A 58,713-nucleotide genomic window follows, 5' to 3' on the forward strand; every position below is an offset into this window, starting at 1 on the left:
AGAGTGCCCAGGTTTCTGCTCATCACACTTATTGTAAGGATCCATTTACTCGCCTGCCTCTCCTCTCCTCTCTGCTTCCTTCTCCTCTCCTTCCCTCCCTGAGGAACTTGGTCCAGCTACAGTCAATACTTAGAGAAGGTATTGGCCTATAGAGAACCTTGCTCAGTCTTAAGCCCTCATACCTGCAGTACCTTGGGATCACCCCAGAAACTTTAACATGCTGATGCCTGTGTTCTCATCTTCAGAGAGTCTGGTTTGATTGGCCTGAATGTGGCCCAGGCATGGGGCGAGGAGTGTGGGTTGAAAAGCTACCCAGGTGTTTTTAAGTGGCAGCCCAGGTGGAGTGCTACTGTTTAATTTACAGCATGTAAATTACTCAAGACCCACCTAGCCACATAGAGGAGCTGCACTCCAGGCACCTCGAGGAGTACAACCTTGAACTTAGAACCCCACCATATCTGCCATATTTGTTGTGTTGAAAGAAAACTATTCATCCACTTATCTGGGTTTGCAGCACTGAGCAGCTTGTACAGTCTCCCACAGACCCTACCCAGTCTTCCATGCTTGTTAGGAGAGACTGATGCATCACAGTCATCTCTAGAAGGGTGACTGTCTGAGCCCACCCCAAATCCAAGGAGCCAGACCTGGGACCCTGTGCTATAAACAAGTCTCCTTGTGATCCTCCTGCACACAAATGTGCTGGGACTCAAAACACCCTAAAACAGGCTGCAAAATTGTGACGGCTTGCCGAGACAGGTAGGGAAGTTCAAAGCAAAGAAGGGCCCTCAGCGGACCATGGAGGGTCTGGAAAATGACTGGCTCTAGCAAATTCTTGTTCTTTGGGAATATGGGCCCCATGTTGTCAAGTCCCTCTTTTTTAAAGAGAGAATGCCAAAATCGGAATTTATGAAAAGGTGAAATACATTTGAAGTTGACAAAGAGTTCAAGCCATTTAAGTACAAAGCTCAGGCCAAATGAAACTTACGTAGGGCCTGCATTTAGCATCTGTTACCCCCACATGTGGATGAAGCTAGAGGGTGTCGTGCTTGCCTGGCTTTGTTTCGACTCTCTCTCTTTTGAGCTGCTTTCCTGCTATGGGACTTGGGCCAGCACAGAGGAGGGTACAGGAAACAGCCCCTGAGACTTGTGCTGTACGTGCAATTGGGAGGCTGTTTGGGGACATTTTTCCTTGCATTTAGCAGTGTTCTCTTCATGCCAACTATCTAAAAAAATACCTCTTGGGTCTCAGGGTCTACTGGGGTTTTGATTTGCCTCAGCAATGCTGTGCCGGTGTCTTATGGCCACTGTGAACTGCGTGGGATCTAGTTTCAGCTGCTAGAAAGCTCAGAGGACAATTTGTGTCCTGTCCCCATGGCCTATAGGACCTCAAGGTCCGCACTTGTATACCTGTCATTCCTGGGTTCTTCTGACCTTTCCAGCTTCTGTTTTTCACTGGATGCTTATCACATGACCACTTCTGTAAAATTTTATTCTTTTCTATCAAATAAAGAAGTTAAGTGCCTTCTGGAATAAGTCAAGCTATAAATAAAGAAGCCCACAAAAATAGTAAGTGATCAAAAAAGGGTTATCAAATACATGACTACTTGAATGATTCATCTTGTGGTTTCACACAGGCCTTGCACAGAGCAGGTGTTCAGGAAATGAGAGCGGGATGATAGAGCAGAAAGCAGCAGTTTAGAGATGGAGAGACAATAGCCCTGCCATTTCCTAGCGACTGCGACCTTAGCCAAGCTGTTTAACTTCTCCTAGCCTCAGTTTCTTCATCTGTACAATGGGGACAATCTCAGTGCCACTTTATCAGCGTTACTGGGAGGATGGAGTGAGATGATGTAAAAGTGCCTGCCATGTCATAGGCACTTAATAAGTGGCAGCTGTGATTATTTCAACACCAGAAATACCGTTATTTATGAATGTCATTGCTAAATGACTTAGTAAATGCAGTAATGTGTGCAACATGAGTGAGGACATGCTCCCTTGCTCAAGCCAGAAGCCACATGGATTCACTGGATCAATAAAATGGGGATGCCTTCCAGAAGCCCTTGATTCCCTCAGGATCCTCATCCCAGGTCTCTGCTCCCCCCCACCCCACCAAGGCTCTTCTGGTTACAGCAGAGATGGCAAGTAGCTCTCTGTCCAAGTGTGACCGCCCCATCACTCTCCTCCCACCATGCTCATGTGCTGAAGACCCTGTCCTGCCTGCTCCCAACTCTCTAGCCCTAGCCCTGTACATTCCCTTTCTGGAAGCCTCTGGCAGTTTTTTGCAAGCTTCCCAGTCCCTTCCCCAGCCCTGACTGATCCCTTTCCTGATCATCACTTAAGTGAGCAAATTCATCTCTGAATGGTTCCTTGACCTTTTCCTTGACAGATGCACGCATGCTTTAGAAGGTGGTCTATGGTAAGTTACAGCTTGCCCCAAGGGTCTAAAATTTATTCATAAGAGACACTACTGCCTAGGGCAGCGCTTTTCAAAGTGTAGCTCAGATCCGGAGCATCAGCCTAGACTGGGAGCATCTCATAAATGCAAAATCTCCAGCCTCACTCCAGAACTACTGAGGCCAACGACATGGGGCCCACCCAGCACTCCCCACAAGCCTAGGGGTGATTGGACTTGGAAGGCCCGTTTTCGGACCAGTGGAGTGGTGGATTCATTCTGAACCTGTCACCTCATCTGTCAAAGGGGACAATCCTCATCATGGCAGTGGCTTCTGGAAGGGCCAGGAGAGGAACGTGGGAAGCCTGGCTGGCACGTGGTTGGCCCTGAGCCACCTCCCTTGTGGCCAATCACCTACTACCTTCTGAGGGTCAGCTACCGCCTGGGCGCTGTTCTGTGTCAGTCGTGGAACCCAAGATAAGGGCTTCAGCAGAGAGGAGAGATAGGATGAAGGTCAGGGAAAGCTGATCTGAAACTCAGGCTGGTGCCTTGAATGCCACCCTTAGGACCTTTCTTTGCCTCTGCCTGCGGCGGATGCTCACATGTTTCCATTACTTTTCTGTAATGCAGCAAAGCAACGGGATCGTTGGGATTCCCGTCATCCTGGGGCACCTCCGGGGTCCACAGCGGGGCAAGCGCTTCTTCCACTACGCCCCCCACCCGCCTCGTCCGCTTTGGCCGCGCTCCCGCGAAGGCCGCGGCAGGAGGCCCCTGATAGGGCGATCAGGCCCTCGGCTGCCAAGAGAGAGCCGGGCGCGGGCCAGGAGCCGGCGCCTGCGAGCCAAGGCAGCCCCGCGCGTTTGGAATGCGAGCGCCGCTCAATGCGTTCCATATGGCGGCGTCGCGGGCCCACCCGGCCACCCGCCGCTCCCCTAGCCCCGCGCCCGCCGGGCGGGAAGCAGTTTGCGTTGGGTTCTTGTCGGTCTTTCCGACCTGTCTGGGCGCTGGAATGGGGACCACGGATTACGGAGACTAGCACAGTGCCGGGCACGTAGGAGGCATCCGGAGGCTTAGATGCATGAATGCTAAGTACACCACTGACCGGTGTAGACGGCATTAGAGAGTTGGCTCCTTAAATAACCCAGCACACAGTTCCCCAGACTCGGCTCCACTGAACATAGCTGGGAGCCTGCCATGGGCAAGGACCTTCTCTTCTATTTGTGTAAACCCAGTCCCAGATCCCTGACTGGTCAGGGACTTTGCTGTCCAGTGTTGCCCAAGATGAGAGTTGGGCTCAGAGCTGGTGATCTGACTTGCCCAAGGTCTCATGGGTAGCAAGGAGCAAGTCAGGTTTGAATCCAGGTTAAAGGACTCCACGTCTAGTGCTCTTTCTATCCAAACTCCAGATGGAGGGGACCCTGCTGAAACTTAATCTACCCTGGCCTCCCTGGAGGATTTTCTCACTGGAACCCTAGAGTAACTGCCTTACAAAGGAGAGAACTGTCCCCTGAAGGCTGGGCAAGGTGGTTGATGCCAGTAACAATAATCCTAGGACTTAGGGATGTGAAGGCGGGAGGATGGCTTGACCCTGGGAGTTCGAGACCAGCCTATGCAACATAGCAAGACCCTGTCTCAAAAAAATTTTAAAAAACACCGGGTGACAAAGTGAGACTCTGTCTCAAAAGAAATAAGAAAACAAAAATAACAAAAAACCCTGAAACAAAGCATAGGAACCCCCTGCCCCCTGCCAGCCCTTCAAATTTAAAAACACGTGATTGCCTTAAAGAGAAGTCTGTGATTTTTATGCGGAGTTTATCTAATAGCTATAATGGATTTTATTTTATTTTATTGGTCAAGGTCTCACTCTGTCTCCCAGGCTGGAGTGCAGTGGTGCTATCTTGGCTCACTGCAGCCTTGACCTCCCGGGTTCAAGTGATTCTCCTGCCTCAGCCTCTGAAGTAGCTGGGACGACAGGCATGCAACACCGCACCCAACTAATTTTGGATTTTTAGCAGAGACGGGGTTTCACTGTGTTGGGCAGGCTGGTCTAGAACTCCTGACCTCAAGTGATCACCCACCCACATCTCCCAAAGTGCTGGGATTACAGATGTGAGCGACTGCACTGGGCCAAATTGTACATTTTAAGTGGGTAAATTGTACGGTGTGTGAATTATATCTTTAAAAAGCTGTTACCAAAAAAAAATCCAACCTCTGCTGCTCCTTACTAGCCATGTGACCTTGAAGAGTGACCTCATTTCTCCGAGTCACTGTTTCTTTATCTGTAAAATGGGCAGGATAAGAGTAGCTGCTTCAGGATGTTGTTGTGATGTTTTATGGGGAGGAATTGTGTAAGCATTAGCATGTCGCATCACCGATAGGCAATAAGCTCTTGATAAATACCACTAGCTGGTGTTTACCGAGGGCTCACTCATACCTGGCACTTCGAGAAGCTCTTATGTCCATGATCTCATTTAATCCTCTAACCACTCTCATGCCAATTGTGTAGTGGAGGAGACCGAAGCTTAGACAGGGCAGGGCCAGTGGGCTCTCAAAGATGAGGCACCGGTTAGAACCCTGAAACTTGGGTTGTGAACCATGAGACAGTCTCGGATTTTGTGTAGTTTTGTTTTTATGTTTGTATGGTTCCTTTAAATTATTGTAACCCACTTCACCTGGAGATGTTGGGCTGCCCACCCTGAAGCACAGTTTCATCTGCCTATCCACTTCCTTCCAAATCAGTTGGTTCCCTTTCTCTTGTGTAGAATACTTTATAAGGTATAAAATGCCCCCAGTGAACGTCTGCACGAGACCTGGCATCTGCCCAGAGTGTAGTGGGCAGGGCACACAGACCACCCCGTGAAGTATTAGGCCTTTGGGAAGATGGCCCAGGCTAGATGACTTGCTTCCAAGCCCCAGCTCTGCCACCTCCTAGCTTGTAGAGACCTCCTCACCTTGGTCTCATCATCTGCAAAGATGCAGATTACTGTCATATGTACTTGCCAGGGATGCTGCGAGCTTGCTCACAGGCCCTCAGAGGCTCCAGAGCCTCATAATCGAGTTCTCCTGAGACCCCCATTGGCAGGGAGATGTCAGTTCTGGGGCTGGCCTATGCCCAGCAAGCTCCCCAGCCAGCTGTGCTGAGGCAGCAAGTGCAAATAATAACAGTCATGTCTTGCAGGGACATAGGCTGGCCCAGAGACAGATGGGAGTGGGGGAAGAAGGGGTGGAGATGCTCATGCACCACCTGAACTCTCCACCTGCAGTGTGCAGATATATGGGTGTGTATGGAGGGGGATGATTCCTTTACCCAGTGGAAGGCCCCTGACTACAAAGGAACTGGTTTCAGGTCACATGGAGTGGGCGGGGCCTGTTTCCTGTAGCCAAGACAATGAAAAAGTCCTCTAGTGGTCTCCAATGGAAATATTACATGAGCTGCATATGTAATTCTAAATTTTCTAGTAGCTATACTAGAAGAAAACAAGCAGATGAAATTAATTTTAATATACCTTATCAAATTTTTTTATCATTTCAACATGTCATCAATATGAAAATATGAATGAAATATTAAATTCTCTGCCGGATATGGTGCTTCACGCCTGTAATCCCAGCACTTTGGGAGGCCGAGGCGGGTGGATCACTTGAGGTTGGGAGTTCCAGACCAGCCTGGCCAACATGGTGAAACCCTGTCTCTACTAAAAATACAAAAATTAGCCAGGCATGGTGGCGGGCACCTGTAGCTGTAGTTCCAGCTACTCAGGAGGCTGAGCCCGGAAGGCAGAGGTTGCAGTGAGCTGAGATTGTGCCACTTCACTTCAGCCTGGGCGACAGAGTGAGATGCTATCTCAAAAAAAAGAATTTTGGTGTGTATTTCAAACAGAGCATCTCAATTTGAAGCAGCCACATTTCAAGGGTTGTGTCAGTTTCCTGTGGTAGCTGTTACGGATGGTCTCAACCTTAGTGATTCGAAACAGCACAGATGTATGATTTGGCAGTTCTGGATATCTGCAGAGTCTGATAGCTAAATCCAAGGTGCTGGAAGAGCTCTGGGCGAGAATTTATCCCTTGTCTTTTTTTTTTTTTAATTTTTGAGATGGAGTCTTGCTCTGTCACCCAGTCTGGAGTGCAGTGTCATGATCTTGGCTCACTGCAACCTCTGCCTTCTGGGTTCATGTGATTTTCATGCCTCAGTCTCCTGAGTAGCTGGGATTACAGGAGCCTGTCACCATGCCCGGATAATTTTCGTATTTTTAGTAGAGACGGGGTTTCACCATGTTGGCCAGGCTGGCCTTTAACTCCTGACCTCAAGTGATCCACCCACCTCGGCCTCCCAAAGTGCTGGGATTACAGGCGTGAGCCACCGCGCCCGGCCTGGCTCTTGTCTTTTCCAGCCCAAATTCCATGGCTCATGGCCCCTTCCTCCATCTCATCATTTCAATCTCTGCTTCTTTTGCCATCCTGTCTTCTCTGCTCCAGATCCTCCTGACTCCCTCTTAAAATGACACTTGTGATTACACTGGGCTCACCTGGCTATATAAACCCCAAACCCTCAATTTAATCACATCTGCAAAGTCCCAGGAGAAGTAGCATGTACACAGGGTTCCAGGGTCAGGACACAGACATTTTCAGAGGGCTATTATTCAGCCTGCCCTCCTGCTGAATATCCACAGGTGTCAGGGACTATCACGTTGGACAGTGCCACTTTCAGAAACAAAGGTGAACAATCTAATCCAAACTCCTAGTGTCATGCCCCAGCTCCGCCGTGATGCGGGACCTTGGGCAGATCACCTCCTATCCCTGGTTGACTGTACTTTCCTTGCCTATAAAAAGAGGTTGATGATAACCCATGGTTGGGAAAATGCAACAAGCCACCAGGCACGTAAGTGCTTATTTCATTGTAAAGGGGAGTTCTGAGTTTTAGGAGGGTTGTCAGAGGCCATATACGTTCAGCTACATCATATTACAGATGGGAAAACAGATTCAGAGTGAAGAAGAGGCTTGCCAGGGGCTCTCGCTGAGCTGGTAGTCGAGCCAGAAAGGGGACTCAAGTGGAACACTGTTCCCCACCATGCTGCAGTGCCATGCCCCTCCATGAGCCTCAGTTTCCTCACCTGTAAAAACTCAAATAGTGCACATTTTCAGAGCCACTGCAAAGATCAAAGGAGTTCTCAGGTGGGTATGTGCTCTGGGGACAGTTGAAGGAGTGTGGAAAGGAGGTTGTGAGGACACCCGGGTGTAGGTGTTATGGCTGAGCTCCAGGGCTGAGGCTGGCCAGCCTGCAAGGGTGAGGAGGGGCTGCATCCTCCATCTGCTTGAGCTGCAGTGCTCTGGACACCTCAGAGGACTTCAAAGATGCCTGCTGAGGGCTCCAAGGCCTTTCCTGACTTTTGTTTTTTTTCTCCCTTCTAGAAGCAAATCTTGGGAGCAGCAGGAGGCAGGTCTTTCCCATGCTGACATGGGCTTGTGGCCCTTTCCTGGAAAGTGACCTCTCCAAGGCTTGGGCCTCACTTAATTCTGCTCCTCCTGCGGGAGCTGTGTTTTGCCTGGGGCAGGGGGCCAGGCAGGGGCTCTTTGAGTCCTGGGTAGAGAGGCCTGAGCCTGAGATTCTTGTTCTGACCTCCCTACTGGCTCGCCAAGCTGGCCTAGGCTATTTCTTGGCCTCTCTGTGCCCAGCTGCATGGTGGGCAGGTGGTGGTTCAACCAGCCCCCTGAGGCCTAAGTTTCTATAGGTGTCAAAGTAACTATTCCTGGCTGGGCGTGGTGGCTCACGCCTATAATCCCAGCACTTTGGGAGGTCAAGGCGTATCACGAGGTCAGGAGATCGAGACCATCCTGGCTAACACTGTGAAACCCCTGCTCTACTAAACATACAAAATATTAGCCGGGCATGGTGGCACACACCTGTAGTCCCAGCTACTCAGGAGGCTGAGAGGCAGGAGAATCTCTTGAACCTAGGAGGTGGAGGTTGCAGTGAGCCAAGATCGTGCCACTGCACTCCGGCCTGGGTGACAAAGTGAAACTCTGTCTCAAAAAGGAAAAAATGAAAGAAACTATTCCTGACTCAAAATTCTTCTTGCACTAGTGGGTAGGGCCTGCTGGCGGGAGACAGGGCAAGAGGCAGAGGTGGAGTCAGAACCCAGGGTAGCTTCATCTGTGTCAGGTTCTGCCTCCCATGCCAGCATTTCAGCTCCATCCTGACCGTGGGCTGAGCAGGGCAGTCCTATGGAGCTGCAAGGAGACCCCTGGGCCAGAGGAGTGGGTACCAGCATTGGTGTTGAGTTTTTGAAAACACCTGACTGCAAGTCAAACAGGGATTAGATTGTGCAAAGTAACAATGTAACACGCTATTTATGCAGGTTCTATGTCAGTGGGAGGAAAAGGGTTGTGTGTTCTTCCTCTGGGCGCTGGAGAGGTAGGATTTTGTAGAAACAGCCTCGGAGGTGCACAGTGCTCAAGCTTTTGAACATTCATTCATTATGGTCTCCTGAGTGTCAGGCTCTGTGCTGTGTCTTATGGCAAGGGAAGAAGAGGCTGCGGTTCCTGTCATCTTACAATCCAAGTATCATTTTCTTGGCAGGGTGATGGAAGCCTAATAGGGGAAGGGACTCACTTAAGGTCAGATGGCGTGATTCAAAGGCAGAGCCAGGACAAATGGGAAGAGGGCATTAGGGCCTTGGTTTATGGTTCCGCTCCTTGGGCTGGAGGCCAAGGGTTAAGATGATGGTAATGGTAGTGGTAGGAATATTGGGTACCACTTACAGTGCTCATACCACGTGGTTTCTATGCTGAGTTCTTGCCATGCTTTGGCTTGTTTCATCCTCACAACACTCCTAGGAGGTAAGAGTTTATTATCATCACTTTACAGATGGGGAAACTGAGACACAGAGATGTTAGGTAACTTGCCCAAGGTCACATAGCTGCTAAAAGACAGAGCCAGGACTGGAGCTAGACTACTGGACTCCAACTCATGTGCTCCTGACTAAATGCAGGTGTGAGGCTGGGACATGGTCTTAAATGACCGGCAAGTACTGACCCAGGAGATGCAGTTAATGGGGTGTGGGGAAGCAACTGCGGGCCCTGGGAAGGGAAGCAGGGCCAGCTCCTCAGCCCCCCACAAAGCAGGGGCCAGGGCTGAGAAAAAAGATTCCTAAGAATCCCATGGAAAAAGGCCTCCTTCAGGCTCTTCATGTCTCTTCCTGCCCAGAGCCTGACATGGTCAGTGTGGAAAAGAATCAGTTGTTTTCATCATGAGAATCTTTAATATTGATGCCAACAAGTTACAGGGTGCAGCAGGAAGGTCTGGGAGCTGTGGTCAGAAGACCCAGGTTCTAGGGTGGGCGTGGTGGCTCATGCCTGTCATCATCCCAGCACTTTGGAAGGCTGAGGTGGGTGGATCATCTGAGGTCAGGGGTTTGAGACCAGCCTGACCAGTATGATGAAACCCTGTCTTTATTAAAAATACAAAAATTAGCTGGGTGTGTTGGCGCGCACCTATAGTTCCCGCTATGTTGGAGGCTGAGGTAGAAGAATTGCTTGAAGCTGGGAGGCGGAGGTTGCAATGAGCCAAGATTGTGCCACTGCACTCCTGCCTGGGCGACAGAGCAAGGCTCCATCTCAAAAAAAAAAAAAAAAAAAGATAACCCAGGTTCTAGGTGGGCTCTGCCTCCTGGCAGCTGGGTGCCTGAGCAAGTTACTCTTCTCCTTGAGCTCCTTCTTTTCATTTGTACACACGGAATGGAGTCCCTGTTGCTGGAAGAAGAGATCCAACTGCCCTATAGGACGCTGGGAGGGTGGGGGCAGCAGGTGGGGTGGGATGATGGCTCAGCCAACCTCCTCTCCTCAGAGAGGAGTCCCAGGTCACCACAGCCAAGTCCTCGATCCACTGGGTGACCTTGCCTGGCAGCTACTTTGACCTCCCTGCTTGGCTGGCTGAGACAGTTATGACAACATTAGCACTGTACACCCAGGTTTTCCAAGGAGGAGAATGCCTTGAGATGGGTGGGGGTCGAGGAAAGAGCCTGAAAAAGAAGAATGCCATGGGCCCAGATGCTTGGAACATCTGCTTCTCTCTGGAACGGTCCCCTAACCCAGTCTGTGCTATACTAATGTGCTTTGCTTAAAGAAACACACAAGTCCCAGATGCCGAGGTGGCAAATGAGACCCAGTTCCTGGCAAGGGTCACTGGTTCAGCAGCAGCTCCCCTGACTTCATCCTACCTCTTCCCCGAGGCCCGTGTCAATCCCACCCAAGTGGCCCCTGGGGTGGAGCACTCCAGGCAGGGGACATATCCCCTGCAGAGGGGTCTTGGAGAAGAACAGCTGGCAACTGATGCAGAAAGCACACTTTGTCTGTGTGACTCCCTCCTGCCAACACACAGCAAGAACTTCACACAGAAATCACATGCTATGAGCTTTATAAATAGCTACCTGATACTACTACTGCTGCCATTATTGTCATTATTGTCAGCTGCCAGAGAGCACACCATGGTGGGGCAAGCTCCTGGCTGTGGAGGCTGTGTGACCTTGGGAAAATTGCCTAGCCTTTCTGAGATTTTTTTATTTTTATTTTTTGAGACAAAGTCTTGCTCTGTCTCCCAGACTGGAGTGCAATGGCGTGATCTTGGCTCACTGCAATCTCTGCCTCCCTGGTTCAAGTGATTCTCCTGACTCAGCCTCCCAAGTAGCTGGGACTACAGGCACCCACCACCACACCCGGCTAATTTTTATATTTTTAGTAGAGACGGGATTTTACCATGTTGGCCAGGCTGGTCTCGAACTCCTGATCTCAGGTGATCCACCCGCCTTGGCCTCCCAAAGTGCTGGGATTACAGGCATGAGCCACTGCACCCTGCCCTGAGATTGTTTTTTCATCTCTAAAGTCACAAAAACGATACTTTTCTCTGAAGTCTGTTATCAGTATTAAGTGTGATACTTGCAGGAAAAGCACATGCTCAGCAAATGAGAGCTATCATCATTTTATCATGGCTATTTAAACAAATTAATATGCAGTCTGTGCAGAACTCAAACTGGATGTCACAGCTCATAGCTGTTTTTGTACTTTTCCCACAGCATTATGCTGCTTCTAGTCATGAATCGAATCACTGGACTGAAGGGTTTGAAACTGGCATAGACCTATCTTGGTTCAAGTGCTGGCTCCTGGCGCTTGTGTGACCTTGGACCCCTTGAAGGCTGGGTGTTCTCTGCTATAAAACAGAGATGATAATAATCACACCTTCCTGATGGGTTTTTAAATGAAACTTTCATGGAGCAATGCAAGTAGAGCCTGTAGTGCTGTGTCTGGCTCTGACTAAGCACTCCATGATTTTTTAAAGTTCTGTTATTCTGGCTGGGTGCGGTGGCTCACGCCTGTAATCTCAACACTTTGGGAGGCTGAGTGGGGTGGATTACCTGAGGTCGGGAGTTTGAGACCAGCCTGGCCAACATGGTGAAACCCATCTCTACTGAAAGTACAAAAAATTAGCCAGGTGTGGTTGCAGGTGCCTGTAATCCCAGCTACTAAGGAGTCTGAGGCAGGAGGATTGCTTGAACCCAGAGGGCAGAGGTTGTAGTGAGCTGAGATTGCACCACTGCACTGCAGCCTGGGTGACTCAATCCTCCCCCGAAAAAAAAGAAAAGAAAGATTATGTTATTCTTAGACTGGCACCTCCACAGTGGACAAAGCAAGTGGCTTCTGCAATTGGCATCCTCACGACAATACTGTGAGGTTAGAATTTTCACTCTCATGGCAGAAGTATAAGCTGAGGCTTAGTGAGCCTCTGCTCCCAAGCTCAGTAGAGGAAAGTGGGTCCTGTTTGTCTCTCCAGGGATAAGCTGCTTTGAAAGCAGAGGCTGTGTTACCCTCCCTGGCCTCGGCTGTGAGCACGGTGTCCTGCCAACCAGCTTCTAAATCCATTGGCTTCTCCAGTCCCAAAGGCAAATCCCCTCCTCACTTCTGCCAGGGTGAGCCCCAGCCTGACACTGATACAGGACACTGCCCTTCTGTGACTCAGTTTCTCCATTAAAAACAGTTGTGATAATTTCAGCCCTGGCATTGGTATCAAAAGACCTGAGAGTGAACACTGATTTGGAGGGGCCTTGAGCAATTGAATTCATTTTCTTTTTTTTTGAGACGGAGTCTCGCTCTGTCACCCAGGCTGAAGTGCACTAGTGCGAACTTGGCTCTCTGCAATCTTTGCTTCCCAGGTTCAAGCAATTCTCTGGCCTCAGCCTCCCAAGTAGCTGGAATTACAGGCATGTGTCACCATGCCCAGCTAATTTTTGTATTTTTAGTAGAGACAGGGAAACTTTCACCGTGTTGGCTAGGCTGGTCTTGAACTCCTGACCTCAGGTGATCTGCCCGCCTCAGCCTCCCAAAGTGCTAGAGTTACAGCCATGAGCCCACTGCACCTGGCCCTGACTTCATTTTCTTAGTTTCTGTGGCTTTGCCTGGAAGAAGGGGCTAGCAGTAGAATGTGGTAATAGGATGGTAAGTGAAAAGGGAGAGCACCAAACAGCAATCAATATCATTCTAATTACATTTTTTAAAAGTCAGTCTATGTGTATGTGTTTATATCTACTTTCTCAAATATACAAAGAAAATAAACCAAAACGTTCCCAGTAGTACTCTCCGGACACTGGGCTCATGGGTGATTTTTACTTCCTTCTTTATATGACTTTTGTACTTTCCCAGTTTTTCTTTCCTTTTCCTTTTTCTTTGACAGGGTCTTTCTCTGTCACCCAGGCTGAAGTGCAATGATGCACAGCTCACTGCAGCCTCCAACTCCTGGGCTCAAGGGATCCTCCTATCTCAGCGTCTGGTGTAGCTGGGAGTACAGGAACATGCCACCATGCCCAGCTAATTTTAATTTTTTTTGTAGAGAGGGGATCTTGCTATGTTGCCCAGAATAGTCTTAATTCCTGGCCTCAAGCAGTTCCCCTGCTTGGCCTCCCAAGTGCTGGGATTAGAGGCATGAGCCAGTGTGCTCATGCCCAGCTTTTCTATGATGAGTATGTGTCTCTTACAATCAGAAATTAGCAATTGAAGTCATAAATGATAGTTGCCCTTACTTCCCAGGGTTGCCTGGGGATTGCCTGTGGATACCCATGAGGTGGCCTCTGTGAGCAAGCTTGTGTGGCACTGACTGCGCTTGCCCTGCCCTCCTGGGGTGCAGCCAGGCTGGCATCAGTAGGTCCCACAGGGCTGGCCCTCTGGCTAGGGGCAGAAGAACCTACTGCCTCCATGAAGATATGATCTCATCAAGGCTGAAGATTTCACCCAAAAGGGAGAGGAAGGAAAGAAACTGGAAGCAAATAACTGATTTCCAATGCCAGTCCCATCCCTGCCTCCTTGGGCCAAGCACTTGGCTTTTCTGGCCTTAGTTTCCTAATCTGCAAAAGAGGATTAAAGTGTGCTTCCCACACTGCTGGGGGAGCAGGTTGCATGCAGACCCTCTGACACTTAGCTTATTTGGGTTAGGAGTCAGAGAAACCAAGTAAGGAGTGCACCTGGCGTAAGGCCAGATCCAGGGAGCCCATAGCCCCTGGTATTCTGAGTGCACTTCAGGGGCTGTTCTATGATGAGGATCAGATATTCCTTCCATCCAGCAGGAAGCGGAGAAAGGTTCTGATGCCCTGTGAAGTCTGAGTGGCGAAAGGTTTGACTGAAGCACTGACACAGTTTTGCTTCGTCAGTTATAGCTGGAACCTCCCCCGGCAAGGCAGAAGGGTCAGAACAGGCAGGTCTTCTACTGAGGGGCTGCCATCGATGTCCTAAGACGTTTGTGGAGCCTTTGGTATACACAGTGCAGATAGAGGCACCTCTTCCCTGGCACCTGTCTTTGAAATGCCCATCAGGACCCTGAATGGCTTCCTGTTGCTAAACTGAAGCAGTCCTCAATCCTGTACATTAGAAGCCCCTGGGGAGACTTAATCCTGATGCTCAGGACTTACCACTTACGGGGGTGAGCTTTTGTCGCTGGTGTTTTAAAAATCTCCCCAGCGCCTGTGGGAACTGCTGGGTGCGGGGGATGACCTACTGACCCCACCCAATGAAACAATGACTTTGCCTTCGTCCTGCCTACTCCACCCTGGAATCACCTGTAAAAGATACGAAGTCACATCTTTGATGCACTTACCATAGAGCTTTGTTGAAAAAGAAATCAGTGTTTTGTTTCTTTTTCTGTCATCCAGGCTAGGGTGCAGTGGTGCGATCTTGGCTCACTGCAACCTCTACCATCTGGGTTCAAGTGATTCTACTGTCTCAGCCTCCTAAGTAGCTAGTAGCTGGGATTACATGTTCCTGCCACCGTGCCCAGCTAATTTTTGTAGTTTTAGTAGAGACGGGGTTTCAACATCTTGGACAGGCTGGTCTTGAACTCCTGACCTAGTGATCCACCCGCCCCAGTCTCCCAAAGTGCCGGAATTACAGGCATGAGCCACTGCACCCGGCCCATTCAGTGTTTTAAATCATCATCTCATCCTGCTTTCAACAGGCCCAGGGGTTACCAGCAGGTGCTCTGGGGAGGGCACTGCCGCATCTGATGCTGTCTCCATTCCAGTTCCTCCGACCCTTCTGCCTCCCTCCCCCATCCTGCCACACAGACCCTGCCCTCAGCCACAACTGCTTCCCATCTCCAAGTCGGGACTCTTCCCTTTTCCCCATCCTCTGCATTTCAAAATACTCTCAGGCTAAGTTTAAATGCCACTTCTTCCATGAAGCCTTCCCTCCTTCACCCAGTGGATCTAGGATTCTGTGCTTTCTCTAAGCTTCTCTTACTCAGTCATAATGAGCTGCTTATATACTCATTTCCTCCGCGGAATTAAGAGTTTCTTGAGGTCAGGGTGCACATCTTGCTTTCTCTCCTCAATGTTCAAACACAGTGGATAACACGTGCAGGTGTCAGTGAAGCTTTGCTGAAAGAATGGTTGCATCTCATATTCTGAAGAGCGTATGTATCCCTTCCCATCAGAAATAGGCAATCAAAAGTGTGGAGTAACAGCTGTCCCTCGTGGTGGCTTGTCCTACAAATCTCCCTTGAGCTCAGCACTCAGTGCGTAAGGATCAAGAGGTCATTGCTAGGACATCAGTTTCGGGGCCTCACCCCATCACTTGCTAGGCCAGACCTCCATGTGTGACATCAGCTGTCAGCGGGAAGCAGTCAGTCTCCACTGACTCCGCAGTCTCCGCTGCCACACTGCCAGCGGTGGGAACAAGAAAAAGCAGCCCCAGCATGTTTGCTGCTGTCTGTATGGATGAAGCCATTGCACATAAAAGCACTAGTGCTCCATTACTGTAGTTGGGCCTCCTGAAAGCCCCTAGAGCTGGGCAGGGCAAGGGAGGGGCCTCCCCTGGTCTTCAGCTGGAGGGCTGAGGCATGACAGGATGCCAGGCTTAGAGCCCAGTTGGGCCCGGGTCTTCTAACCCATGGAGCCTGCTGTGCCACGATGCTCCCTCACCTCATTTGATCCTCCTGTATGCTGGGCTGGAGAGAAAAGGAAGGGCTACTGACCCATTTTACAGAAGGAACCCTAGAGATTTGAGGACTGAAGTCTAGTGGAGGCTCAGCAGTGGAGGAAGAGAAAGCTGGCAGGAAGGCGGTGGGTGAGTGGTAGGGTCCTGACCTGTCTTGGGGTCTCTGGAAAGCTAGGTGTGGCCTCTGAGGTGAGAAGATAGTTGCCGGCCACCAGCAGGCCATGACAGGCAGGCAGCTTGCCCGGGCTTCTCTCTTTCCAGTCTCTCCTGTGTGAGGGTCAGAGAACCCAGGGAGGGAGGCAAGCTCGGGTGGGTCTCAGCATAGAAAAGAGAAGACTGGGATCAAGAAGGTATGTTCCTGCCAGGATGCCAGCCTCTGATGCCACCTGCAAAACTGTTGGCACCACCTCAAACTCAGCAATGACCTTTTCAAACCTGGCTCAGTACAAACAACTCCCAAACCATACACTTTAGGAAAACTCCAAAAGAGATTCCAAAAATTGTCTTTGGTGTTATACACTGCTCAGTGGCTTGCGGGTCCTGATCAGTCCGTTGAGAGAAGTAGCTGCCTCAGTTAATCAAGTGATATGGGACTCCGGAAAGCACCAAAGGTGAGGCCTCCAGGCAGGAAGAGCAAAGTTTATGGCCCTCTCCTTCTCAAGGCACCTCTGACTGCACCTGGGCGCTCACAGTGACTGGGTTTCACCTGCATAAAGTGAAGTTGCGTTTGGCTGGTGGAGGCACAGAAGAAGGGGGCTGTGTGTGCTCCTGTGTGTTGGGGAAGCTGAGCTGCCAGGCCCAGGGTGGCAGGTGCCCTGCAGGCCAGGCCAGTCCAGCAGGGGTTATTGAAGATGAATGAGGAGCTGGGAGGGCAGAAAGCTCCTGAATGTTTCCAGAACCCCCTGTAACTCTAGGACTCACCTGGGCCGGGAGGCCTAGAATTAGAGACTTTCTGGGCTGGAAGGAACCTTAAAAGTCTTCAAATCCAACCCCCAGTTTGAAGTCCCACTGGAGCCCTCTGGATTTTCTTGTTCACCTCCAGTGACAGGGAACTCAGTCCAAACCTGAACAGACTGCATTCACATGGCCCCCCATCCCTTTCACCCAGTCCTGTTTCTGACCCTGGACAGGAAGAGGTCAGGCCTGTGCCCAGGTCTCCCTGGTGGTCCTGCAGAGATCTTCCTAGCCCAAGAGCTTCTCTGCTTAGGTCCCACAGTTCCAGGCCTGGTTCCATTTTCTTCTCATCTTGGTGATAATCCACCTTGACATTTGGGGCTGGAGTGGCTCCCTGGCCTCCTGGTGTTGCAGGGTCAGTGCAGAGTGGGGAGCAGCTCTGCCAGTCTCCTTCTGGGCCCTTTGCCTTTGTGGGACCAGCCTATGTCCTGCCGTCCTAACCAGATGGCCAGCCAACAGTCGACCCCTCAGTCTTGCTCAGATAGTGCCAGTCTTCACCCATCCTGGTGCTCTAGGGTCTTGGGCGCCAAGGGCAGGGCATCACAGTCCTCTCGCTAGCTCCCATCTGAGTTGGAGCTCCCTCAGGAGCCCCGCCCACCCTAAGTGCTGGTCTCCACAATGCACTTGAGGAACATGGTGTCGTCCCTCACGTAGGCGTGCTTGGGTGACTGCAGCTTGCTGAGGGGGAAGAAGAGTGGACAGCCACTGGCCACATTGGTTTCACTTTGGGGCCTCTGGAACGACGCTGAGCTCAGGTCGGGCCGGAAGGCATCAATGGCGTGCTCACGATTGTTCTGGTCCAGCAGCATGAAGGTGACCTGCAGGGAAGGGACAGGTGGGAGATCAGGCCCAACAGAGGCAGCACAGCTTGGAGGCCCAGGCTTGGGTTCAGAGCTGTGCTCCATGCCTACTGCCTATGCAGCCCCTCGGACCCTTGGCTCAGATGGATTCGGAGTCAGAAAAGCCAGGTAAGGAGCACACCTGGCAATGGCCAGGCTCAGGGAGCCCACATCACCTGGTATTCTGAGTGCACTTCAAGGGCTGTTCTATGATGAGGATCAGATGTTCCTTCCCCCCAGCAGGAAGTGGGAAGGTTCTGATGCCCCAGGCAAGTCTGATTGGCTGTTGGGGTGAAAGGTGTGACTGAAGCACTGACAAGGTGGGTGGATGCAATAACCTATAACACCCCCTCTAGCGGGGAAACGTTTGCTTCATCAGCTACAGCTGGAACCTCCTGGGGCAAGGCAGAAGGGTCAGAACAGGCAGGTCTTCTAATGAGGGGCCGTCATCCATGTCCTGAGACATATGTGGAGCCTTTGGTATACACAGTGCAGATAGAGGTTCCCCTGAGAAGCTGACTGTCTAAAAGTGACACAAACCCTCTTCCCTGGCACCTGTCTCTGAAATGCCCATCAGGACCCTGAATGGCTTCCCGTTGCCAACCGAAGCAGTCCTCAATCCTGCACATTAGAAGCTCCTGGGGACACTTAATCCTGATGCTCAGGCCTTATCACTTATGGGGTAAGATTCTGTCGTTGGTGTTTTAAAAATCTCCCAAACGCTTTTGGGAACTGCTGGGGGTGGGAGGACCCACTAATTCACATGGCACACCTGCCCTGCCCCACCTGTTTCCCAGGACCTGAGGTCTCTATTCTTGACACTCTCTACTCGTGCAATGCTGCTGTTCACCCACAGGGAATACCTATCCCCCAAACCCCTCTATAAGAATTCTCTCTTTTTTTTGGGGGGGGACAGAGTTTTACTCTTGTTGCCCAGGCTGGAGTGGAACGGTGTAATCTTGGCTCACTGCAACCTCTTCCTTCTGGGTTCAAGCAATTCTCCTGCCTCAGCCTCCCAAGTAGCTGGGATGCACCACCTCACCTGGGTAACTTTTTGTATTTTGTAGAGATGGGGTTTCACCATGTTGATCAGGCTGGTCTTAAACTCCTAACCTCAGGTGATCCACCCACCTTAGCCTCCCAAAGTGCTGGGATTACAGGTGTGTGCCACTGCACCTGGTCAATAATTTTTAATAGACTTTATTTTGTTTATGTTTTTTTTTTCAAGACGGAGTCTCTCTGTCACCTAGGCTGGAGTGCAGTAGCGTGGTCTCGGCTCACTGCAACCTCCACCTCCTGGGTTCAAGAGATTCTCCTGACTCAGCATCCTGAGAAACTAGGAATACAGGTGCATGCCACCACATCTGGCTATTTTTTTGGTATTTTTAGTAGAGACAGGGTTTCACCATGTTAGCCAGGATGGTCTCGATCTCTTGACCTTGTGATCCACCTGCCTCAGCCTCCCAAAGTGCTAGTATTACAGGCATGAGCCACGGTGCCTGGCCTAATAGACTTCATATTTTAAAGCAGTTTTAGGTTCAAAGCAAAATTGAACAGCAAATACAGAGTACACATATACCTCCTGCCCCGACCCAATACACAACCACTCCCACTATCAATATCCCCTCCAGAGTGGTACTTTTGTAACAATTGGTGAACCTGTATTGACACATCATTATCATCCAGAGTCCCCAGTTTACACTGGCATTTACTCTTGGTATTTCAACTTCTATGGGTTTTGACAAATGCATAAAGATATGCATCCACCATAACAGTATCAAACAGAATAGTTTTGCTGCTCCCAAACTCCTCTTTGCTCTTTCTATTCATCTATCCCTGCCCTTACTCTTGGACAACTGTGTTAGCCAGGATGGTCTCGATAATTTTTTTTTATTTTTAGTAGAGATGGGGTTTCACCGTGTTAGCCAGGATGGTCTCGATCTCTTGACCGTGTGATCCACCCTCCTCAGCCTCCCAAAGTGCTGGGATTATAGGCGAGAGCCACTGCGCCCGGCCTGGCCTGTCTCCACAGCTTTTCCTTTTCCAGAATGTCATATTATTGGCAGCATTCAGAACAGTCTTTTTGATTTGACTTCTTTCACTGAGTAATGTGTATTTAAGGTTCCTCCCTGTATTTTCATGGCTCGATAGCTCATCTCTTTAACACCGAATGATATTCCACTGTTTGGATGCACCACAGTTTATTTATCCTTCCACCTACTGAAGGATGTCTTGGCTGCTTCCAAGTTTCGGCAATTTTGAATAAAGCTGTTATAAACATCCTTGTGCAGGTTTTTGGGCGAACATAGGTTTTCAACTCCTTTAAGTAACTCCTTTGAGTCCAAGGAGAGCAATTCGCAATACTGTTTGATAAGAGTATGTTTGGTTTTGCAAGACACTGTTAAACTGTCTTCCAAAGTGCCTGTACCATTTTGCATTCCCACCAGCAAAGAATGAGTTCCTGTTGCTCCACATCCTCGTCAGCATTTGGTACTGTCAGTGTTCCGGATTTTGGCCATTCTAGTATGTATTAACATGTAGTGGTATCTGCCTTCTTCCTTTTTCCTAAAAATTCTGCCAGTTCAAGCTAGCCCCATGGCACCTCCTCCAGGAAGTTTTCCTTATTTACCCCCATGACGTGAAGGGGAAAGAAGAGTGGGTAGCCACTGGCCATTCATTCCCTCCCTCCCTCCCTCCTTCCCTTAATCCCTTCCTCACTCCCTTCCTTCCCTCCCTCCCTTTCTTTTTCTCTTTCTCTCTCCTCTCTCTTTGAGGCAAGGTCTAGGTCTGTCACCCAAGCTAGAGTGCAGTGGCAAGGTTCCCACGCTCCCCACCTTACCCCCGCATCTCCATGCTCATACCTTGTTCCGGAAAGGCCACGGCAGCAGCGCATCGTACTCCCCTCTCATGATCACGATGAAGAGTGACAGGTGGGTCCTCTTTCCAGTGCCATCTCCATTCAGGTATAGCCGTAGGCACAACTTGTAGCCATACTTGGCAGTGTAGAATGCTGAAATGCAGAGGCCAGAGGCAGCTGGGAAGTACTGGACTTTGCAGATGCAGGACTGGGACCCAGCGGTTAACCATGACAGATGGGTTTAGAGCCCAGCATTCTTCTCGACTAGGGTGTCAGAGAGGAATGGGGATCATCTAGCTCAGTGTTTGTCACTTGGCCATCCAAGTCCTATACTGCCAGGCCCCACTCTCAGAGTTTCTCACTTGGTAACCCTAGGGTGAGAACTGAGAGTTGGCATTTCCAACAAGTTTGCAGGGGCTGCCAATACCACTGGCCCTAGGGCCACACTCTGAGAACCACTGATCTAACCAACCTATGTTTTAGTCTGGAAACCAAGATGAGTGAAAGAAAGTGGCTGGTTACCATCTCACAGTGTGTTGGGGGCCCAGCAAGAATGAGGGGCCAGGCTTCCTGCCTCCCAGCACCAGATTATTTCTGCTGTCCTATGCCAACTGGCTGGGGTTCCCTGGAGGCTGAGGGTACATGGGGTGACTCATAGTTCTGCCAGCCATCCTCAGGTGGCAAAAACCTTTGAGGGATGAATCATCCCTGGTGATGATGCACAGAAACTCCCTGGCCAGCTGAAGGGGCCATCTCACAAGAGCATGTCCTCTGGCAGAGGGTCCTTCTGGGAGGGCTGACTGGGATGTGGATGGGGGTGGGCAGGAAGGGGGTAGAGGAGGGTCTGACTCATCTCTGCCTATTATGTTTTGGTAGAACAGGAAGCCCAAGGCACTGCTTGCTTTTTTCTTCTTTGAAAAGAATTGAGGGAAAAAGTCTACAAGTAGGGCTTGAGGCTACCCCATGAAGAGGCTGTCCTCACAGAGCAGGATGAGCACTGCTCCTGCAGGAAAGGGGTCTTTCCTGCTCTGGGAGTGTGACAAACTCTGCTGACTTGGTTAAAAAAATTTTTTTTGAGATAGGGTCTTGCTTTGTTGCCCAGACTGGAGTGCAGTGACACCATCACAGCTCATTGCAGCCTCAAACTGCTTAAGTGATCCTCCCACCTCAGTCTCTAAGTAGCAAGAACTACAGGTGCAGGCCACCATGCCTGGCTAATTAAAATTTTTTTTTTTTGTAGAAATGGGGTCTTGTTATGTTGCCCAGGCGGGTCTTGAACTCCTGGTCTCAAATGATCCTCCTGCCTTAGCCTCTCAAAACGTGAGGATTACAGACATGAGCCACTGCACCCAGGTTGCTGCTTCGTTTTCTGGACAAATATATGAATTTTTATGTTAACGAATATCATTTAATTAAGAGGAACACTTACCAAGTAATTATGCAAGACATCGTGCCAAGCCCAGGGGCCCCAGAAATGAGTAAGAAATGAGTAAGACACTCATTCACCGGCTAACTGCAACTGTATACAAGTGCACATGTCTTACTCAGCTCTCTAATCTTATTTCAGACTGTCAGCTCTCTGAGGCCAGGGGTTCTACGGTGTTCACTTGTGAAAATCAGCATCTACATCCATCTCATCCACCCACAGCACACTTACCATCACATCCCAAATCCATGAAGTGGGTAACAATTTTGCTTCCTATTTGCAGAACGTGACTGACATCCAGGGAGGAGAAGGGCCTGAAGGTCAGTCAGCCTGGGCCACTACTATGTGTGGCTGAGAGCCACAGGGCACAGCACAGTGCCCTGCATGGTCCCTGCATGGTCCCGGCATGGTTCCCAGCCATGGCGAGTGGCCTGAATGGGCACCAGCCTAAACTGGATGGAGCACAGCTGTCACAGAACTGGCTGTTTTCACTGCTTGTTTCCTGGGTCCTGTGGGGCCTGTTTCCCCAAGCGGGTCTCTGTACCCCTGGGATGCATTACCTGGGGAGAAAAGGCTGACAGTCTTGCCACAGGCTGACTCTTGGCACCGCCTGGTGACATTGGTGATCTTCCACAGGAAGGTGCCATCAAAGGAGGCTTCCTCCATGAGGCGCAAGCTCTGCTCCAGCTTGCCCAGGGCCTGGTCTTTCTGGGCCAGGGTCCGCTGCAGCTCCATCACCTGTAGGGAAGACTGTTCAGCTAGGAACACCAGAACCTGGCTTGGGGATGGGATGGGGACAGCAGGATGTGGAGATTGATCAGCCCCAAATATGCTTTCCCGACCACGCCTCATTCAGGCATGTGCGTCTATGTTTGAATGTGCTGCCCTCTGCCTGGCCTTCCTTTTCTTTATGCACCAGGAATCCAGGCCCCTCATCTGGGGAGCCTTCAACCACTGTCCTAGCTCAGCTGCTCTCTCTCAACATGCTCTTACAGAGCCCTTACAATGATTTTATGAGACATATTTTTCTGCCTTCTCTACTAGATGGTCTCCTCCACTGAGGGCTCATTTTGTCTTGGTGTCCATACCCTGCATAATGCATGGCATGTAGAAGTAGAGCCAGGAAGTTTGTGGGTGAAATGATGACACAATTGTGGCTTTCAGGGAGCCCACTTTTTAACTGGGGCAAGAGTTATATAAATAAAGTCTGAGTCACTCCAACTCAGTGCCTGGCTCTTCTAATAGATTTCCCCAATGAAATGGAAAGAATACAAATTTATTCTTGAGTGTGTTCAGGTAGGGAAGCCATGAATGGAAATGAGCGTCTTTAAAGAAAATTTAATCCTTAATGTTACTGATGGGGAAGCTGAGGTCCCAGAGGGACTTGCTCAGACCCACATGGCAGGTGGCTCTGAGCACCTGCTGTAATGGCAACTGTGAATGGTGAGGCAGATAATGGTAATGGTGAAGCAGGAACTGAAATCCAGGCCCAACTCAATATGAGACAATAATGTAATGATAATGTTACTGCAAAAGAAGCAACATTAGAATGGTGATTGGCTACATTAAGGAAAGCATAAGCTCTAGAATAAAGGAGGAGACAGCCCTGCTGGAGCAAGAACTGTCGATAGTGGATTATCTGGAGTCAGCCTGGGACCACACTACAAACATATAGAATTCTTTAGAGGCTGAGCCAGAGCATGGGAGGGCAACGTGAAGCAGCATGCTCTGAGAAAGAGGTGAAGGCACTGGGGCTTTTAGTCTGAAAAAGGAAGCACTCAGATAGTACAGAATCCAACTCTCTGTCCCTGAAGTTGTGGGGACTAGAAGGTGGAGTTGTCTTGTGGGCTCTGAGGGGCAGGGTCAGGAACAATGCAGGGAAGAGACAGAGTGGCCTATTTTAGCTTAGTGTAAGGAAGTACTTGCTAACAGAGGAATATGTCCTGCAATGGAACGAGCTGCTCAAAGAGGTGGTGTCTTATAACAAAAGTTCAAGCAAAGGAACTGAAGCACTGGATGGGGGGCCATGATCTTTACTACAGCTTCTAACTCAGTGCTCTTCCTGGAAGGGTGTGGGAGAAAGGGGAGATATGTTTTGATGGAGTGACTGCTCTAAGCAGGATGAATGGAAGAAGCCTGTCTGCTGCTCTGGAGTCAGGATGGGGCTCAGCCAGGCTTGAAAGCAAACTTGCCTCCTACACTCACCCTCTGCTCCAAGTTCACAATGCGCTCGCGGTCCAGCTGGCTCTGGTGGATGGAGGTGGCCAGGGCCAGGTGGGAAGCCTCCACCTCCTTGTTGAGGACAGCAACAATATTCTCAAACACACGCAGCTTCCCCTCCAGCTCAGCCAGAAGCTTTTCCTTCATGAAGTGCTGCAGGGCCAACTCCTCCTGGCTCTCAGAGCAGGGTGCCCGGTAGCAGTCTACCTCCAGGTCTCCCGCCACTTCCACAGCCGCCTGCAGCTGCAGGTCTGACAGGTTCTGCTCTAGGGCCATGGGCCCAGACTCCAGGCCAGAGCCCAGCCGGGCCTTCCACTTTTTCATGAACCCCAACAGCAGGTTTAGGTGGGAGGTCTGGTAGGTGACCTCATGCTCTTGCATGGACTGTGGGCTTCCCTGCCAAGAGAGTGGGGCTGATCAGTGTAAACAGTGGAGGGAGGACAGGGGAGCAGTAGAGAGCAGTGGAGAGCCCTGCTATCAAAAGTCACCAAGGAAAGTCAGATCCATTCACCCAGCAAAGAAGAGTGGCTTTCTGTACAGTGGGAGGGATTGAGGAGGAAGATCCTGGCATCAGACATGCCCACGATGAGCCATATGCATCGCAGCCTCTAATTCTGCCCTGCCCTGGAGTTCAAGGGTGATTCAGGACCATGGAGAGAGGCGGCAGGGGTCGGGTGGGGGTCATTTTAGTGATGTTCTGCCAATGCTTAGGTGAGACATTAAGAAGAACTTCCCTGAGTACTATGATGACTTAATAGCAGGATCTGATGCTTGGGAAAGTCATTAGTACAAGGGACATCCAGATGAGTGGGCTGATGTTATGGGAAAATCCTGGAGGGGCTGCAGTGGGGAGACCCAGAGGTCCAGAACTGTAGTGGACAGATCTCCTTTCTCACACTCAGATTCTTACCTTGAAGGAGCAGCCGACATCTGCAAAGGGGCACCCAACTCCAACCTCAGTCACCTCTGGGTGAGCCTGGAAATAATAATCACATCACTGAACGTTATAGCGATCCCTGTGGCTACCCCGGGGCCTCTCTGCAATATACCAGGATCCGCCAAGGCAGGAGATGAGTTGGGCCACACAGCTTTGCAGATGCTGTTCCCTCTGGCTATCTCCTTCCCATTCTTCAAGCTTCCACCCTTCCATGACTTTCCTTCAAAATAGACTGGATTGGAAAAATGTGGCACATATACACCATGGAATATTATGCAGCAATCAGAAATGATGAGTTCGTGTCGTTTGTAGGGACATGGATGAATCTGGAGAACATCATCCTCAGCAAACTGACACAAGAACAGAAAATGAAACACCGCATATTCTCACTCATAGGTGGGTGATGAAAAATGAGAACACATGGACACAGAAAGGGGAGTACTAAACACTGGGGTCTATTGGGGGGAAAAGGGGAGGGCCAGCGGGAGGGGGAGGTGGGGAGGGATAGCCTGGGGAGAAATGCCAAATGTGGGTGAAGGAGAGAAGAAAAGCAAAGCACACTGCCATGTGTGTACCTACGCAACTGTCTTGCATGCTCTGCTCATGTACCCCAAAACCTATAATCCAATAAAAAAAAATTTCTTCCAAAAATATAAAAAAATAAAATAAAATAAAATAAAAATAAAGAGTGATTTAAAAAAAAAAAAAAAAACAAAATGGGACCTGGGCCCCGACTGTGATCCTGGGTAGTACTGCTATTTCTCCTGTCAGGGCACAGTCCGCACAGCTCCATAACCATCACTCACTCTCTGGTTGCCCTGACTGGTTGGAGGGGCTCTGTGAGGGTCATGGCGCATTACCAGTGCTGAGGGCAGTGCCTGGCACAGGGGAGACACTCAGAACACACTGGCTGCTCCCTCCTCCTGAAGCCGATGGGGAATCTTGTACACACAATTCCCATCAGCATCCCTCCTTGGCCATCTATCCTTGACTGAGATGTGTCCACTCTGCACAACTTTCCTTTCCAGATAACGTCCAGCCAAGGGAAGGGATGCAGAGGGGTCTTCAGTACTATTATAATAGCAATTTGACCCCACTGTTAGCCTATGTAGGTCTGAAGCATTTACCAAATGCTTTCATGGCTGTAATTCTTCCCAGGGCTCCTTGCAGCATGGTGGGGAAGAGAGGGTGGGTTTTTACTCCTATTTTACTTATGAAAAAACTGAGGCTCACAGAAGGGAAAGGATTTGCCCAAGGAGGCAGAGCTGGGAGGCAGCATAGCCACAGGGCCCCTCCCACGCACATCACTACCTCTTAACAGGAGTCAGCCCAGGAGAGATGGGAGCAGTTTTTCCAAAACTATAGTCATGCAACAGGAATATGTTCTGATAAACATGTTATCATTGTGAGATCATCATAGAATGTATTTACACAAACCTGGATGGTATACCCTGCTACACACCAAAACTCTGTGATAGCCTATTGCCCCAGGCTACAAGCCTGTACAGCACATGACTATACTGAATACTGTAGGCAATTGTAACATGATGGTAAGTATGTGTGCATCTAAATATATCTAAACATAGAAAAATACAGTAAGAATACAGTACTATACTCTTCTGGGACCATCGTATATGCAGTCCGATGTTGACTGAAATGTTATGTGGCACGACTGCATCTTCAAAACGGCTTGTATCCAGAATATATAAAGAACTCTTACAGTCTAGTAAGAAGACAATTGACCTAATGAAAAATGGGCAAGGCCAGGCTCAGTGGCTCAACACCTGTAATCCTAACACTTTGGGAGGCTGAGGCAAGAGGACTGTGCTTGAGGCCAGGAGTTCAAGACCAGTCTGGGCAACATAGTAAGACCTCATCTCTACTTTAAAAAATTTAAAAATTAGCCAGGCTTGGTGATGTGTACCTATAGTCCCAGCTACTTGGGAAGCTGAGATAGGAGCATCGCTTGAGTCCAAGAGTTCAAAGCTGTAGTGAGCTATGATCACATCACTGTACTCCAGCCTGGGTAGCAGAGAAAGACTCTGTCTCTCTAAAAAAAAAAAAAAAAAAGCAAAATAACAGATACAGTCCATGAAAATATCTTATAAAGTTAAACCATACTTATAAAATAATTTACTTATAAACCATACTTATGTCTGGGTGTGGTGGCTCAGGCTTGTAATCCCAGCACTTTGGGAGGCCGAGGTGGGCAGATCATGAGGTAAGGAGTTCGAGACCAGCCCGACCAACCTGGCGAAACCCCGTCTCTACTAAAAATACAAAAAAAAAAAATAGCCGGATGTGGTGGCATGTGCCTGTAATTCCAGCTACTAAGGAGGCTGAGGCAGGAGAGCTGCTTGAATCTGTGAAGCAGAGGTTGCAGTGAGCTGAGATCGTGTCTCTTCACTCCAGCCTGGGCGACAGAGAAAGACTGCATCTCAAACAAACAAAAAAACCATACTTATAAAGTTATCATACAATCCACACATTTCACTCCTAGGAACTTACCTAAGAGAAAGTAAAACATAATGTCTGCACAAAGATGTATATGTGAGTGTTCGTAGTGTCTTTGTTCAAAGCGACCCAAATGTGTCATCAACTGGTGAGTGGATAAACAAATTGGTCTGTATATGCTACAGAACAACCAAATGGAATTAAATACTAGTAACACGGATCAACCTCAAATACATTATGCTAAGTGAAAGAAGACAACGCCAAAGACTACATATTACCTGCTTCCATTCTTACAAGCTTCTAGAAAAGGTAAAACTAGAGTGACAGTAAGTAGATCGGTGGTTGCCTGGAGCTGTGGGCAGGGAGGGGAGTGACTATGCAGGGATAAGAAGTAGCCTTATCCTGTGCAGAAATGTTTGCCACTTGATTGTAGTGGCGGGCATGTGATTATTTACAGTCGTCAAACTGTATACTAAAAATGAGTGAGTTTTATTGCATATAAGTAATATCTTGATTCTATAAGCACTCTGTTATAATTTTTTTTTGAGAGAATAATCTCATGGAACCACATGAAAGGGGATTTGAATGAAAGCAGGGAGGACAGAGGTCTTTCGGATTGAGCAAATACAAAAAGCCACACTAGTTATTATTCTTTAAAAGTAACATAAGCAGAGAGCTGTGAGCTTAATGAGTACAGTTGGTTTGGGACACAGACAGAACATAGCCCAGCAAAGGCCACCCTGACCCCCCCGCCGCCAACTGCCCAGGGCTTCAGGGACAAGTTGTTCCCAAGAAAGAATAGAAAACAGATGTTTTGTGGAGGGCAGGCAGAGGGCGGCCTTGGCAGGGAGACTGTACTGGCTTCGGGAAGTCGGTGGTGATGAAACCTCTCCCAACATGTAGCTTTTGACACGTGAGAACAGTGGAGGAACTGATGCTAGGTGTGGACCGAATACACTTGGGGCAACCTCTCCGGTCCCACCACTCTCCACAGGTCTATGATCCAATCCTCCGTGGTTCTAAGGGTTGAAGCTTGATGGGGGAGAATCATTATAGGGATAAGTACACGAAAATGATCAAGCTAAAAGTGAAATTCCAGACATCACCCTGCAGGTGGAGGGGGTGTGTCTTTTAGCAGTGGAGCCTTCCTGGTGTTGTGTAAACAGCAAATGCCTGTTTCAGGGAGTAAAATGCCATACAAATGTAGGGGCATCCTTCTGTGATGTGTGTACAGATGTGGACTGTGATGAGCCTTGAACGGCTGCTGGAGGAAGGGGCAGGGTGACTTGAGAGGCTTTTCCATCATCATTACTCATTCCTTAGAGTGCACAGGAGTTCAGGGAATGGCCTCTGGAGCCAGCCTTTTGGGGTTCAGAGCTTGTTTCTGTCATTTCACATACTAGCTTTGTGGCCTGAGGATAGTTATTAACTTCTCTGTGCTGCAGTTTCCTCATCTGCAAAATAGGGATAATAATAATATATATCCCCCTCATAGGGTTATTGTGAGGATTAAATTAGATAATACATATAAGCACTGGTATTAGTTACCTATTGCTGCTGTAATGAAATACCACAAACTTAACAGCTTAAAACAGCACAGCTTTATTATCATATAGTTCTGGAGGCCAGAGGTCCTAACATGGAAACGTGAGCAGGACTGCGTTGCTCCTGGATGCCCAAGGGGAGAACGGCTTCCTCCCTTTCCCAGCTTCTCAGAGCTGGCTGCACTCCTCGGCTTATGGTCCCTTCCTCCATCTTCAAAGCCAGCAGTGGAGCATCTCCCCTTCTATCTGATTCTCATCTCCCTCTTCTGAGGACCCTTAGGATTACCTTGGGCTGGCCTGGATAATCCAGGGTCATCTCCCCTTCTCAGAATCCTTAATTTAATTGTGTCTGCAGAGTCTGTTTTGCCATTCAGATTCAGCATCTTCCACCCAAATCATATGTTGAAGTCCTAACCCCCGTATCTTAGAAGATGGTGAAAGGGCCTTTAAAGGGCTAATTAAATTAACATGAGGTCATTCAGGGTGGGCCCTAATCCAATGTGACCAGTATCCTTATAAGAAGAGGAGATTTGAAGAAGGACCATGTGAAGACAGAGGGAAAGGATGGTCACATCAAGGCAAGAAGAGAGGCCTTGGAGGAAACCAACTCACTAATACCTTGCCTTAAACTTCTGGCCTCCAGAACTGCGAGGAAATACATTTCTGTTGCTTACACCACCCAGTCAGTGCACTTTGTTATGGCAGCCCTAGCAAATGCATAGAGCCATGCAAGGTCACGTACTCACAGGGCCTGGGGGTTCACATGTGGACATCTCTGGAGGACATTATTTTGCCTAACACAGTGTTCAATAAATATGAGCCATTATTAGTATTAGTAATAGTAATAATGGCTATTATCGGTATTAGCAATAATGGCTCATATTTATTGAAATTATTCAGTACTACTTCTGAATACGTGTTGAATACTACTACTACTAATAACACTAAGACTACTAATTAGTAGTAATACTATTAGTATTACTTAGTGATACTATTATCCCTATGGATTAACACTGCCAGTCCCAGTCCCCCAATGGCTGTCATGTACATGTATCTCATTTAATCCTCACATCACAACTCTTAACAACAAATTCTCTAAAACTCCATTTTCCCACTGGATCTCCTCAAGGCGGTGAGGAACATCTCTAAATGAACAGGATCAAAACGTGTTTGAATGTTGTCCCATAGGATCCCTGCAGCAATCCTCTGAGGGAGGCAGGGCTGGATTAGTGTTGCCTTAATACCAGCAGAAACAGGGAATGGCTTGTTTAAGGCCACACCGAGCTTGCGAGCCAAGGAGCTGGGCACACCTGCGCATTCTCTCCCACGGTTGTGAGCCCCTGCAAAGCCTGGTGCTGACCTGGCACTCATGTAGACACTGTCCCATCAGATCCTCACAGCCATAAAGAGGAGTTTGGGGCTTTGAGCTTCTGCTTCCCTCATGTCGGTGGAGAAGCCGAAGCCCAGGGGTGATCAGTGACTTGCAGGAGGCAATGGGGCAGCGAGGCGAGCCCAGGAGCCTGGAGTCCATGTGCAGGCTCCGTCCTCCCCACCACAGCCTCCTTGCCTGGGGTGGCCTCACCTCAGGCCAGGGATGGAGGGGACAGGAGAGGGAATCAGGAATCAGACTGTGTTGCAGGAGAAGAATAGGGCATCTGTCCTGGGCCAACCCTGGTACACGTATGGTGTCACAAGTGGCCCCTGTGTGAGTAGCCTTACTGCCTGCAAATTGCTAAAAATAAAGTGTGCAGTGGAATTTCCTCCAAGGAGGAGACAGAAACAGAGAAAACAGATATTCAGCCCTGAGGGAACACTTGTTCTGTCTGGGTCTGAGGAGGCTCTGGGTGTGTGGTGTTTCCAGCCACCCTGGCTACCCAGGCCCTTTGTGGTGGGGTCACAGTGGGCCCTAGTGGGGGGCCCCATTCTGAGACCAGGGGCCTCTGGGAATGTGAGTGTTAAGAGGGTGTCGGGAGCATGAGTGCCACTTCCTTGCGGCCCCTGGGTGGGACAAAGAGGATCTGAGCATGCCAGGCACTGCCTACCCCCATGCTGGGCTGAGGTCAGGGATGCCTGGAAGGTCTGCTTGGGCTCGGGTCTCAGCTGGTCACAAGGGGAGCCACACGGGGAGCTTAGTCAGTCTGCCACTGCCCACCCATTCCTGCCCTCCTCTGTAACTGGGCCAGTTAACTCTCATCAGCCTCTGCTCAGCTTGACTGCTGCCTCCTCCAGGAAGCCCTGCCTGATTCTCCTGGTTGAAAGTAGTCTTGCCCATTCCTGTTTCTTCCATAGCACCAGGTGGACTCCTGCACTAAAGGGTGACTGTGTTATTGAAGTATGTATGAAACATTTGGGGGAGGGTTCCTTGTGTAGAGGCAGCATAGAGAAGATGCCACCAGCTCAGGAGCCATGGGTTAGAGCCTGGCTTTGCTTCCTACTTGCTGTGTGACTGGTCCAGGCACACCTCCTCATGGAGCCTCAAAATACTACTTCTTGGTAAAACAGGGCTATGGCCACCACCCACCACACAGGATGTCATAGGATTGGAGCAATTACAGATGAACATGGTCAACCTCAGAAGTGTGAGTTCTGGGGATTTATTCCCCAGCATCACACTTGAAGGAACACAGATAAACAGGAGCACATTTACCCCAAACACACAGAGACTGGGGAAAGACTGCTCAGTGTCTTTCCACGGAGGCAGGACTGACTCATGGTACAGGAGGCTAGGTTGCCTTTTGTGGTCTCAAGGGAGACAGACTTCAGCTCAGTACAAGGAAAGAGGTAATGTTGCAACAGTCAGAGCCCCCCAGGGTGGGTGTGGTTGTTTCATGGAGTAATGAGCTCTCTGCCATTGGAAGGACACGGAGCCACGTAGCAGGAATCCAGTACAGAACAGAAATTGGACTAGGGAGTTTAAACTCCTGTCATTTTCTAACTCTAGAAAAATGAAGGCATTACTGTACTGGCATCAGATGTCAGCTTGCCTTTGACCTTCCTGAATGGGCCTCAGAGGGAAGAGAGTAGGGGAAACAATCCATTTGCTGGTCCTCAGCAGACAGGACTGAAGGTTATTTTCCAGCCCCTGGTCATCCCCTCCTTCACTGTCACTTCTAAGATCATGTCAGGCAAGTATCAAGTCTCTAACTAGGTGAACATTAATCCTTTAATATGCGTTTCTTACATTAGTTAATTGGTCCATGGCTCTGGTCACTTCTTTGGGAGATAATCATCTGATGAAGTCAGAGGCTGAGGACAAACTGATAAGCAGATGGCATGGGAAGTTCTGCAAGGAGGGCTGGCCCAGCCCTCTACCCTGCCTCCATTTCCCAGGTTGCCCCAGATGTGCAGGCAAACTTAGGAATTACCACACATGCAAAAGGTTGACTTATCATCAGCCACTTTCCTGTGGTCAAAAGTTCCCCAAAGTTCCCATCGGGGCAAAAGTCAGAGGAGTCCCTGGTCCTTCCCTATGTGGCTTTGTGTAGGTGATCAGACCATGACTACTGCCCCACCCCAGCTTTTCACCCGGAGTACAATGGTGAGTCTGCAAGGTGGGGAAGCCACCTTGCAGAGAGGGGAGGGGGCTAATGTCTCTCAGAGGTCTGCCTGCATTCAACAAGACTTCTTTGCTACCAAATATAGGCAGCTTCCTCTCACATCCCATAGCCTGTCAGGGTGCCTGTAATTCTACCATTAAAGTCCCTTCATTTGGCTTAAGGCGGCAAGTTTCAAACTGTGCCCTGTAGGGCCCTAGAAGTCCCCGGAACCCCTTAATTGTTAAATGGAGCAATTGACAGGCAGAGGCTCCAGACTCCCCCTCCATCAGAACACTTCTACTTTCATCTGATTGAAAAAGATGAAAAAAAAGCCATTGGATTAAGAGGTATTAAAATATCTATATTATCTAAGATTTACACAACAAATGTATATTAATTTTGTTAAGAGGAAAGAATAAAACAAGCTAAAAACAATAATCCTAGAGCATTCAAGCAGGTAAGGGCCTTTTGCAAGTGGGGACAGTGGCCCACAGAGAGCTGAGGGTCTGCCTGTGTCTCATAGCCAGTCCACCAAGAGCCAAACAGGGAGGGTCAGGGAGTTACTCCACCAATCAGTGTATCATATTAACTCTTACCACATTGCAGAGTGGAAAGTTCCAAGAACATGCGTTTGATCCTTACTCTTACTCCCTGAGGAACCTGCGGATGGAGGGGCTGCTGAAAAGCACATGGGAGAGTGCTCAAATCCAGCTCTGGGCGGGACAGGAAATTCCCCTGAACCTACTGAATGAGAGGGACCAGCTCAGAGAAAGGAGAAGGAGGTGTGGACACTCACCTGCCTTTGGTTCAAGGGTAGGGGGATAGCGGCCCTCCCGGCACTGCTACTGTGATCTGGATATCACAGATCCTGGAAAGGCTTTGCAGAGCCAATTTAATATCCTCATTTTATAGATGCAGAAACAGGGCCTGGGAGTTACCTCCACCCAAGCAGAGAGTTATGCACAACCTGGACATCAGGCTCCTGATCCCTGGGCCACAGTTTACTGCAAGAATAGGGCTTTGGCTGAAAGGAGCCAGGCACCTCACAGTGGAGGTAGAGAGGGTGGCTGGGCACTGAGATTCCTCTGCGGGTCTCAGGGCCCCACGTGTAAACAAGAGGATTTGATTTTGAGCAGCAACTCCTGCCTGTTTGGATTCATGGACCAATACAAGTGTGTTTTTTTAACCCGAGAGATTAACAAAGAGATTGCTATCTTTTTAATTTTACTTAGTAAAGGCTTTACCAAAAACTATCATCTACAATTACATCCTTTCATTTATACAAAGACACGCACAGTTTGGACAGAATCTCAGAGTAAAGGTTGATTTTATAAATGGAAAGAATTTAGTTTACATAAACTCATTTATATAATTACCTTATTTATCTATTTATTTTTTTTTGAGTCTTGCTCTGTTGCCAGGCTGGAGCGCAGTGGCACAATCTCAGATCACTGTAACCTCCGCCCGCCTCTTGGGTTCAAGCGATTCTTCCACCTCAGCCTCCCAAGTAGCTGGGACTACAGGAACGTGCCACCACGCCTGGCTAATTTTTGTATTTTTAGTAGTGACGAGGTTTCACCATGTTGGCCAGGATGGTCTCGATCTCTTGACCTCATAATCTGGCCCACTTCGGCTTCCCAAAGTGGTGGGATTATGGGTGTGAGCCACCATGCCCGGCCTAATTGCCTTATTTTTATCATTTTGTCATGAGCTGATGGGAATGGATCAGTTCTGGATAGCACGTGGGAGCCTCTGAGCTGGACATGTCACCTATGAGGGTCCTTCCAGCTGGGGAGGGCCAGGGTTCTAAATTGTAGCTCTTGAAAATGTTTCTCTGGCCTATCACACTTCCAAAGGTGTCTCTTATCCCTAGAAGCACGGTATGGCAGAGCCCAAGAGGTGAGCTGATCATGGTCTCTCCGCGCCTAAGGGTAAACAGAGGCAGACAGAACCATCTAGATGAGGAGTTTGCTAAGTCTTTTTGTAGAGGACTGGAAGTAAATATTTTGGGCTTTGAAGTCTGTGTTACAAGAACTCAATTTTATATAATTTTCATGTGTCCCCAAATATCTGTTTTTGTTTTTATGAGACAGGACCTTACTCTCCTGCCCAAGCTGGAGTGTCGTGGCATGATCATGGCTCACTACAGCCTCGACCTTCCCGGGCTCAGGTGATTCTCCCACCTCGGCCTACAGACTAACTGGAACTACAGGCAAGTATCACCATGCCAGGCTAGTTTTCGTATTTTTTTTTAAAGTTGGGGTTTCACCATATTGCCCAGGTTAGTATCAAACTCCTGGGCTCAAGCTATCTGCCCACCTCAGCCTCTCAAACTGTGAGAATTACAAGCATGTAATTCTTTCTTTTTTTTTGAGATGGAGTCTTGCTCTGTTGCCAGGCTGGAGTGCAGTGGCTTGGTGTCGGCTCACTGCAACCTCCACCTCCCAGGTTCAAGTGATTCTCCTGCCTCAGCCTCCCAAGTAGCTGGGACTACAGGTGCGTGCCACCACGCCCAGCTGATTTTTATATTTTTAGTAGAGACGGGGTTTCACCATGTTGGCCAGGATGGTCTTGATCTCTTGACCTTGTGATCCATCTGCCTCAGCCTCCCAAAGTACTGGGATCACAGGCATGAGCCATCATGCCTGGCCACAGGTATGTAATTATGTGTAATTTGAATTCTGACACTTCAGAATTACAGGCAGGTAATTCGTTAACAGTTTGTCATTTACCAAGGGGTTTATATTTGTTATTATAAGAACTTTCTTGATGATTATTAATTAGTCCTCATAACAATTCTGTGATGCAGAAAACAGATTTACAGACAAGCAAGCTGTGGCTTGGGAATATTAGCAGTGCACCAGACCACACAGTGAGAGAGTAGCCTCACTCCACCTCGAGAAATTACAGGTCGGTCCGCATGGCCTATCATTCTTTTGATTTTTTCAACCATTTGAAAATATAAAATCCATTCTTAGCTCGTTGCTCAGGTGGTAGGCCAGAGGCGGCCCATAAGCCATAGTTTGCGGACCCCGGACTGGATTGCTCTCGCCCTAAGTCTATTGCCAGGTGGCTTTGGGCAAGATGCTTCACCACTGTGAACATCAGTTTCCTCACTCCTTATAAAGCGAATTCAGTCCAGACTCAGAAGTAGGAGGGAGGTGCCTGCCAGGGGTGGAGCAGGCAGCTGTCTGCTCAGCCTCAACCTGGAAAAATCAAGACAATGGACAAATACTTTTCTATGATGGGCCAACATTACCTTCTCCTGAGTTCGAAGACGGCTTCCCGGGCTTATAGACTGGAGGTCTTCCCCTCTGCATTTGGGGCAGATCCGATCCTCGCCGTTCCTGGGGAAACAGGGACAAAGCCCTGGAGTGATGATGCATTCTAGCTCCCTGCACCACCCACTCTCCTGACAGCTCTAGAAGCCTGAAGCGTCAGCAGGCGGTGATCGCGGACATTCACAATCCCAGAGCCAGTTCCTAAATCGCAAAAGTTCCTAATCACATCCCACGTTTTCGGTGGTTTGCAGTGAGCTTCCTGGGCTGCCAAACCTGCCTTGACTGCACTGACCGGAAGCTGTTATGGCCTTTACCTGCCCCACTTAGTGTGAATATTTACATGTTTCATTGCAGAAACATTAATGTGCTTGATTACAAGGTGCTGCCCCATTCCCTGCCAGAAGACTTAGGTGATGCCCTGATTTGCTTTTCTAAAAAAATTCTGAATTCCAAAACACATCTGATGCCAGGGGTTTAGGCAATAGACTGCTGACATGTGACTATACTTGCTCTTCTCATTTGGTCCTCCATTTGGTTTTGGTCTCAAATTTTTAGTAATTACAGAGGATCATGGCCTATTAGAACAAGAAGGGGCCTCAGAGAACAGCTGGCCTGGAGGTTCTCAATCAGGAGTGGCTGTCATATTCTAACAGGTGACACCCAGGTGCCCATGGGTTTTTTTTGGTTTTTCAGTTTTTGTTTTTTGAGACAGGGTCTCACTCTGTCGCCCAGGCTAGAGTGCAGTGGTGTGATCTCAGCTCACTGCAACCTCTGCCCCCAGGTTCAAGTGATTCTTGTGCCTTAGCCTCCCGAGTAGCTGGGATTACAAGTGTGCACCACCAGGCCCAGCTAATTTTTGTATTTTTAGTAGAGATGAGGTTTCACCTTGTTGGCCAGGCTGGTCTCAAACTCCTGAGCTCGAGTGATCCTCCTGCCTCGGCCTACCAATGCTCGGGTTATAGGCATGAGCCACTGTGCCTGGCCAGCACCTGTGTTTTTACAAAGTTCCTGGTGTCTCTGACCCGATAATGAGATAGCCCATTTTACAAGTGAGAGAATGAGGCCCCAGAGGGCATGTGGTTTCCAAGGCAGAGTGAGTCAGAAGCAGAGCTGAGTAGAAGTTCTTCAGGACTTAGGCTTCAGGCCTTGGACCTCCAACTTCCAATCAGCTCCCTCCTCTGCCAGGTTTTAGAAGGATGGAAAGGGGAAACCAGGAGACCCACCATCAGAGCCTGAGCTGAACCCTGAACAATCGGCTTGGTGGTAAAACCAGTCAAGCTCTGCTCCTCCGCCCCCATGGCTGGCCTTTCCACTGCCACAGTCTCTCCCCACTATCTCACAGCCTCCTTCTTTGCCTAGGTTTGAACTTCTCACTTGCCTGATTCAACTTTCCCACCTTCTTAAGCTATAAAACCCCAAACACAAGGTCATCACGTGAGGCAGTTTAAGGGCACATTTGCCAGGAAACTGTCCAAAGCTGACCTCGTCTCTCTAGTAGGCCTCAGTGTCCTCATTTGTAAAACAGGTAGGAGCTGACGCCTTTCTGTGGCTTCCTCTCCTCCCACCACAGCCAGAGGGGCAGTGTCAGAGAGTGTGAGAAAGGGTGTGGAAACTGAGGCCTAGACAAGTAAAGTCACTTGCCTGAGGTCACAGGCTTCTTGGCCCCTCACCTTCCATCAGGGGTCCCTCCCTGGCACCCACTTTCTGCCCGTCCTCCGCTCCTCCATCATCTCACCTCAGGTTCTCAGAGAGACAGGCTGCGCAGCAGAGAGCCCTGGGTTCCTTTGGGTCCTTGCAGCCGGTGGGAGGGCACCCAAAGGGAAACTCATTCTCATCAGGGGCCGGGCGGGGGCTGCTGCCCGAGCTGGAGGCCATCTCAGGATTCCAAGCTGGCCAGAGGGCCCGTCTAAGTTCCTCCAGGGCAGAGGACCAGCTCTGTGGAGTTCTGGCCTGGGCTTCACTCTCCGGTGAGTAGGAGTCTCTGATGACTTTATCTTCTTTTCTCTGGCTTGTGTGGTTCAACGTCATAGCTGAGTCACAGCAGGGATGGAGCAGGAATTACCCTTTGTGGTGACAAAAATCCCCTGGATGGTGACTGAAGGCTTTAGGAGTGTCCAGTCATTTTTTTTTAGAGTGAGAAAAAGCAAGAGAGCAAGTCAGAGAAAATGAACCATGTCACAGACTCTCAGAAAGCACAGCGAGAGTTCCCCTGGCTGAGAATCACAGGCTGCCGCTGGCTTCCCCCACCTCCCTGGGCACATTGGAGGAGGGCGCCACAGCTGGCCCTTGGTCTGTGTTTCCTGGCACCTCCAAGCAGCCTAGAATTCTCAGTGGGGGTGCCCACCTTCCTAGTGGAAATCCCCAGGGTGTTGGAGATAGGTCCAAAAGTTTAAGTTCTAGGCGTTTTTGCTCTGCTCTGTTCAGAGCATCTGGGTAACCACAAAGAGAAATCACTTCCTCACAGTGGGTTTGGATGACCCTTTCTGTAAAAAAGAAGTTGCAACAAGTGGCCTCTGCGCTCTAAAATTCTGGGACCCTATCTCTCCTGGGACTGAGGCAACCAGAAGGAGCAGGAAGGCCCCTCATGACCCAACTCCTTATGGCATTCTGAACAGTCATGGTGACAACACCATGACTCTCCTTTGAAATCCAAGGCCTTAGGACCACAGACTCCTGAGGGAGTCTCCCCAATCACCCCACTCAGGAAGTCATAGGTGGCTATATGCTCAGGTCAGGCGCCACCATGTCGCTGCCTCAAGGAGAACAAAGCACTAAACAAATACAAGATTCACGTTCACAGGAAAAGTTCAGCTTGAGAACGACGGCTCCTGCATGTCTACTGTGTGCTGGGCAGCAGTTTACAGGCAAGGAATTCCTCTGCAGCTGTATATACGGCCAGAGAAGCAAGATGCCTGGTCCAGAGGCACACAGCTCCTCTGGTGGTGGAGTGGGATTTGCACCAGGGCTGTGGGGCCCCAAGCTCTGTGTGCCTGGGATGGAGATCAGAGTACCCAGCTCTTGTTTCATCTATCAAATGGAGAAGATGATCCCTACACATCTTTCCATCCTGCTGGGCTGCTACAGAGGTTTTGCAAACTTTCATGGTGGTTTCAAATTATGGGTTTTAAGGTCAGACAGAGCTGAGTTGGGATTCTGGGTCCACCACTTACTAACACTGGCCCCTGGGACAAGGTCCTCTTAACTTCCCTGAAGCTCATATTCTGCATCTGTAAAATGAGACAATCATACCTATTTCACCCAATTGTTGTGATGACAAAATGAGATGGTGGGTCAAAGTGTGGTGTGGTGTGTAGCCCAACTGAGGTACTTGAAAGGCTTTGACATTTGGCTCAGATGATGACTACAGGCCTTCCAGCTCCTAAAAGAAAAGGATTAAAGTGGTGCCAGGATGCTTATACTGTGTTTTCATGTCTCTCAACTGGAGCCTCAAAGGTTGGCAGGGCAGGTCATCTGACCTGAGATACATTAAATTACCCACCTGCCATGGTGTAATACCGGGGCTGCCACAGGCTGGTGGCAAAGAGGGCACGCACGGCATCTTACGGCCGCAGTGTACATCAGAACCTCCACCCGTAGAGCAAACGACCTCCAGACCTGCACCAAGACTATCAGAAGACACTCCCTTTAACTGTGTACCCCACAGCTGCAAACTTTCCTGCAGCCCTGCCTGTTCCCTCCTTCCCCTGGTTTGGGAGCAGGCACTCAAGACTTATCTCCCCATCTCTGGGTCCCTTCTCTCTCCTTCCACCTCAATACCACCCTCTACCTGCTCATTCCCACGGACATCAAAATGTACCCAAGCTGCTCTAATAAGAAAAGGGAAAAATAACTAGTACTACTTTTGGGTGCTGTGTTATGTAATTTTATGGACATCATCTCATCTAATTTTCACTCTATGAAGCAGGTATTGCCATCATCATCCCCATCCTACAGATGAGAAAACCGAGGCACAGAGAGGTTAAGTGACTTGCTCAAGGTCTCACAGCTAGTGAGTGGGGACTCCTGAACCCAGAGCCAGTCCTAACCACACCTGCTTTCAAAGCACTCTTTATGCTCATCTCCAATTTCCACATCGACTCTCTCTCCTCACTTAACGGTAGAACTTCTAGAAAATATTGTCTATACAGGCACCTGGATCGCCAGGGAACCATCTCTCCAAGTTTATATGAATGTCGAGGACTCCAAATGCACTGGGCCTGTCCCAGTTTCTATCCAACCAGCCCTCCTGCCAGCACCTGACCCGGCTCCCAGCCCTTCCTTCGGAATCCCTTCCTTTTCCCAGCTTCCCGCACCCTCTGGGGGGAATTCCCCCGAGTCTCTGGTGGCTCCTTATCCGTCTCCTTGACCCTTTTCTCTTCCATGCTGAGCCTTCATCGGCTCCATCCACGAGGAGTCTCTGCGTCGCGTGTGCCCAATTTTCACTCGTCCTTCGGGGCGCCCCTGCACCAGACCCAACTCCCCTGGAAAGTCTCCGTGGGCCGCCCTATGATGAGGCTGGGCGCCCCGCTCTGTGATTCCTCGCGCCCGCCGGCTCCAGCACAACCCCGGCCGCCCGGCTCCGCAGGCCCGGTTGCCTGTCTGAGTCCCCAGCCCCGTCCGTGAGCCTGCCCAAGGGCGGGGACTGTCGCGTCGCCACCTCCACAAATCCAGTTGCGAGCGCAGCGCTGGGAGACGGGCAGCGCCGGAGCCTGCGGAAGGAGGAAGGAGAGCCCGGGGCTCCGGGGCGCCCGCGGCGGGGCTGGGAACAGTGAGTCTGGGGGCCGGCTCCGCAGCCGAGGTTCCAGGTCCCCGGCCGCGCCCGGGGAGTCCCCGCCTCAGCGAGCGCAAGCTGGAGCGGGGAGTTCAGGGCGAGGAAGGGGGCCGGGAGCCGCCCTGCGGTTCTGGGGCCGGGGTGCAGGGCAGGCAACCTCGGCGCCGCCTCTGCCATCGCCTCCCCGCTGCCCCGCCGGGAGCTTCCGGTGGAGTGTGGAGGCCGCAGCGGCTCAGGCGGAAACCGGGGAGGCAGGGCCGGGGCCGGGGGCTGCTCCCCGGGCCGCCCCGGGGCCGGGCGAGCGATCCCCATGAGGGGAAACTGAGGCTGAGGCCCGGGTCTGCGGCGCCACGGGCACTGTGCGCCCACTGTTAACTGACACGCGTGGACGCCGCTCCTCTGCGTGAGGGGCTCCTGGCACCTTGAAAATACAAACACAAACTGGGAATTGGAGCCCCCCACCCTGGTCCCCTTGCCTGCCCGAAATCCCAGTGGTGAAAAGGTGAAGAGTAGTAAAACCCGAGTCTTACCCTTCTTGGATTTCTCCAGAGATCCTAGCACAGTGCCAGGCTGGCCCAAGCTTACTGGGTTGGAGCAATTGAGGAGGGAAATAAATATTAAATATTAATAAATAATAAACTTAGAACCAAAGTCACAGAAATAATCATAGTGTGTAAAGGAGCAAGCAACCTCTCCTAGCTTGGTTTAGATTGCTCGCAACTGCCGAGCTAATCTTACATTCCAGGCTAAGTTGTAAACTGTGTTTAGATAAAAAGCAGACCCAGCACGGTCTCCTCCTTCGGTTATAAGACATCCAAGCATATCTTTGTACCTGCAGCCCACAAGCATATTTCTGTAAAATCCTGTTTTTCCTCCCCAGTTACAAGTACTGGGAACGTCATAACCAAGTAGACAATGTATGTTTTCTCAAGGTTGTAAAACGTGTCACAAGTCAATGATTAACTGTCTTTGTTTAAGCCTATTTCCTGCCTTGGCTTCCCCGCAGAGAAAATATATAAGCAAGGTATTTTCTTTGCTTGAGGCTGGTGGCCGTTACTAGCAGTAAGGCCTCTGTCAGCCGGAGCTCCAATAAAGAGGTTCTCTTGTGTCTCTTGATGGCTCCGTTCTTCGCTCAAATTTCCACAACACAATCAGTAAAGTGATGGTACTAAGTGGTTCCAGGCACTGTGCTTTTACAAACTGGGTATTTTAAGGAACCGTTTCTGTTTTCATTTAAACGCACACACAGTCGCTAAGTCCTTATGAATATATAGTAATCAAAATAGTGATGGAACTTAGTGTTGGGGTAGAATTTTAGATTAAAAGCGACAAACGACCTTTATTCTTGCAAACTACCAATTTGGCAAAGACTCCTCTGTCAGACATCTTATCTTAGTAGGACTGATGGAAGGAGGGGCGAGGCTGCCCCTTGTTGGTTTGGTTTTAACCCCTCAAAGGCACCTGTTCAATCACTTTATGTGTTAGAATCCCTTTTTATATCTTGACTCTCAACTGGATTGTAAGAGGAACTATCTTTTACTTGTGTGTTTTTTAACCTGGCATGACTGTACGTCTCTCATTTATTGGAGGCAGAGCTGCTGTCCTCCAACTTCCACTACACAGGCTGAAGCTGCAGGACCCAGGGTACTCTAGTGAAAGTGGGACCTCAGGGGGGCCCACCTGAGAGGGAGATGCTACTTGTGGACAATCAGAGGATCTCAAGGGCCTCTAAGAGAGAATTTCTGCAATCATGGGAGGTTGACCAGATGTGGCCTCTGTGAAAAAGAGTTCAAAGAGTTAAGTGTCTGAATTAAAAATTAGTGGACTCTGAGTCCATTAGTTTGATGGTTTTCCCATCATCAGAAAACATTTATGTGTCATTGACCTTGCCTTTTCCTGAGTATTGTGAAGTTAGAAATAACGTTCTAGCAAAAATGTGGAAAGAAATCTGGGGTTGTTTGTTGAAGGGAGTTCCTAAGTCTAGTGATTTTTCCCTAACTCAACAGACATCCATATTTTTAAAAAAGAAACAAAGCAACTCTGAAGTTATTTGAATTCTAGGCACCAAGCAATCCCTGAGGTTTTTCTAGTTCCTTATGGGACTGGCCACTTTGAAGGTGCAATGGGGATTTCAGTTTCTGATGGAAGTGCTAATGACACTCATGGTCAGGCAATGTGGTTCAGGGGAAGAGCTTGGCAGATGGACCCTTTGATAGGGACATGCTCTAAGATGCCAGTGATGAGGAAGAAATTAATAGTAGCCAGCTTACTGACTCCCTTTGCCATCTGTAGCTACCCATGTGTCCTGTTCTGAGAGACTGGTTTTTCTGTGGGTCCATTCTTTCCTTCATGGACTCTGGAAACAAAGACTCTTCCAAAGGTGGGCACACTGCACAGGGGCCTTTTGAAGAAAAGTTTCTCAAGGACTTGGGGCCTATAGAAGCCACTCTTTTCTGTCCCACCCACCCCTTCCTCTCTGCCCTAAGCCAGTGTAAGTGAAAAGAGCAGGCAGTCTGACCTCACTCTCTTCATGTGCCACATCCTGTTTTCAGATTAATGACCTCATTTGCTGGAAATTTACCAAGGGAAATAGTTTAATTTTGGAAAGTACCAAAAAGTTATCTGTAGTTATTCGGCTTAATCTGGGGGGCTCTTGACACGGAGGGGCATCACCAGAGGACCTCTGAATGCCCAGGGAACAGCAAGGCAACAGAAATTGAAAGCTGAGCCCAGTGAGGCTGAACCTGACTCAGAAAGGAAAGAAAATCTTTTGGAGGCCACTCATGTCTACCCAGTTGATTTTTTTTTTCTAAAAATAACTTTAAAAAGAGAAATAGTTCATCTGGCCAAGGCCTCATATCTGGTGTTCTGACCGTGGAGCCATGACTGAGGAATAAGAAAATGAACATAGGGAAGTGGGCAGCATTTGAGCCTCAGCCCTCTCCCTTCTTGTCCATGTGTTAATATGTTTGGCTTGTTCTAAGAGGCATGGAAAGGCTTTCAGCCTCCAGTTTCCCCCAATCCCTTAGCTATCTGCCCCTTGACATGAAGTTGCCTGCCTAACCTAGTATAGCCTTCTGAGCTTGTGGCTCCTGCAGCTAGGAGGATTCTAGATAATTACAGATCTGTGCGCCATTCTGCATTGGAGATGATGAGATGATGGAGCACAAGTGATGTGCCCCCTAGACTTTGCCTCTAAGTATCCAGCCACCTCCTGGCCTGCACTGTTTCCCAGATCAGCAATTTATAATCCATTCTTTTTTTTTCTTTTTAAAATTTATTTATCTTACTTTAGGTGCATACTATATCTTGCATTTCTAAGCAGAATGAATGGAACACGTAAGTGAATCCAGTTGGCTAAAGGCCGCCATTTGGGCAGGCTTCTGTTTGTCAACAGCCCTTAAATGTGGAGCCCAGAATGGTTATCACTTCCTCAACCCCAGTCAGCCCTTTGGTGCCTTCTTCTCATTGTCAGCAGCGTGCCTTGTCTCTGTCATACAGCTTGTGTTCAGTAAAAACAATTAGTGAACAGCTTTCCTGTTAGTATCATCTTAATCTGCTCTGATAACTTCTGATTCCTGAACCAGGAAATTTAATTAAACAGATGATTACAAGCTGTCAGCAACCTATCAGATTAGAAGACCAAATGGTACTGGGTTCTTCAATCCAGATTCCGTGTCTCCCTGTGGTACCTTACGTAGAACTGACATCAACAACACAACAAAGAAATAAAACATGATCTTATAAAAATGATAGCATGTCACGTGGACTTTTTGCTATGGTCTGATGATGAAAAATGCCTCCAGTTTCCTTCTGTTAATCTCCATCTTGGTTCTTATTACATTTATTATGACTAGCAATTTTTAAAACATGGCTGTTTACAGGGGTTTTTTTTCTACCACAGAATTATGAAAACATGAAATTGTAGGAATATATGAAAATGCGTATAGCAATATATGAAATTCGATTAATTAAAACCATGAAAGTAAAGCTGTATCTGATTTCACTGTTGTTTCCCTTGGCTTAGCATGATGCTAGGTACATAGGAGACCATCAACATCAATCAATAAATATTGATTGGATAAATGACTAATATGCAACATGCTATTAATAAAAATTTGTACTTGTGGTAACAAGAGTTAATGATTTCTCCACCATCAGAAAACATTTATTAAGTATCTTCGACCTGGCCTTTTCCTGTGTGTTGTGAAGTTAGAAATAGCATTCTAGCAAAAATTTGGAAAGAAATCTGGGGTTGTTTGTTGAAGGGAGTTTCTATGTCCAATAATTTTCCCTATCTCAAGAGATTTCCAGAATTTAAGAAAAGAAAGGACCTTTGAAGTTATTTGAATTGTAGGTACCAAGTAGCCCCTGGGGTTTTTCTAATTAATTGGTTATGCACTGTGAAGATGCAATGGGGATTTCAATTTCTGATTGAAGTGCCAATGACATTTATGGTCAGGTGATACGGTAGATGGACCCTTTGATAGGGACATGCCCTAAGATGCCAGTGATGAGGAAGGCATTGATGTTAGCCAGCCTACTGCCTTTCTTTGCCATCTCTGGCTACCTAGCTATCCTGTTCTAAGAGACGGCTTTTGCTGTGTGACAATTCCTTCTTTCATGGACTCTGGAAACAAAGACTCTCCCAAAGGGGAACATGCGGCACCAGGGCCTTTTGCTGGGCTATGGAATTATTGCTCTTTCTTCATACTCCCCTTTGTGAGGCTTGGGTTCCCTGGCCATTGGCTAGTACAGAACAAGAGTAACTCGGTGTTCGAGCTCAACAGCTGTCAACATCTGGCTGGGAATGGAACAGTGTGGTGGTCCCCATTTCACTTTATCCTGAGGACTCAGTCTAAGACAGAAATACCAAGGAGTGAGGAAAGCTGTTACTCAGACATCAGAGGTCCTCTCTGATGCTGGAGGACTGTGGGAGAAAGTTCCTTCCATCCTTAAACCTTATTTTTTTCTTACCTGCAAAGTGGGAGAATGACTTCAGAAGAATCCTTCAGCGTGAACCATTTAATTCTTTAAACTTGAATCATTCAATCCCTGCTGCTGGGGAAGGGGCACCGTTCTTCCACCTGTCGAGGGGTGGTTCTCCCCACCTGCCCTTGGGGTGGCACCGGCAATCCCTATAATGGATGCTGGAAGCTTCCACTAGAGGCATGCTCTTTTTGGACTCCAAACATTTTGTTTTTTGTTTTTTTTTTTTTAAGGGAAGCTATGTGAAAAACCTCCTCTGATGGATTTTCTTTCAGAGCTCAAGCCAAACGATTTCCCAGCACAAGCCAAGGCTTGGGAGCAAGAATGCGTGGCAGGAGCAAGAAGCTAAGAACCAGGGTGCAGTCCTTACTCTCAAAGAATGCCCCGGCTGGGGGCCGGGAGGGTTGTGAAAATGGAGTTGATGTTTGCTCATCTCTTCTTACCTCCTTGTCTTACAAAAGGGGAAATGGGGACCCAGAGAGGGAAATGAACTTGCACAGTCACTCCAAGGTCCAGAAGACTCTTCCTCTGTGTTCTGATGCCCTGTTGTCTTAGGATGTCTTCGTAATATCCCATCCTTTTATTCCTGCACTCGTTTCTCCTTGGATATCTCTCCACGAGACTGAGTTTCCTGAGGGCCAAGAGGCAGGGCATAGACATTTCTGTAGGCTCCTTTGTACCTAGCCTACATCTTGTACACAGTGGGGGCCCAGTAATGATCTATGAAGAGGGACTTCTTTGCTGTCATAAGAAGATTCAGGGATACCAGGAAATATTAACTCTGCCTTTCACATCTGTGGGTTACCCAGATAAATGTATTTAACAAATATGTGTTTAGCTTCTACCATGAGCATTTTTTTTTTTGAGACAGAGTCTCACTTGGCTGTCCAGGCTGGAGTGCAGTGTTGTGATCATGGCTCACTGTAGCCTTCAGCTCCTGGGCTCAAGTGATCCTCTCACCAGACCCTCCCAAGCAACTGGGACTACAGGCATGCACCACCATGCCTGGCTAATTAAGAAACAAAAACAAAACAAAACACTTTTTTTTTTATCAGAGACAGGACTCACTATGTTACCCAGGTTGGTCTTCAAACTGCTTCGGCTTCCCGAAGTGCTGGGATTATAGGCATGAGCCACTGCTCCTAGCCCTTTTTGTAAATTTTAAAAAGAATTCTAGCATATATATCTAGTAGCACTTTCTGGAGATCATTGTCTTAATCATTTCAGATCTGTACTTGTAACATTTTAAAATCCAAAATTAAATAGATAAGAAAAGCCATTCTGTCTAACTGCCATCCTTGGTTACTATCTTCTGTGACCAGTGCCCAGCTGCACAGCCAGAGAGCTGTGGTAGGGCCCATGGCCCTCTCTGGCCCCTGTGATTGCTGAAACTGGAACTGCCTGGGGAGGCCTGGGGCCCTGGTACCAGCTCCTGCCTAGTCCTGCTTCTCCTTTCACAGGGAACATGTCTATACACCAGCTCTCCTGAGCAGTCTTGGAATCCCTCCAAAGACAGCCCTGGATGCTGGCCAGGAGGAAGGGTGCCCCTGGGAAGCACACATCTATCAGGAAGCAGAGACTGTGGCAGGCAGGCACACACACGCACACACTCACAGGACGGCTGGCTCATCCAAGATTTCAAGAGAAATTGGAAAACTGGATTTTTATGTGAAACGTCTTGATTTTTAGAACACCCTATAAGCCAAAAAATAAACCCAAACCAAATGAGCATCCACATGAACTGTGTCTGTGGGCCACTATTTGTGACCTCCGATAGAGCCTGGCACTCCATGAACACAACGAAAGCAGATGTGTGAACGTGCTCGCATGTAACTCACCCGGGCTGCACACATCGTTCATCCACATGTGAACCCTGCACACACATAATAGAGACCTTTATTGGACACTGACACACACATAGTATCTCCTGGGATGTGGTTTTAATATTTGCACTTTCCAGCTAAGGAGACTGAATGTCAGAGAGAGCTCTAAGATCATGTCAAAATCTAGGCTGCCTGACTACAAAGCCGGTGTTCTGAACTGCCGCACAAACCACCACCCAGATGCCTGCACTCCGAATTAACATTGCCTGTTACTTTGCATCCTTCTCTAAACTAAGCTCTATGAGTTTAGAAACTGTGTTTCATTTGCTGGTGCATCCCATCACCTGGCACTGTGCCCAGCAGAATATAGAAGGTGTTCAATATATACTGGTGGGATTGTACCTACTTGCTCATACAAATGTGTATAGACAGGGCATGCGTTTAAACCCACATAACGCCACCATGCTGAAGAACACGCGCACACTGATGTTCCCACATGCACACCGCCCACCTCCATCTCCCCCCCCACCCCAGGAAGGTATTGGACCCTAAGCTGGCGCAGCCCAAGTTTCCCTTGCCAGTCTCCTGCCAGCCTTGCCCAAAGCCTTCAGAAATAGTTTCCTGGAAATCTAGAGGCGGCTGTGGTGTTCTTTTTCCTAACTCGGGAGACAACTCAGCAGTTTTGTTTTTCAAAGTCTGGGACTTATAAACCTGGAATCCTTTCTTCATTTTTTCCACTAGAATTTTCCTTGGCCTGTTGCCTTCCCCCAGCGCCTTGGCTAGGAGGTTACACTTGGAGCGCCCTCTGCCGGGTACTGTCCTCCCAACCTTGTGGGCAGTTGCAGAGGGGACCTACTCCAAGCTCCTTTACAGAAGGGAACCTGAGTCAGACAGCAGTAGTGGGGAGAGGTTAGAGGATGTGGGCTCATTCCAAGTGTGTGCCAGTGTTATGACCAGTAAAGGGTCTTTCGTGATTTTCTTTACGGTTTTGAAAATAATAAGTAGCTTCCAGAGCTCAGATGAAGGCCCTCTGCTCTCCTGAGGGCCTCTATGTGGGGCAGATGACCCAGGTTTGGGAAAATCACCTAATTCAACTTTATCCTTCAATCTCCATCACATTTAATAAGTGAGGAAACTGAGACACGGAGAGATGTAGGGGGATGAGGTGGGAGGAATATTTATTGAAAAGCTGCTATATGCATTTCAAGGTCTGGCATTTATAAGGCATACTTACAAATCTCTATCATTTCATCTTGACAAGTAACCCTGTAGGGTAGGTTTCCATTTTAGAGATTAAGATGTAGAGGCTCAGTGAGGTCTCTCAAGATCAGAAAGGGAAGGGGGAAGAGCTAGAATTTGAATCCAGATCTTTTGCTTGGCTTCGTAGCCTCCTGGATTTTTTCCATTTGGCTGCAGGTCTGAGTTCATTAGGGTCCAGTGGGAAGCCTTTATGTCTGGACTCATCAGAGGCCAGAGTTCCTTGGTCCTGCTGCCCAGAGAGGCAAGCCCTTCCCTGAGATGCTTCCAGAGAGCAGTCTTTTGGGGTCACAGTCTTTGGGGGACACAGGGGAATGGGTCAAGCAGTCCCACCAGACTCAGAGCTGGGAATAGGGCCCTGGGACTGGCAGCTATGCCAAGGGCCCTTAACTAACAGTAAAAAAAACAGGATCGAATCCCTTTATCAACCAAACCCATGAGAGGCTCCAAAGGGCAGGGGTTTTTCTGGGAAAGAAAGCAGGTCCTAAAATGTTTTGTTTTGTTTTTCTTCTTAATGGAACCCTACAGTTCATCAAGAGTTAAATCACTACCCTTCCTAATCCATCCTCCATCCTGCAGCACTGTCCAGAAACTTTCAAACTGTCTCACTTCCTGCAGGAAAAAATCCAAACCCTTTATCTTGCTCATTTTTGGTCCGGCTTGGCCTTATCTTCCACTTGTCTCATTTAAGCAAACTGCCTAAGAGTCTCTGTCTGCACCTCCCTTGAGTCCCACTGCTGGGTGTTTGCTCACATTACTTCTCCTCTCAGAAATAACTTCATTTTGGTGTATCCAAACCTTAGTCATTCTTCCAGACCCAGCTCAGGGGGCACCTTCCCCACGGAGCCTTCTCCACTGCATGCAGCAGAAATGATCCTGCCTTATACTTGTCTTGTGGGCACATGTTGTAGTTCCCCTAATAGACTGAATTCCTTAAGAAACAGTGTTGGGCTGGGGGCAGTGGCTCACGCCTGTAATCCCAGCACTTTGGGAGGCTGAGGTAGGCAGATAACGAGGTCAAGAGATTGAGACCATTTTGGCCAACATGGTAAAACCCTGTCTCTACTGAAAATACAAAAATTAGCTGGGTGTTGGTGTCTGTAGTCCCTGCTACTTGGGAGGCTGAGGAGTCCTGCTGAGGCAGGAGAATCACTTGAATCTGGGAGGTGGAGGTTGTGGTGAACCAAGATGGTGCCACTGCACTCCATCCTGCCTGGGTGAGAGAGTGAGACTCCATCTCACAAAAAAAGAAAAGTGTTAGATTCATCTTGGATTCCCCTATATGGGTATGAGTGTGTGTGTGTGAGTGTGTGTGTGTTTGTGTGGGCATGCACACACACAGTACTGTCAATGGTAGTTGGAGAAGAGGAAACATAGTGAGCTTTATCTCATAGTAGCATATGCTAGCCACCCAAAAAATCTTAGATGAGAGAAGGGTACCATTTTAGACAAACAAGACAAAGGAGAGGTGGCTCTGCTCAGATTAGCCTCAACTCCCAAAGGCGGTGTGGGCAAAGAACGCTGTTCCCATGGACTAGAAGCAGGCCATGCACAAGAGGGCTGATGTGAAAGGTCTCTTAGGTTCATCCAATGGGGGTGGGTGACAAACTGAAGGCATTGCTGGATTCCTAGGGCAGCAGAAAGAGTGAAAAATGGGATACACTGCAGGGCAATGAGCATGGAATGGTGAGAGGTCCTTAGAGACCGGGGGCGTGGCCAGGTGCAGTGGCTCATGCCTGTAATCCCAGCGCTTTGGGAGGCCAAGATGGATGGATCACCTGAGGTTAGGAGTTTGAGATCAGTTAGGCCAACACGGTGAAACTCTGTCTCTACTAAAAATACAAAAATTATCCCGGCATGGTGGCACACGCCTGTAATCCTAGCTACTAGAGAGGCTGAGGCATGAGAATTGCTTGAACCTGGGAGGCGAAGGTTGCAGTGAGCTGAGATCACTGCACTCCAGCCTGGGTGACAGAGCAAGACTCCGTCTTTAAAAAAAAAAAGAAAAGAAAAGAAAGGAGAGAGAGAGAGAGAGAGAGTTTGGGGGGATGTCTAAAAGTCCATGGATATGCCCATGAAAGAGTCCGCTTTAAAGCCTTGAAAGCCATCTTACGGTAGTACTGGTCAAGTTAGTGATTCTGTTCCCCTTTCTTCTCCCTTTCTTCCCTCCCCCAATCCCTCTAGTGCTGGAGAGGTTAGAAGTCACAGCTTGCACAGCAATGTGAATATAGTCAACACTACTGAAATGTACACTTGGAAGTAGTTAAGATGGTAAATTTTATGTTATGCATTTTTAATTTATTACAATTTTAAAGAAAGAAGCAGTCACACTAAGCAACCTTAGTAAGCTGAGAAGGAAAGTTCAGGGGGAAGCAGCTGCCGATGACACTATTCCCAGCGGTAGGGGTCCCACCTGCAGCAAGCCCTGGTTGGGAGAGAAGATTGTATTTTAAATCAAGTTGGGAATTTTGCTTTTGTATGAGACTGAACATCTAACCTATGAATAGAGTTGTTAGGTGTCTGAAGTAATCATAGGACTTTTTTTTTTTTTTTTTGAAACAGAGTCTCGCACTGTCACCCAGGCTCGAGTGCGATGGTGCAATCTCTGCTGGCTGCAACCTCTACCTCCCAGGTTCATTCAATTCTCCTGCCTCAGCCTCCTGAGTTGCTGGGATTACAGGCACACACCACCACACCTGGCTTTTTTTTGTGTGTGTGTGCGTGTGTTTTTACTTGAGACAGGGTTTCACCATGTTGGGCAGGCTGGTCTCAAACTCCTGACCTTGTGATCTGCCCACCTCAGCCACCAAAGTGCTGGGATTACAGGTGTGAGCCACCACGCCTGCCTGACCATAGGACTGTTTAGTTCCTACGAGTGATCACAACAGTCATAAGATGCTTGACTTTTCCTTAAAGGGCACATAAAGGACATCTCTCCCTTCCCTTTGAATAAATCTTTATAGGGCACTGGAAGACAAAATAAAGCTGACTTAGAAGTATGCACAGTGAGTCTTATTTACTTAATTTAGCAATTATATTTGATTTTGTACAAGGAGATCTCTTCTTCCATTATATTTTTCTAATTGGTGTTGTTTGCCTCTATCACATCTTCCAAAGCAACTAAAACCCTGGGCTTACCTCATATAAAGGCACTTAACCATTACCTGAAAGATCAGCTGTGCTTCAGGCTTTAAACCCTTAACTCCTTGGGATTCTCATGTCCACAGGTTGAAGGACTCAATATCAAAAAGCCTTTTTTGGATTTTTGATAACCACAATACAATTATGGTTCTTACGTTCAATAAACCACAATAAAATTATGGTTCTGACTTTCTATTAATTGCCATAGACTTTAATTTATACCTACCAAGTGCCAAGTCTTGTGCTTAGGATACAGAGAGGAACAAGTTACAGCCCCTGTCCGCCAGGAGCTCACGGTGGGATGGAGGGCCATGATAAACAATCAACGAGAAGGCTGTGGGTGGCTGGAGCTCCAGCACAGGTGTGTTTCCAGAGGACTTACAGGAGCTTGTCTTGAGTGTACTTCTTGAAGCTGGCACTATGTCTGGCCCATGATAAGCTTCCTGCCCCAGGCCATGCACTTCCAGGAATTTTTCCTTGCTGAATTCTAGGTCTACTCTGATTGCTTCTTTACTCTTACCATCTCTGCACTTTGCAATTCAGCCTGTGTTCACTTACCCTGGTGCTGCAAATACAGGGAACACACACAATGCGCAGGATACTGACATCTCAGGGCACTCAGAAGAGTTGAAGCTGTGATTTGAACCCATAAAGTTTGACATCTGCTTCTCATCCATAGGCAGTTGTTACATTCTGGCAATCACTGCCTTTGTGATGATCATAAGCATTTTCCAGGTTCCTACCTAGTCTTTAAAATGATTCTTTTTAGAGGCTGCATAATAGTTCATGGAATATGCATGCCATCATTTATATGTAATTATGAATAGTAATTACAATTTCTCCCTTTTGAACTATTAGTTCATATGTCAGGTTTTTTATATCACAGAAACCACTTCAATAAATTGCAATGTTTTGCTTTATGTCTAATTCTAGATTCATAGCAATTCTAGGCTATGTCCTACTTGATATCTCCACAAGGATGTCTGAAAGGCTTCTCAAACATTAACGAAGCCCTGGCAGAAATCCTTCTTCTCTTCTGAATTAGTATGAGAGCTGTGGTAACAACGTGCCACAAGCTGGGTGACTTGAAACAATAGAGATGTATTCTCGTATGGGGCTTGAGGTTAGCAGTCTGAAAGCAAAGTGTCGGCAGGTTGGCTCCTCTGGCCGGCTCCGAGCAGACCCATGCCTCTCTCCCAGCTTCAGACAACAGCGGTTCTTTGCCTTCCTCAGTTTGTACCCACATCACTCTAATTTCTGCCTCTGTCTGCATGCGGCCATCCTCTCGCAGCATCCACATCTTCACATGGGGTTTTCTCTGCATATCTCTGGCCTACATTTCACTCTTCTCATAGGACATCAGTCACATTAGATTAAGAGTCACCCTATTCCAGTGTGACTTCATCTTACCTTAGCTAATTACACATGCAACAACCTTATTTCCAAATCAGGTCCTGCTCTGAGGTCCTGCAGATTTGAATTTGAACATATCTTTTTGAGTGGCATAGTGTTCAACCCATAACATCTTCTTTCCTTGTTTTCCTAATTGTGCACCTTCTCCTGTCTTTCCCTGCTGTGTAAATGGCATCTGCAGCAGTGCAAGCCAGGAATCCATGAGTAATCCTTGACTCCTCTGCATTCATCACCCCACCCTGATTGCTTCAGCAAATCCTCTCAGCACCACTTCCAAAACTATCCCGAATTCATCCATTTCTCTTTATCTCCATTTCTTCCTTTCTAGTTTAAGCTACTGTTACCTCTCACATGACAACGGCACCAGTTCTTCACTGGTCTTCCCTGACTGTTCTAATCTACAACCTGGTCTCACGGCCTTTGGCTTAATACTCTCAACTGCATAGAATCCAAACGTCTTACCAGTTCTTACAAAATCCCAGTGATCTGGCCTCTCTCACTTCTGTGATCTCACTGTCCATCACTTGCTTTCTTCAATCCAGCCACGTCAGCCTTCTCACTGTTCCCTGGACCCCTAGGTCTTTACATGCATCAGCCTGGACCTTCACGTGGTTGTTCCTTCTTGTTGAAAAAATCTCAGCTTAAATGTCACCTGATTTAGTGACATTTGATAGACCTTCCCTAACCATCCAATCTAGAGCAGTCACTGAGTCATTTCCATTACAGAGCTTTTAAAAAATTCTCTGCAGAATCCAGGCATGGTGGCTCACGCCCGTAATCTCAGCATTTTGGGAGGTCGAGGCAGGCAGATCACTTGAGGTTGAGAGTTTGAGACCAACCTAGGGAACACGGTGAAACCCCATCTCAACTAAAAATACAAAAATTAGCCAGGCAAGGTGGTGCGCACATGTAGTCCCAGCTACTCATGTGGCTGAGGCAGGCGAATTGCTTGAACCTGGGAGGTAGAGGTTGCAGTGAGTCAAGATCACACCAATGCACTCCAGCCTGGGCAACAGAGTGAGACTCTATCTCAAAAAAAAAAAAAAAAAATCCCCTGCAGAGGATTTAGTAAATATATTATTTCCCCTTTTTATGTAGGTATTTATTGTCCTCTTCCTCAATTATAACATAACCTCCAGGAGGGCGGAGACTTTATCTTGATTACACCATCTAGAACTGTGCCTGGCATGCAGGAGGCACTCAATAAATATTTATTAAATGAATAATTAATCTGCCACAGAAGATCTTTGTGTACAAACTATTTTTTTTTGTTTGGGGAATTCATATAAATCATTCAACAGGAGAAGGATTACTGGATCAAGAAATATAAACATATTTTGGCTCTTGAAATGCATTGTCGAATTGCTTTGCAGAGAGGTAAGATCAGTTTTCATTTGTGTTGGGCAACCTTTCAAATCCCAAGTGCCAAGATAGTGATTTCTGGTATGTGGGGGAGGGGGGAAGGCAAGGAGGAAGGGAGGGGAAAAAGGAAAGATGGAGGTTGGGGAGGGCAGGCACAGGCCAAATCAGAGCTGCTGTTCCTGGTGGGTCAAGGGAACTAGGAGCAGGCAGCAGTAATCAACCAAGCAGGCCCACCCTCCACAGCGTCTCAAAGGCCCATACAAGGCAGGAAAGATCTGTTGTATGAACTGGGGTCTGGCCACAGGAGCCAGAGTGAGCAGAAAAGCTGACAGGTGCACCTACTCTTTGGATTGAAATCCTAAGGTCTGAGTCGGGGGCTAATGCGAAAGTGGGAGTGAGGACACAAAGTGAGGCTTGGATCTGATACTAAAGCCTCCTTTGCAGAGGCTGTTTCTGGGTTGCAGCGACTCTGATTAGGATACGGGATCTGGAACAGTATGTTACACAACACCTCTGTCCCTAAACCTCCAGGAACACAGAGGCCTCTTCATGTAGTTCTGCCACTGCCAGGCCCATTCAACGGCATGCTGGCCCTGTATTCCCTTTTTTCCTGCTCAGTTGCTATAGCAATGGCATAATTTTTTAAAAAATTAAATAACATGAATAACATTTGCTAGGAACATCACAAAAAAACGTGAAGTTAAAAAAATCCCTAAGAACAAATAAATAGAATCTGAGAATAAATAAAGTAGAATAAGATACCAGCTGAGTAAACTTTATCCAAAATGCTTGGGACCAGAAGTGTTTCAGATTTCGGATTCTTTTCAGATTTTGGAATATTTGCATATACATAATAAGATATCCTGGGGATGGGAGCCATGTCTAAATACAATATGCATTTATGTTTTATATATACCTTACATGCATCCACTGAAAGTAATTTTATGCAATATTTTAAACAACGTTATACATAAAAGTTTGTGTTAAGTACTTATTTGTGGAATTTTCCATTTGTGGTGTCATGTTGGTACTCAAAAAGTTTCAAAGTTTGAAGCACTTCAGATTTTGGATTTTCAGATTTGGGATGCTTAACCTGTAACTATAAAATGATGGTAATTAGAAGAAAAAAAAGAAAAATTATAATCGTACAAAAGTAAACAGGATGGCCCATCCCAGACCTATAGAATAAGAGCCTGCATTTTCACAAGCTCTTTTTTTTTATTCTGAGATGGAGTCTCGCTCTCTCGCCCAGGCTGGAGTACAGTGGTGCAATCTTGGCTCACTGCAACCTCCACCTTCTGGGTTCACACAATTCTCCTGCCTCAGCCTTCGAAGTAGCTGGGAATATAGGTGTCCGCCACCACACCCAGCTAATTTTTTTGTGTTTTTAGAGATGGGGTTTCATCTCTAAAAATTTAATTTTTTATTTTTGTATTGTAGAGATGGGGTTTTACCATGTTGGCCAAGCTGGTCTTGAACTCCTGACCTCATGATCCACCCGCCTCGGCCTCCCAAAGTGCTGAGATTACAGGCATGAGCCACCATGCCCAAACCAGAGATTGTTTTTTGAGATAGTGGCCTTTTCCCAATTTTTAAAAAACCACACCAGGCAGTCTCTACCTATGGTATCTTAGCACAAAGATGCTTTTGGTTTTTAATGATATGTTTATATTTGTGCAAGATTCTCCATTTTAAAAGTTCTCTCACTTGTATGATCTTATTTCTTCCTTATAAAAAAATCTGTAAATTGGGTTGAAGGAAATTCTTTCTTATTTTTAAAAGGTAGAACCGCGGCCCAGAGAGTTAAGACAGTTGGAAATCACACTCCAGCTGGCTGCCGCAGGTTGTGGGCGCCTGAATTGACATTCAGGTGTTTTTCCTAATCCTTATAATCCTGTAGGGCTGATAATGTTACTTCCACTTTCTAGATCGGCAAATTGAGACTTGATGAGGTTCAGGAACTCTCCCAAGGTCACAAGTCAGGGCAGCTCCTCTGTTTCATGGTTCAGTTTCTAACTTCTTCACCATATCACTTCCCCTCCTCCTTTCTCTGTCTGTCTCACTCACACACACAACATAGCAAACCAATGAGCCATTTCAATTTAGACACGCAGCATTTAATTAATGAACAGACCACAATTTGGCCTTTTGCCTTGAGAGGTGAAAGGAGGAGGCAAAAAAAGGATAATGATGACCAGTCTTGCTCCAAGGCCGCAACAGACTCAGGAAACCTTTCTGCCTTCTCCTCCAACTCTAAGCATATCTCCTTTCTCTTCCTCTTCCTTTGCCCTCGGAGAATTAGAGTCTAGTCCTGGCTCTAATTTCCTAAAGGTTCTCTATTTAGAAAAGATATTATTAAGCCAAACAATCGTTTTCTCAACTCCAATTTCTCTTGTCTCATTCAGTTTCAACCCCCCTCCCACGGACCACACTCCCAACACTAACACACACACACACACGCACGCACGCACGCACGCACCCCTCCAGCCTAACAAGGAACAACAACAAAACCCTCTGATTTCTCCCATCTCCTCTGTTAGACATCTTAGCCCTGGACCCCACCACCAGGCTCAGGTCTCTGCTCGCCCCTGCAGGCAATGTTCCTATTAGGCCCGGAGGAGACACTAGGCTGTGTATAGGAAGGCAGAGGAGGCTGATGCTGTGGATTCTAGCCCCAGCTCTGTTGTAGAACCCTTTTGGTGAGTCCTGGCTCCTCCCTGGGCCTGCTTCCTCATCTGTGAAATGGGGAGGCATTGATGAGATGATCTCTAGGGGATCTTTAAAGTCAATATTTTATGATTCTAAGTAGGATGTTCACAGGGAAAAAAATAATTGAATTTATCTCCTATAGTGTGCCAGGGATGTATTATTACCCAACCACAAGTGAACTTTTATTGTGCCAGGCGCTGGGCTAATCATTTTGTGCATTATCTGTATTATCTCATTTGAGCCTTGCAGAAACCCTCTGACTTGGGTATTATTAGTACTTCCATTTTTCAGATGTGAAAACTTTACCATTTTATTAAAGAAGTCTTGACTATTAAAAGCCTCTCAGAGCAGAAGGGACATTGAACCTCCTACCTTGAATCTCCCAGAAACATCCCTGGAAGTTGGCAGCTAGACTCTGCTCAGATGGCCCCAGCAATGGGGAGCTTGGGGCTGACTCTACTTTTGAATAGCTATGGCTATAAGAAAATGATCTTCACAGGGAGCCAAAACCGATGTCTCTGTAACTCCTGCTCATCTCAGTGGTGGGAAGAACTCGGGGCTCAGAGGCCTCACACAGGCTTGTGTCCCGGCCTTTGCATTTATTAGCACCGTAATCCCAGGCAAGCTGCTCCTCTGGACCTCCGTGTTCACAATGAAGGAATTGGACGAGATGAGCTCTAGGTCCTTTCTGGTGTGGGCATTTTAGATTTGTATAATTCATGACTATGCATGTAACATACACATATCTGACTATAGTAATGGAAACAGAGAAGGAGTGGGCATCGCATTCCAAGGAATACATCAATTTATGCCAATGTGTCTGTCAGGGTGGTGATTCTGCCAGTTGAGAAGGATCCAGAAAGTTCTAGAAAAGTTCTCATCTTGTCCTAAAATTCCCCTTCTCTCCCCTTTTCCCCGTCTCTTCTTTTAACTTCTCTTTCTTTCTTTCCTTTCTGTTTTTCTCCCTCCCTGCCTTTCTTTCTGATTCAGAGGCATAAAGCAGTATTTTAATCTCCCAATCAAGGTTAAAGATCATGTCCCTGATGGTATGTTTCTTTCATCACATTAAACATACAGAAGCAGTCTCTTTACAGGAGTAGGGAAAACCTGTGGAAGCATGATCCAGATTTGCTCTGTGTCTCTGAGAACCTCCCAAGTTGGCTGCTAAATTCCTGGCTATTGAGACAGAGATTCTCAATCATGAAGTCTATGCATGGATTTTTGGGAGGGGGACCTCTGTCAGATATGTAGCTGTGAGCATGGCATGTGTATGTGCCTGTTTCTGGGAAAGGGGTCTGTGAAAGAGAAGTATGGCCCTGGACAGCTGGAGTGAGGCCTTGG

At 48.2% G+C, this 58,713-nt stretch overlaps 1 protein-coding gene across 1 annotated transcript; it reads right to left on the bottom strand.

The window, feature by feature from the left end:
• Window positions 1–14,513: 14,513 nt before the first annotated feature.
• TRAF1 (TNF receptor associated factor 1) lies at window positions 14,514–37,873 on the bottom strand. Its single transcript, XM_054236425.2, has 7 exons — window positions 37,643–37,873; window positions 35,886–35,973; window positions 25,066–25,131; window positions 24,141–24,551; window positions 22,496–22,673; window positions 20,514–20,662; window positions 14,514–17,631 (listed from the first exon to the last, which is right to left on the bottom strand). Exons 1-7 carry the CDS (start codon window positions 37,780–37,782, stop codon window positions 17,413–17,415), a joined length of 1,251 nt encoding a protein of 416 aa, XP_054092400.2. The 5' UTR covers window positions 37,783–37,873; the 3' UTR covers window positions 14,514–17,412.
• Window positions 37,874–58,713: the final 20,840 nt, after the last annotated feature.

This window comes from Callithrix jacchus, chromosome 1, assembly GCF_049354715.1.
Source record: "Callithrix jacchus isolate 240 chromosome 1, calJac240_pri, whole genome shotgun sequence".
NCBI lineage: Eukaryota > Metazoa > Chordata > Mammalia > Primates > Cebidae > Callithrix > Callithrix jacchus.

What these genes read in the sequence shown, in the direction of transcription:
- TRAF1 (XM_054236425.2), bottom strand. Translation starts at nt 37,782, where the DNA reads ATGGCCTCCAGCTCGGGCAGCAGCCCCCGCCCGGCCCCTGATGAGAAT. An exon ending in TGTCAGCCTTTTCTCCCCAG is followed by an intron (nt 20,663 to 22,495) that starts GTAATGCATCCC and finishes TCTGCATTTCAG; the next exon opens with CATTCTACACTGCCAAGTAT. An exon ending in CGTGGCCTTTCCGGAACAAG is followed by an intron (nt 17,632 to 20,513) that starts GTATGAGCATGG and finishes CCTTCCCTGCAG; the next exon opens with GTCACCTTCATGCTGCTGGA.